Source organism: Misgurnus anguillicaudatus, chromosome 23 (genome assembly GCF_027580225.2).
Source record: "Misgurnus anguillicaudatus chromosome 23, ASM2758022v2, whole genome shotgun sequence".
Taxonomy (NCBI): domain Eukaryota; kingdom Metazoa; phylum Chordata; class Actinopteri; order Cypriniformes; family Cobitidae; genus Misgurnus; species Misgurnus anguillicaudatus.
In genome coordinates, this window is record NC_073359.2 from 32,075,458 (window position 1) to 32,147,546 (window position 72,089).

Here is a 72,089-nt window from a genome sequence, read left to right on the forward strand (position 1 = left end):
AGATTTGTCTAATTTTACTAAGATGTGTGTAATTTCCAATAAATATTGCAAAACCACGAAGTGAATTTGATCTGGATTGTTTGATAAATTGTCTGATCATGTGAATCTACGTATATTTAAAAAACAGAAGTGGTTACATTTACAAAAAAAAAAAAACTGTGGTCAATTAACATGTACAAGTCTGTTTTAATGACAAAACGTTATAGTCCATTGATCTAGACTGAATTTAAGTCACAAAAAAATAGTGAAATTATCTGAAAAATATATATTTTCAAGGTGTGAATGCAGTTTTCATGAATTATTGATGTTATAATATTACAGTTTTTTTCAATTGTTTACACGCAATTTTGAAAACTGGGTTCTTTTTATCAAAATATAATCGCAGTTATCCAAACAGCACACTCAATTTGCATAATTCCTAGATTGTTTGCAAAATGACACGTTTAAGTCAAAACATACACACTTCAGTCAAAACATATACACATATTTGTGAAAATGCTATTAGTTTTCATTTCAACCAACACAGTCCTCAATGATCAGACACTATTGCAGCCAGTTTCACACTGCTGTGATAAATAAAAAACACATTTGTAAAAAAATTATTTTAGGAGATAGCATGTGCTAGATTTTTGTCCAGACATTGTTATGTAAGGGATAATTTAGATAAAAAAAAATGTGACAAACCCACAACAATCTTCATGATTAGTTTGAGATAAGGGGAGAGTGTACACAAATAGGCCTACTATAAACTTAACAAGCACTGCACAACACTGATGCTGCAGACTGAATATTTCATTTATTTATTTCAATACTTACAGTATTTCTTACCATTGTCAGTTATAGTAATCAACCAACAATGAAATCATTGAAACAAATAACATCTGTAGACAAATAAAAAATAATGCATGAAGTACATACACTTTGACTCTGAAGAAAAACTTCTGTAAAAGAAACAAGTATACTGTAACTATTCATCATCTCTCCGTCTGGCTGCATCAGGCCATAAGATTTCATCCACATCATAGGCTATGTCTTCATTGGCAAGGCACCGTTGGAGGAATCGCCTCATGTGACGAATCCACCTCTGCACAGAAGCTGCTTCGATATGATCACAGGCCTCCTCCATGGCCTGAATGAGGGGCACACAGTCATAGGGCCACAGGTCATATACCTTCCACCACCATGCTCTTTTATTGGATTCAGGAAGGGGGAGTATGGGGGAAGGTATAAGACTTCAAATTCAGGGTGCTCATGGAACCAATTCTGGACCAGAGCAGCCCGATGGAATGAGACATTGTCCCAAACGACAATGTACCACATCTGGTCCACTTGGTTTAATGCTGTGACAATCTTGAGCAATCTGTCAAGAAATGCAAGTATTAGATTGCATTATAGGATCCCATATTTGCATGGTGGTGGAGGACCCCATTTTGTGTAATAGCAGCTCAAAGGGTGATGTTACCCCTTGCTGCCCTGGCATATTGCTGATTGCCCTGTGTCAAATTACATTTCTTTCTCTTCTTCTTTTTCTTCTTCTTCTAGTCTTTCCATTTTTATTAAAGTTGCCTTTATTGCACACATGAGTGCTGCGTTTTCAAATTAGCACATGTGTGCTTCCACACTTGGTGATTGTGACTATCCAATTCATTAATTAGTGTGGTAATTGGCAATCCAGGGCTTTGTAATGACAAGGAAGTAACCTCACAATCGTTATCTGTGTATAAGGTGTGAAAATGTGTGTAAAGTTTTACAAATCACTGTGTGTAATGTTTTGCAAAAAGGGTGAAGCAAACATTGTGTGTTATGTTGTGCAAATCTGTGGAGGTGTTTTGCTAATTGGAGTAGAATTTTGCAAATTGTGTGGAAATTTATATTTTAGTGTGTAAACAATTGTAAAAAACTGTAAGCATATTATTGAGAATTGTTTTATGTAAAGAGATATGATAAAGATCATATTTCAATTTGAACACAGATTTTATATTCTATATTTTAAGTCATTAAAGTAAAATGACAATACGGAAAAGACGTGTGCAATTAAGCCTGCAAAGAATGTCTATCCACTGGTGAAAATCAAAAATAAATATGCTGTCTATCCATAGGTGAAAATATAAAATAAATATGCTGTCTATCCAGAGGTGAAAATATAAAATAAATATGCTGTCTAGTCAGAGGTGAAAATATGAAATAAAATTGCTGTTCATCCAGCGGCGAAAACGGAAATTAGCGGCGAAACGGAGATGACGTGGGCTGTCTATCCGCTGGTGTCCGGCCACTGGTGGCAAAGAATATAGTGCTTCTATGCTCTTTGCTGGTGGTGTCTGGTCGGAGGTGGGTCTGCGGGTCTGCAGCTGGATGCTTTTGGCGCGTCCCGGCGAATTACTCGCGGAAAACCGAAAATGGGTAAAGAGGCGGGACATGGGTGAAGCTGAGGTGAAACCACGCCCGCCTAGCGCGAGTCTAATGACAGCAGTGGCTGTTCAACTGACACTCAAGCGGCCACGCCCTTAATTATGCAGAAGTTTAAGGCTTAATATAATCTAAACGGGTGAGTTACAAAAAAATTCACCCCCCTCACAGTTGTCATGAAGGGCAAAATTAGCTATATAGACCAAAACACTTTTTGTACCAGGCTGTAAACATATTATTTTCTACTGTAAAGTTGGCCATTTTTAACATGGGAGTCTATGGGAATTGACTCCCTTTTGAAGCTAGCCTCAAGCGGCCAGTTGATGAATTGCAGTTTAAGTCACTTCCGTGTTGGCTTCATTAGAGAGATCGGAAGGTTGCCCCTCGGTTGGACCCTTGCTGTCTCTTAAATAAATCATTGTGCAGTTTATGTAAAGACATAACGCTAGGGCTCCCAAGTATAAAAAATATAATTTAAATAAAAACATGGAAATGCTGTCATACATAAATATATTTAACGGCTTTCTTATTTATCAGATTATACATTGGTTTTAGGTATTGCTTAACTTTTAATAGCAAAATTTAGAATAACGGTTTATAATCACTAATTAAAAAAATATTATAATCTGAAAAATATAAATTAACATTCATTCATTGAGAAAATGCGCACTTGCAGGATTAATCGTTACAGCCATATGGGCAATTATAATGAAAGCGATCTTGAAGAAGTTTGTTTTAATCCCAATATAAAGGAATTAAGGATAATCTACATGAATATGTCAATCAGTTTACCATTACGTATTATCTATATGAATATAACCAGTTATGTGTACCAAATAATTTACCATTTATATATATATATATATATATATATATATATATATATATATATATATATATATATATATATATATATATGGTGGTGACCCCCTTACAAAAGTGATGTCATGTGTGTTTTTGCCTTAACACAAAACTATTGTGTTACAAACCTATATAATGCAGTGATGGCTGAGAGAGAGTCAGAGTGATCTTGCAGGATCTTCCCAGGACCACATTTTGGTTCTGAGAGGATTCAACAGGACGGCCTCGGCTTTCTATTTGTCCGGATAATAAAAGTCTATCTCTTGAAATCAAAACCTAAGACTGAAGATCGTTTCATTCGAGTAAAACATTCTCTAGTCCACTAAATTCTGGAAGTTAGCGGGACAGTTGTTCCCTCACTAAAAGCCCATTCATTTTTTTCCATAGACTTTTGGATCGTCGCTAAAAATAAACTTGTTTTGTCTAACGTGTATATTTGTGTAACGTGTATAACCAAACTAAACGTGTGTGTGTGTGTGTGTGTTGTAAGGATGGGGTTTGTTGTGAATCTTCAGGGTATGTGACTGTTTGGAGCTCCAGTGAATGTCTGGATTCAGTGTGGATGAGCAGAGATCAGAGCCGCACACCACAGTCACTGCTGGATAAACTCTCTGAAGAGACATCCAGACACACACAGGACTCAGATCTCAGTCTGTCTTTACTCTCTTATACTGAGTCAAAGCCCACAGACGCTCAGGACACTACAGTGTGTGACAGTAAACAGAGCTTACAGGAGGATCAAACCTCCACAGAGTCTCTGGATTCTGTCTGTAACGCTGGAGAACAGCAGCAGATCCTGCAGACCAAACTCAAGTTGTCTTCAGTTAATCCGATGGACAGTGGGAACCTGATGAGAAGAGAAACTACAGCAGAGGAAGATCACACTGAGGAAGATGATGACAATCATGATGATTTTATTCCTTCAGGTGTGTTTCCTCTTTTACCTTACATGACATTGAGTTACACAAAATTGCTTATAAAATGGTCAAATTTCATTCAGCTTTTACAGCATGCAGGTTCATTTAGTCTGGATAGTACAAAAAAACAGATGGGTATATTTGCTCCTGGGCTTTTAAACCCACTGGGTTAGCTCCCCCTTACATTCACTCACTTATACAGACTTACGTACACTCTCCATCACTGTGCTCTTGTCACCGTGCGATGTCTTTTTCTCAAAAAGAAAAATTTTCTACGTTGTTCTGATGCAGCAATATATGTCTCGCTTAATGGTTGTTAGGGTACACTGGTTGCTAGGTAGAGAATTTGCATACACCAATGATTATACATCAAGCCTCGAGTAAAACAAGGCCACCCCCATGTCTCCACAATGTTCTGATGCAGAGATATAGGTCTTGTTACATGGTTGCTAGGGTACTCTCTTTGGTACAGGAGCAAACGCTAACGCTTAGCAGTCAATCAACAAGTATAATAACTAGTGCTGTCAAAAATAACGCGTTAATAAGCATTAATGTAAATTCATTTTAACAACATTAATTTTATTATCGTGCGATTAACGCAACACACAATTTCTGTTTGACCTTGGGCCTGGCCCATTGTTGGATAAATTGAGACGCAGCCTACAGTAAATAGTAATTAAATGTCTAAAGTAATCTTTATATGTACGTTTTTTTGAGAGATGTATCGTCCTAAATACAAACTAATACAAATAAAGCATGTCCATCCACTTGCACGTCTGAGATTTTGGTTTCGGTTTTAAAACATGGGTTGGAGGAATTGGAAAATAAAGTGCTGGACTTGTGTGGTGTTAAAATAGTTATCAAAAGAGATAAAGTTCGGGATCTGATTGATGTTAAGAGTTATTTAGAGCGACAATACTCAAAAATGATCTTCCTCACATTGATTGAAAGATCTGATGCATGCACACAGGCACACAACCCCGATATATTCACACATTGACAGATTTACAGTTGTAGTAATATTTGTTTTGGCAAGAATTCAGATATTCAGATATACTTCCTGGCTCCTGCGTCACCCTGTCTTTGTGGTTAAAGGAATAGTCTACTCATTTTCAATATTAAAATATGTTATTACCTTAACTAAGAACTGTTGAATCATCCCTCTGTCATCTGTGTGTGTGCACGTAAGCGCTGGAGCGCGCTGCGACGCTACGATAGCATTTAGCTTAGCCCCATTCATTCAATGGTACCATTTAGAGATAAAGTTAGAAGTGACCAAACACATCAACGTTTTTCCTATTTAAGACGAGTAGTTATACGAGCAAGTTTGGTGGTACAAAATAAAACATAGCGCTTTTCTAAGCGGATTTAAAAGAGGAACTATATTTTATGGCGTAATAGCACTTTTGGGAGTACTTCGACTCGCCTGAAAAGTCCGCTCCCCTTCTCACTCTCATAATGGGAGAGGGAGGGTGTTACTGCGCCGAGTTGAAGTACTCCCAAAAGTGCTATTACGCCATAAAATATAGTTCCTCTTTTAAATCCGCTTAGAAAAGCGCTACGTTTTGTTTTGTGCCACCAAACTTGCTCGTATAACTACTCGTCTTAAATAGGAAAAACGTTGATGTGTTTGGTCACTTCTAACTTTATCTCTAAATGGTACCATTGAATGAATGGGGCTAAGCTAAATGCTATCGTAGCGTCGCAGCGCGCTCCAACGCTTACGTGCACACACACAGATGACAGAGGGATGATTCAACAGTTCTGAGTTAAGGTAATAACATATTTTAATATTGAAAATGAGTAGACTGTTCCTTTAAGCCTCACCATTGGTTGGATTTGATATACACATTCAGATGCACTTACCCCTGGAGACGTCCCCAAAGTGTCATCGCAGTGACACAGCGCGAGTTTCCTCGAAAAGTAAGCTGTAACAATGTATCTTAAAAGGTAACACAATGTAACCTTGCTCTCACTTGAAATATGTCCCCACATTTAGTTCTTGAATTTTAGGGTTTTGGACCTAGAAAGTCTTTGAAAGGTCCTTGAATTTAAAGTTAAAATCACATCTGAAGATTCCCAGTCCACTCCATGCAGTCGCTGTGCAACTCTCCATACTAGGAAATAAATGACTTCTGATCTATTGGGTGTTGTGTGCAATGGAAAGATGCTGCTTTAGAGTCAATAACTACTTACGACCCCATTAGCAGCATTAACTGAATATAGAAAAAACATACAGAATCTCAGTTGAACCTCTTGTTTGTGTGTTTACGGTTGGTGTAAATGTAAATCATAAGAGATTTCTAATGTTGTTGTCTTTCAGATAAGATCAGTGATTCGTGTTTGGATGGAGAAATAACGTCTTTATCGTCAAAAGAGCGACAGATGGCACAAACTCTTTCCTGCATCCCCGATGGAGAGACATTGAGCTCACAGAGACTTTTAGATAGAAATGCAGAACAAAAACTCTCGACCTCCACCAGATCTGAGATCAGCTTCACTACCTTACAAAAGTATAAACGTCATCATTCAAAAGTGCACAGAGAGAAGAAGAAGAAGCACTTTCACTGTCAGCAGTGTGGGAAGGATTTTGGCGTCTTATCTCAGCTAAAAATTCACGTGAGGACACACAGTGGTGAAAAGTCTTTCTACTGCACTGAATGTGGCAAATATTTCAGGACCAAACAACATCTTGATTTTCATCAGAGAATTCACACTGGAGAGAAACCATACGAGTGTCCTCACTGTGAGAAGAGATTCAGCCGAAAACATTGTCTGAAGACACATATGCGTATACACACCAATGAGAGACCGTATCAGTGCAGTCAAAGTGGAAAAACCTTTAGGGATTCAGGTTCACTAAAAAGACATCAGAATATTCACTCTGAGGAGAAACGCTATCAGTGTTCACACTGTGATAAAGGTTTCGGTCAGAAATATAAGCTGATTATCCATGAGAGAATTCACACTGGAGAAAAACCTTACTTCTGCTTTCACTGTGAAAAGAGCTTCTCTGATTCAAGTACTTTTAAAGTTCATCAGAGAATTCATACAGGAGAAAAACCATACAAGTGTCCTAACTGTGAAAAGAGATTCAGACAAAACCAGCATCTGAGGACACATTTGTATATACACACCAATGAAAGACCGTATCAGTGCAGTGAATGTGACAAAACCTTTAAGGATTCATGTTCACTAAAAAAACATCAGAATATTCACTCTGAGGAGAAACGCTATCAGTGTTCACACTGTGATAAAGGTTTCGGTCTGAAATATCTTCTGATTATCCATGAGAGAGTTCACACTGGAGAAAAACCTTACGTCTGCTCTCAATGTGGAAAGAGCTTCTCTGATTCAAGTCATTTTAAAGTTCATCAGAGAATTCACACTGGAGAGAAACCATACGAGTGTCCTCACTGTGAGAAGAGATTCAGCCGAAAACATCATCTGAAGTCACATATGCTTATACACACCAATGAAAGACCGTATCAGTGCAGTCAATGTGACAAAACCTTTAAGGATTCACGTTCACTAAAAAAACATCAGAATATTCACTCTGAGGAGAAATGCTATCAGTGTTCACACTGTGATAAAGGTTTCTGTCATAAATCTAGTCTGATAATCCATGAGAGAGTTCACACTGGACAAAAACCTTACTTCTGCTCTCACTGTGAAAAGAGCTTCACTCATCCAAGTAGTTTTGAAGCTCATCAGAGAATTCATACAGGAGAGAAACCTTACATCTGCTCTCAATGTGGAAAGAGCTTCACTAATCTAAGTCATTTTAAAGTTCATCAGAGAATTCATACTGGAGAGAAACCTCATCACTGTACTGTTTGTGGAAAGAGTTTTAGTTATCGTCAAAGTTTAGTGAAACACCATAGAACTCATACAGGTGAAAAACCTTACAAATGTTCTCAGTGTGAGAAGACGTTTACTAACCCAGATTCCTTAAAAGCCCATTTGAGAGTTCATACGTGAGAGAAACCTTACGGGCCCTATCATACACCCAGAGCAATGGGCAACGCAAGTGCTCTTCACTAGTTTCAACCCATCGCAATGATCAATTTCACATTTAGTGCCACGTTGTTTAAAAAGCAAATGCATTTGCGCACAATTTTGCACCCATGGGCGTTCTGGTCTGAAAATGAGCCATTCTTGGTGCGTTGCTATTTTGAGGCAACTAAAATAGACTACGCCATTGACCAACTAAAACCTGGTTTAAAGTCAATGGCGCAATATTGTTTTTGTTATTTAATGAGCGTGTTAGTAATACGGCACAGTGCGCGTTTGCTTATCACACCCATGGATGCGCAGCAGGACACAACCCTTTTATAATATGAAAAGTTAAAGGATTAAAATGTAAAAGATTATTAATGAGTCTCTTGGACTTAAATGAGGACAGATTATGAGACGTTAGAAGATGTAAAGAGCTGCTTGACCTGTAGCTTGGTAAGAAATTGTTTTGCTTTAAACACATACTTCTGTTTTAAAATGTTTTTTAAATGCTACCTCACGAATTTGTACCTGTGGATATGGTGAGATAAGAAACATTTTTAAGTAATGCTTTAAAAAAAAACATGGCGCTGTCCGAGTGCTGAAACGGTTCTCTGCATGTTTGTAAATTCTTTATCTTCTGTTTGTTACAAATAAAGTATTTTTAAAGTACAAACCTTTTCTTGCATATCTGCAGATTTTATTACACTGATTTTGTAAGATATCTGTCACAGGGTGACTTAGGGCGGAACCAAAAATAGAGAGGAGAGGTTCTGCCCGGAGCAATTTTTTTCTAAACCCCCGTTTACTTCCTGGGTTTCCATGGCAGCGAAATTAGGTCAGATTCATCACAGGTGTGCAAAGGAGGCAGCAATTATTGACTGGGCGGGCGGTATGATTAATGCAGATTTAAAAGACGGGCTGAAGAAGCAGAAGCGGTCGATTTCGGGCGAGTGAACTTCCGCCTTGGGCAACTCGGCAAACACCCGCCTCCGAAGAGTTCGCAGGCCCCACTGATCCAGCGACCGCTAGAAAACGTGCGGGGCTGGTCCGGGCGAAAGGACGGCGTGGTCGTGTGAAGGAAGTTCAGTTGTTGGGCTCGTTTGCTGCTGTTTTGGTGCGCTTGCTGTTGGGCTGTTTTTCCTCTCAGGCTGAAGCTGGCTTGGCTGTGTGGGACGAAGAAAACCATAGTGGCTGGAAGACGATTGGAGATTACTGGAAACTGAAACGAAACAAAAGGAGAAGCGGAGTTTAGCGTGAGTGTTTGCCATACTGAGGATATTGTGGCATAAGTGAAATCGCTGTGCAACCCTGTTGGGGGAAGAAACGCCTCGTTCCGTGTGGCCGGAAATAATCGCCTGTGTGGATCAAAGAGGAGAACATTAGAGAAGATCTTACAGTGATTGTGAGTATGGAACATTGAGTTTGGGACACACTGTATACTAACCTGTTTTGTAGCAAACGACTCCGGGAAAAGGAGGACGGCCCTACCCCTGAACAGTGTGGTGGGTGAGCCGGAGGAGGACAAACTGGGGCTATCACAGCGACGTGAATGCTGACTGGGCCGTGCTAAACACCGTCTAACGGACTCCGGCGAAGTGGAGGAAGACGGGGCGTCCTAGATGTTCACTTTGAGTGCAGTGGGTGAGTCTGTGTTGTTGTGGAAACTTCACTTTGACGTGGTGCTGTGTACTGCTGTGTGTGTATTGTCAGAAAACCCCCGCCTTCGCTAACCTCGCCATGGAAGAACGAAAGGGCTGCAGGTCTCAGTTGTTATTACCTGGCCTATGCTGTGAGCGAGCTCTGGATGTGCAGTATTACTGTGGAGAGAGAGAAAGAGAACGAGGAAACCCTACCTGTACCGTACTATTGTACGTCGTCCCAAGTGGAGAGGTGAGAGAAAACCAGCAGTCTGAATAACCGATCTTTGTGTCCCAGCCCGCAGCCTGTGGAGAGAAAGAGAGAGAAAGAGCACGAGGAAACCCTACCTGTACCGTACTATTGTACGTCGTCCCAAGTGGAGAAACAAGCGAGCGTGAAGTGCCATCTCCGCAATATGCCATGAGACTAAGGACTGAGATCCCTTTTTTTTTAAGTATTTAATTTCCCCCTAAGAGATTTTAATATTTAATAAAAGTTGTCAAATTTTAATACATTGTCGGTCTGGTCATTGGGGTGTTTTGGGACCTCCTTGGGGTGGAACTAGGAGGAGCGTGACCCGCGACAGTGGCGGTCCGCTTCTCCGACCTGTGACATATCCATACGTTTACATCAAATAAAAGCCTGCTATTTTACTTCCGTGACTGAAAGAAAAAGGCTTTTAAAGGTTTAAATCTAAAAAAAAAAACAATTTAGATACAAATGAAATCAATCTTAAACTGGTGGCCTTCTTCTTTAGTTTTTCGGTTTACAAATTCCACTTTCTAAATCGAGATAAGGCATGACACCAACGCAACTTGCTTTTAAAGGGGATGAGAGCTGGGACTCTCATTGGTTAACTGCACGTTATGCCCAAAACACACCCATTACGAGAATAGGAACGACCCTTTTATACCATGCGCTTGGCGCATAAACTATTCTCCTGTCTTTAAATTAGCAAAAGTGGAATCAGACATGCCCATTTAGACCTGCGTGCGTGCGCTTTAGATTGTTAAAATAGGGCCATACGTCTGCTCGATCTGTGGAGAGAGATTCACTAATGTAAGACCTCATCAGAAGAAACATTCTGAAGAACAAACTGATCTGTGAAAAAGACTTTGGGTTGGAAATAACACAGCATTTTTAAAGTGTAAAACTAATAAATAAAACAAATGACTCTGCTGTACTTACATTTACAAATGTTGTGTTATGTATTTATTAAATGATGTAACAAGCAAAACGTGTCTCTTAAAGGATAGGATCTGATTTTATTCTAATGATCAAAGAGAAAGAATTATATTTAGTTTAACATCTCCAGTAGATAGCAGTAGAGTCACACTGTGAATACATCTGAAGGATGCTTTGAAGGCAGCTCTGTTTCGTGCCCTTCATTTGGCAACTTTTAAAGGATGAACGAGCTGTGGGAGCATCAACCCCGAACCCCCTGAATTGGGATCCGTCCATGGCTCCTTCTTCACAGCCTTGGCTATCCCAAGATTCAATACGCGCCTGTGACATCCGGGTATTTTGATATAAACATTCAGAACTGTATTTGAATACAATTTTTGCGAATTTAAAAAGTTTATTGGCTGTTGAAAATTTTGAGATTTGTTAACAGCAGGATGAATGAATGAAGTGTTGAGCGTCTTCTCTCTCCAGTACAGCAGGAGGCGCTGCAGCAGTTTGACTTCCTGCTCTGCTACTGTTCGGACGCTTTTGCTTACTGCTCTGCGCTTTGCTCTATCGCTTTTATATTTTATCTTATAATTTTAACTTCAGCAAATCAGCATAGTGCTCAAACAACAAAGCTTGGCATCAACGTCAATTTACAAACTTTCGGGACTGGAGGATTACAAAAAAGTGGAATTTTTCATCCGTCTAGCCTCCCACCGCCAGCAGCTTACATTCCAGAAGGAAAAACACAGCTGCCTTCATTGAAAAGGATAAGAAAAAGGAATGCCTCATCAACAATCTACTTGCTGCACAAACTGTCACAGACTTTTACAAAGGATTGCTGTTCTTGAAACAAAGTTACTTACAGGACTACCAAACCAGACGGAACACACAACAGAGCTTCGTCATCATGGACGCCCTCAGCAAACAGCCGGTGAGTCCAATGAATCTAATGATCAACACACTAACCAATGGTACAAACAGGGAGCAAGACCCAAAATCACTCGAGAAATCAGACTGTCACGAGCATCACATTTTGCCGCAATAGCTTCCTCTACGCCAGATACAGCTAGGACAAGGATTGCAAACACTGACTTTCTACCACCACCTATACATCTTGAGAACAGATTTGAAGTATTAATGAATATGAGTGAGGAATCCCCAAATGTGATAAATGTGACTAAACACCGATCAAATCAGCCAGCAGCTAACACTGATGCTAACTGCCGCTCAAGATCGAGCAGACAGCAGCACTCAGCGCAGAGCGCATCCGAGCCCAGAACTCTGATATTGGGTGACTCAATAATAAGAAACTATAGCAACAGAGACTCAACTACGTGCTGCCTTCCACAAGCAACCGTTTCTGATGTAAACAGGGAACTTAAGAACATTCTGATGAAACATAAGACTGTAAATCGAGTTGTCATTCATGTGGGGAAGAATGATATTCACAAAGAGCAATCTGAACTCCTTAAGAGGGATTTCAACAAACTTTTTGAAACACTCAGAACAGTAAAAGCTCAGCCGTTCATCAGTGGACCACTTCCAGCAAGAGGAACAAATAGGTTTTCACGTTTGCTTGGACTTAATACATGGCTGCAAAAAACCTGCAACATAAAAGGATTGAACTTTATCAACAACTTCAATCTTTTCTGGAGTCAGAGACAACTATTTAAACAGGATGGCACCCACCCAAACAGACTGGGTGCAAGAGTTCTAAAGGACAATATCTATTTCTCCCTTCATCATCCTTCAGCAGTGTGTGCCAATCCACTCAACCTGAATGGCACACACACACCTGGACAGAGTATGAATGACCACAGGACTTCTCTCCAGCACCTGAATGGACATGACGTTGACATATCCCACAAGGACAGAGATAACACCACTCAGCCACAACAACCACTGCTCATGGACACAATCTCAGCTGAGTCCTGCCCACAGAGCTTACTACAGTCAGACTGTGTCAGATTAGAACGGCTCCAAGATTCAGCACCCAAGGACGACTTTCTGGAAAACAGCCAGGGAAACCAGGACAACATATCACAGCCTCCGGTCACATCAGAACAACAGGACTCCTCACTAGATATGTCATTCCTCTCTCCAGCATCCCCGCTTTTGACCTTCTCTGGAAAAATGGAGGAACTGGTTTATGCTGGAACTAAACTATCCCACTCTATTGCTGCAAGCCCCCAGATTTCAACCAGAAAACAGCAAGCCCCAAAACCACCAAAGCCAGTGGGCCCAGTTCCCCCTCCTCGTCCTGTGAGAGCTCTTCGGTCTCTGACACAACGCCAAGGCACACACCCTCCTCCATCTGCTGTAGGTGAACCAAAAACAACTGATAATGGCTCTCAGTGATGTGTGTCGGGTTCCTGCTATGAAAATACTAATACTTTTATCAAATGTTTACAAAAGCAGGAACTCAGTGTGCCTATATCTTTCTCTATTTCTGTTTTAGTACATGATAGAAAGTGCAAGGCTAGATCAAATCGTGTGGCAAATCAATCTAATCTGCTGCCTGTGACTTGTCAAACTAAGATCTCTGTTAGGGAAAAAAATTGTACTGTTAAGTTAGCACTTTTAAATATCTGTTCACTTAAAAACAAATCACTTCTAGTCAGCGACTTAATAGCCACAAACAACCTGGATTTTATGTTTCTAAATGAAACATGGCTAGAAGAAAGCTACAGTGCAACAGTCCTTAATGAAACAGCCCCTCCTAACTTTACCCATTTGAGTTTCTGCAGAACTACTAGAAGGGGTGGAGGTCTTGCTGCTCTTTTTAAAGATGTCTATCAATGTAAGCAAGTGTCATTTGGGAATTACCCGTCTTTTGAACATCTAGGTATTGTGTTGAAAGGTACCCCACGCATTCTACTGATCATTATTTACAGGCCCCCAAAATACTCTCCAGCGTTTGTTGAGGACTTTACAGAACTGTCATCAACGATTTCCTCAGAGTTTGACTGTTTTGCTATTGCTGGAGATTTTAACATTCACAAAGACAAGCCAGAAAGCATTATGACAAAAGAGGTCACAGCTGTTTTAAATACTTTTGATCTGACTCAACATGTACATGGACCCACACACAATCGTGGACACACTCTAGATTTAATTATCAGTAAGGGTGTAAACATTTCATCAGTTGTTATTAAGGATGTAGCACTGTCTGATCATTTCTGTATTTTCTTTGATATATTAATCTCTCCTACTATTGAAACTAGATCTGTGTCTGTCAAAAAGAGATCCTTAAATGAGAACACCAGTGTGCTGTTTATGAAGGCTATATCTTTAACACCAAGCATATCTGCAGACTCTGTTGATTTTCTCCTTGATTCCTTTAATTCTAAAGTTAAGAGTGTAATCGATGATATTGCTCCTGTAAAAGTCAGGAAGAAGAATGGCAGGCAAAAATCACCTTGGAGAAACTCAACAGAGGTGCAGAATATGAAGAGACAATGCAGAAAAGCTGAGCGCATGTGGCGGAAGACAAAACTTGTAGTCCATTATAATATATATAAAGACAGCCTTCGTGCTTTCAGTATGGAACTAGGCAAAGCTAGACAGACTTTCTTTTCAAATATTATAAACAAAAACATAAATAACACACGCACTCTTTTTGCTACTATAGAGAGACTAACAACCACACCAAGTCACATTCGAAGTGAAATGCTCTCAGACAGCAAATGTAGTGAGTTTGCTAACTTCTTTTCTGAGAAAATCAATAATATCAGAAAGGTGATCAGCACATCCTTGAGCTGCGCCAGGGTCAGACAAATCAGACCACAACATCAGAAAGTAGTTACGATGTCTGATTTCGAAGCAGTTGATGGTAAAATTTTGGAAGAAACAGTACAGCATCTTAAAACATCAACCTGTGCCCTTGACACACTCCCAACATGTTTTTTCAAAAGTGTCTTTAACTGTTTAGAAGCAGATCTCCTAAAAGTGGTAAATTCATCACTTAACTCTGGGACTTTTCCAAAGTCCCTTAAAACTGCAGTTGTTAAGCCCCTCCTGAAAAAGAGCAACCTAGATAACACTGTATTGAGCAACTACAGACCAATCTCAAATCTTCCTTTCATAGGCAAGATCATTGAAAAAGTTGTTTTCAATCAGCTGAACAAATTCTTAATTTCTAATGGTTACTTTGACATTTTTCAATCTGGTTTCAGACCACACCACAGTACAGAGACAGCGCTCATAAAGATAATAAATGATATTCGCCTCAACACAGACACAGGCAAACTATCAGTGCTGGTGCTACTCGACCTCAGTGCTGCTTTTGACACTGTTGATCACAACATACTTCTTGACAGGCTGGAAAACTGGGTCGGGCTTTCTGGGGTGGTCCTGAAATGGTTCAAGTCATACTTAGAAGGGAGAGGTTATTATGTAAGTATAGGTGGCCATAAATCTGAGTGGACATCCATGACATGCGGAGTCCCGCAAGGCTCAATTCTTGCGCCACTCCTGTTCAACCTGTATATGCTCCCACTAAGCCAAATAATGAGAGAGAACAAAATTGCCTATCACAGTTATGCAGATGACACTCAGATCTACTTAGCTCTATCCCCAAATGACTACAGCCCCATTGACTCCCTGTGCAAATGCATTGATGAAATTAACAGTTGGATGTGCCAAAACTTTCTTCAGTTAAACAAAGAGAAAACTGAAGTCATTGCGTTTGGAAACAAAGATGAAGTTCTCAAGGTGAATGCATACCTTGACGCTAGGGGTCAAACAACTAAAAATCAAGTCAGGAATCTTGGTGTGATTCTGGAGTCTGACCTTAGTTTCAGTAGTCATGTCAAAGCAATAACTAAATCAGCATACTATCATCTCAAAAATATCGCAAGAATTAGATGCTTTGTTTCCAGACAAGACTTAGAGAAACTTGTGCATGCTTTCATCACCAGCAGGGTGGATTATTGTAATGGCCTCCTCACTGGCCTTCCCAAAAAGACCATTAGACAGCTCCAGCTCATTCAGAAGGCTGCTGCCAGGATTCTGAGCAGAACCAGAAAATATGAACATATCACACCGGTCCTCAGGGCGCTACACTGGCTACCAGTTACATTTAGGATTGATTTTAAAGTATTATTAATGGTATATAAATCACTCAGTGGACTAGGACCTCAATACATTGCTGATATGCTCATTGAATATAAACCCATCAGATCACTCTGATCATTAGGATCACATCAGCTAGAAATACCAAGGGTTCACTCAAAGCAAGGAGAGTCAGCTTTTGGCTATTATGCCAGTCGCAGCTGGAACCAGCTTCCAGAAGAGATCAGATGTGCTCCAACAGTAGTCACATTCAAATCCAGACTCAAAACACATCTGTTTAGCTATGCATTTACTGAATGAGCACTATGCTACGTCCGAACTGATTGCACTATATTATATATGCACTATTTTAATTATTTTCTATTTCTCTTGTTTTTATTCTTATTTTTAACTGTTTTATACTTTTATTCCTGTTTTATTATTTTTCACACATTTAAACAGTTTTTATTAAAATCACATTTATTTTCTTTTAATTGATATTTTAAATTCATGTATCTTTGATTTTTGTTTTCTCATTTCTATGTAAAGCACTTTGAATGACCTTTGTGTATGAAATGTGCTATAGAAATAAACTTGCCTTGCCTTGCCTTGCCTTGCCTCTTTAGTACACAAATAAACTCAATAAAGAAAGAAAGCGCGTGTGATTTGATTTGTTTGTGTATCCTCGTTGTTTTTCTCTCTAGAGTGGTTTATTGAGAGTAAACAGAGTCTTGTCTTTGTGTATTTTAGTGTTGATGATGAGATGGATGTGATGTGCTGTAAATCAGTAGGAACTGATCTGTCTATGCTGGATATTGATGATTTTATCACAGAAATCTCTCGGCTGAAGAAAGAGGTGGCGTTACTGGAGATAAAGCTGAGGTTAAGAGGAGATGAAGGACTGAATAGAGAGGTTTGTACAGCTTAAACATCCTTTACCTGAATCAGACAACATTAAATCGTTTATAATCTTTCTCTGTGTGTTTGTGCTTTAACAGTCTGTTTCTCAGACATTATGATCTGGATGTAAAAAAACTTTTAAAACACAATGAGAGTAAACTGATTTATGTTGGACCCTTAGCTGTCTCTTAAATAAATCATTGTGCAGTTTATGTAAAGACGTAACGTTAGGGCTCCCAAGTTTTTAAGCGTTATTTTTTTATTGAATCAGTCATATTCAACAGTTTTTTTAACATTAGCCACGGGATGAAGGAAAAAATATATAATTTAAATAAAAACATGGAAATGCTTACATACATTAATTTATTTAACTGCTTTCTTATTTATCATATTATACATCGTTATTGCTTAACTTCTAATAGAGGGTATGCACGTGACGTAACCTTCGGCGAAAGTGACTGCGGTTACGCCCTTGAGTGTCAAAAGACAGCGTCAGCATTTGTGTGTGAAATCAGCGAAAACGCGTCTTAATTGGAAAAAGCTGTTGTGCGATAGACTGTACTAACAGATTTAACAAGACTAAAAGTACACAATTTTAATGCAATTGGGTATTAAATAAATGTTAATATGCAATATTAAAGAATACGCAGTATGATTCTATGCTTTAGAATGTAGTAAAGTAAAAAAAAATCCCAATACAAACATCCTAATAAAGCAAAGATGCTTGGAAAATGTAACTAATTTAACTAAGTGTTGTTCACCTCTGCTATCAAATCCAACTAAATTCAATTTAAGCTGATAATAGTCAGTTTTACTAGCATTTTACATAGCAGTCGCTATGAAAAACAGACATTTTGTTGAATCATTTGCCACTCAACAAGGCGAGTTCTGGTGTGGTCAAGTGGAAAAGTGACGTCAATGCATAGTCTCTATAGCAAAATTTGGAATAATGGTTTATAATCACCATATTAACATTTATACTATATATATTTGATTAATTGTTACATTATAATGAAATCGATCTCTAGTCCACTAAATTCTGGAAGTTAGACACTTGTTCCGTATGGCAAGCCGTTTTCATATTTTTTCATTTACATTTACTAGTATCTATTTTTTAGGTACTAGTTCTTATTTTTTAGTTACTAGTATCTATTCGATTAGATACTAGTTCTTAATCATTAGATACTAGTACCTAAAAAATAGATACAAGTGCTTATTTTTAGATACTAGTGCTTATTTTTAGATACTAGTGCTTATTCATTAGATACTAGTACTTATTCAATAGATACTAGTATCTATTCATTAGATACTAGTTCTTTTTCATTAGATACTAGTACTTATTTATTAGATATTAGTAACTAAAAATTAGATACTAGTGCTTATTTATTAGATACTAATACTTATTAATTAGATACAAGTACTTATTCATTAGATACTAGTAATTTTTAAATAGATACTAGTGCTTATTCATTAGATACTAGAACTTATTGGAATAGTGACTAGTAATTATTCAATTGTTACTAGTAACAAATCTCAAAATTTTCCCATTGTTTCTATGAAGATCGGTCATTCAGATATCAACTATTCAATTCTGACTAGTATGTATTCCAATAGTCACTAGTACCTAAACATTAGATACTAGTGATTCTTTATTAGATACTAGTACTTATTAATTAGATACTAGTACTTATTTATTAAATACTAGTATCTATTCATTAAATACTAGTTCTTTTTCATTAGATACTAATACTTATTTATTAGATACTAGTGCCTATTAAACAAATATTAGTCCTTATTCGTGAGATACTAGTACCTTTTAAATAGATACTAGTTCTTATTTATTAGATACTAGTATTTATTAATTAGTTACTAGTACTTATTCAATAAATACTAGTACTTATTCATTAGACACTAGTACTTTTTTAATAGAAACTAGTAAGATAATTTATTTTACTAGTAAGATTTTTAATTTTACTATACAGTGGCCATTTTGACTAGTAATTCCATATGACAGGTACAAAAACAATTGTGACTAGTAAGATTACAAATGTTACTAGTACCTATTGTAAAAGACACTAGTGTATAATATATAAGTACTAGTACTTAATGAATAACTACTAGTATCTATAAATAGGTACTAGTATCTAATGATTAAGCACCAGTGTTAAATAATACTTACTAGTATCTAATGATTAGTTACTAGTAATATTTAAAAAGATACTTGTCACTGTTGGAATAGATACTATCAGAAATGATTAGGTGATATCAAAAACAGAATAACTACTAGTACTTATTTATTTGGAGATATCTTCAATCTCAAAAGGAACTAGTAAGAAGCTGTTTGGAGATATCTTGATTCAAAGAGATCATTACATAAACATGAGTACCCCTCAACCATCCAATCAGAGTTTACATGGTAATACAATGTATTATACTATTTAAAGTGATATTGATGGTTTAGTAACTGGCTTTGTAAATGTGAGCATATCTGGCTAATCGGTTAGCATAAAGACGCAATTAAATACTTTGTTTAATATTTATTGCTTTGGGTGAACAATATTATGTAAGAAAAATGTCTTCATCATGGTAGAGAGTTGAATTAATCTCATGTTATGACATTTGGATTGATTATTGGCAGTTCAGAAGAACAGGTAGATAAACCTACTGTAGGGTCTGTTCTGTTCACATGACAGTTTACATTCACAGCTCTAAAACAGTATGTATAAATATTGTAAGGCAGCAGGTTAAACAATAACAATGTAAAGCAATATAATCTGCATTTGACCCTCAGGTGGGGCTGTTTACATTCATTCAACCCCTTTTATCTCTTTATCAAAAATTATTTCACCCTAAACCTTCTGCCTTCAGGCTCACATAATTGGGTATCTGCAAAAAAAAAAAAAAAGATCTTATGCAGGGGTTGACAATAACACCCGCCAACCCGCCAAATGCGGGTAGATTTCGGCTGTGGTGGGTAAGACAGCCAATCCCACTAGCCACTTTGGCTGGTTGAATATACTTTTTTATTGTAATTTTCTTAAAAGTTATGCGAAATTATAAACAATGCAAACTGATACTGGGAAACTAAAACTTCCATGAGCACTCCCTGCACCCAGCGCAACGTACTAGGGCTGTGTATCGCCAACAATGTCCCGATACGATACGTATCCCGATACAAGGGCCCCGATACGATGCGCATCACGATACAAGACTATTTTGAATTACATTTTTGTTCAGAATTTAGTAACATTATTATTATTATTATTATTATTATTATTATTATTGTCATCATCTGGTTATTGTACATTGAACAAGCAGTGTTGTAACAGTTGTGTTTTTGCCATTAATTTATTAGCTTCTGGGCTAACTCATAGAAATACTTAAAATCCCAGAGTTAGTACTTAGCTTATGTTTTTTTAAAGCAGTTTTACAAAGGTGGTGCCTTACTCTAGGCATTATATTTGTCTCTCATTATTCTATATATATGAATATATCTATAAACATGCAGTCAGACTTAATACTATTTAATAGAAATCAGATTATTAATGTGACAGTTATAGTTTGAAGTAGCTCTGTATCTCTTCTCCAGACGTACACTTTTCACATGCAAATCTTTGTTGTGTTTTTTCTCAAATGCGTTAGTACTGTTTTATAAGAGAGTGGCTAATAAAGCCATTTGCAGTAGTAAAGGCTAAGATATCTGCGCTTTCATACTGAATACGCGCCCGCGAGAGAAAGAGAGAGAGAGAGCGTGAGGACGCGGCTCGCTATGCAGACACGTGCGCCAGCAAGACAGACACGCAAAGTGAAAGTATACCCCGCTACCTTTAACTCTACTTTGCCTACTCCGCGGGACACATGCGTCCTTTCCATATGTATCACAGCGATTCATCACATTACTTTTAAAAGTGCATCCGAATCGATACGGAAGGTTCTGTATCGATGCGCGCATCGTCAGGCGTCCATGACGATGTATCGTCGTATCGATATTTTGAACACAGCACTACAACGTACTGAGACCATCTGTTGAGAGGCGCGTGCGATCAGCGGAGCGTTGCAAATCAAAGCGCCACCTTTTTACCAGAGAGAGCGCGAGAGCTGATGGATTTGCGAATGCACGGGACGCAGTCTGAGCGCACACACGTACACTTCGGGAAAGATAAAACAATTGCATGGAAGTGATTGAAGAGATTTAAAGTACGTGCACACACTCTGGGCAAGAATGCACACATTAGTTTTGTCCAAAATCAAAGTGTCACGGTGTGTTAAACACCGAATAAAGGAAAAACTAAAGACGAACCCAAACGCAAGGAATGTACGAAAATAAACTATGTATTTATTAAAACAGAACAGAAACACCCACGTGGGGGTAAAACAGAAGATAAACTAAACACTGTGATGAAACACAAACTAAAACACGGGAAAAACAGGAACAGGTCTCAAAACACATGAACAACCTCAACACTAGTTTTCAACAACGAACGCGCACACGACAGAGAACGAGAGAGCATTATAAAGACACCACATCAATGGAGAACAGGTGAACATAATTAATTACGTAAGACACGAGTACATAAGGGAGCAGGGTAAAAGTGACGAGACACTGGGAACATGTGCCACAAATACATGATGTGAAAACACGTGTCCCCACACCGAACACAATGCTGCCATGACCTTGCCCTCAGAACACAGACCTGAACCTAAACTAAGGTCTGGCAAGATCACGACAGCGACAAGACACTGAGAACATGTGGAAGCCACACACACAATATGACTCCACTTGTCCCCACACAGAACATAATACTGTCATGGTCCTGTCAGATGCACTCAGACCTTAATCTAGCACAGATGTCTGACAAGACCATGACACAAAGGAAACCCACCAGTGGAAAGGTTTATTAATGTTATAAAATATTAAATAATATAAAATATTCTCTATGTGAATGTTATTGTTATGGTATAGGCAGATGGGATTGACACAGATGTAAAAGCCGATAAAGTTCAAGATTTTTTCAGTGGCAGATTGTTTTTCATGGAGCTAAATAGATGATATGATCTGTATTAATACCAGGTATATACCAGCTAATAAATGTAATTTTAGCATGCCAAAGTCAATTTTAATAATATAATATCTATTTTTTCAACAACAAAATTGTGGCCAGCGAACATGATGAGTGGCTAGTAACTTTGGAAAACCAAAGTGCCCTGTTTACATGCAAAAAATTTTGTCAATACAAATGAATTTAATGATTTAGGTTAAGACAGTAGAGTTTACATGTACCTTAAACATTGCAATCTAATTAAAATGTTTTTTACATTATATAAAATACGATCTAAATGATGTCAGCTCAATCCCACAACCAGTGTTGCCAGATTCGCTTATCAAACCAGCCCAATGAACATTAAAAACTATCCAAAAAGCTTCCCAATCACTATTCATGGCCCAAATTCCAATAACTAATAAATTAAATCTGAAGTCTGCAAAAAGGCAGAGGACTTGGCAATGCAGCGCACAGCATCTATCACTGAGTTCACGCTTTATCTCCTGATAAATGTACAAAGTCAAAGTTGAGTTGGTGAAAGTTGTTCTTAGTTTTCATATAAAGGCAATGAAAACACACTTTTTTAAAAGGCAAAAATGTTATAATTTCATTTCTTTATCTAATCTTATATAAGACAGGAACCCTGCAGAATGTACAGTACGTGACTCCATGACCTTAATAATGCGTGTTGTCATTGCCTTGCATGTTTCTGTGATGAGAATCATGTGATACGTAAATAAGAGATAAATATAAGACATGAACTTCAGCACAATTCTTCTGTGCATAATATGCACAAGGAAAATACTACAGAGTTAAGTATTTGTGCTAAATGTACACAGACTGCAGGAAATAATGTGACTATAAATTGTAAAACATAACCTACCAAACTGGTTAGTGAATTGACATTGTAACAGCTGGACATGATTTTCATGATTTTATTCACTGCAACCCAGTTGCAGACGCCACTCATCCCTGTTTTAGAAAACTTATTGGATCTAGACAAATCACAAGAATGACCTATTTAGAATCCAAAACAGCGGATTTTGCTGAAATGTGACACGTTTGCATCCCTACTCTATTACTTAAAGCAGCTGAAAGATGATAGACAGTGCTCTTTAATGTATGCACTATGCACACACTTGGCTTGTTATTAACTAAAATGTCCACTCACAAGTTAATTGCCAATTTGTGGATATTATTTAATTGGTCTTCATTTCAAAGAAGCAAGAATCCAAACAGTCAAAAAATCCACAATTTACCAATACATAGCTGCATATTTCTCACTTGCTTAGTGGCAGCTTATCCTTGTGTAGCAGTCAACAAACTGTGAAAGGTACCTAAATTCTGTGAATTGTTACCCAAAAGTGACCCCTACTGGACACTTCTACATTACAATGTTTAAAGCTTACATAATGTTGCTTCATTATTATTCAACATATTATTTGCATACTTAAATCAAAAAGTACTAGTATCTATAAAGTTCAGGATATCTTTGATCAAAAAAGTTGATAGTAACTAAAGAATAAGTACTAGTTTTATATTTTTCTTAACTAGTAAAGTATAATTTAATCATAGTCACTATTGGAATAAGTACTAGTATCTAATGAAAAAGAACTAGTATCTAATGAATAGATACTAGTATCTATTGAATAAATACTAGTATCTAATGATTAAGCACTAGTATCTAAAAATAAGCACTAGTATCTATTTATAGGTACTACACTGTAAAACATTTCAAGTTGGTTAAACTTAGAAACGAAAGTTCACCTGCTGCCTTACAAATCGAAGTAGAATGAACTTGAAGATATGCTTTGCTTCAACTCACAGAGATATGTTTTACATGGTGTTAAACTAATAATCATTTCTTGTTTCAACTTCATCCTCGTAGTTGAAACAACTAGCTAAGTTACATCATCAGTTCAATAAAACTCACTTTATCACTTGATCTCAACTCAAAGAGTTATGTTTTACACGGGGTTAGATTAATAATCATTTGTTGTTTCAACTTCATCCCAGCTAACAGAAAAAAGTTCTAAGAACGTTCCCTGGAGGTTCCCAAGGTTCCCAAAGACGTTCTGCCAACGGAAAAAGTGTCCAGTTTTCTTGACGTTCTAAGAACGTTTTTGTGTTGTCTCAACGTTAGAGGAATGTTACATTTTACCATTTTTAAACGTTATGACAATGTCATGTTTTAATGTTCACACAATGTTTAAAACAACAACTGTTTATTATATTGACTTGTTTGATTGTTATGTAAATGATAGAGAAACATTGCATTTTATTAAATTTATTTTTTATATTTATATTTTTTATTTTATTATATTTATTATATATTTTATAAAACATTATTTCTGAATGTTCAGTAAATAAATTGCTGTAGAAAACACAATTCACTTATTAGGTTTAGATGTTGATGTTTTGTTTCATTTTAAGTCACCATTATTGTGATTAGTGTTTGTTTTAGTTGGGCTCTTGAGCCTTGCCTTTTGCTTGTTAGTTTTTCCCCTGGTTGTGTTAACTTTGTGTTAATACACCACATTTGTTATGAACATGTCAAGTTAATAGTGTAGTTCTGTGGTTGTTGGTGGAATTGTAGAGATAATCACCTAATTAATTTACCAGTCAAAAGTTTATTTTCTGTCAATAATATAAATGAGATCCAGCTCTTTCACAGCAGTTTGTCATTAAGGAGTTTTAGAAACTTTGGACAAAATATCCGCTGTACAATTGGGACGCACAAACATCAAGAATCAGAGTATGAATCTCAACCATGGTGACAAATACATGAAAAACTTCTCAACCATGGTGACAAAAGAAAATTGTAAAAAGTGCATGCTGGGAGTCCTGAATGAGATTTGTAATTTGTTGATACCCAGCATGCACTGCAGCATGGATAAATAAGGATTTTTTTTACAATTTTCTTTTGTCACCATGGTTGAGATTCATAGTCTGATTCTTGATGTTTGTGCGTCCCAATTGTACAGCGGATATTTTGTCCAAAGTTTCTAAAACTCCTTAATGACAAACTGCTCTGAAAGAGCTGGATCTCATTTATATTATTGATAAAAAATAAACTTTTGATTAGTAAATTAATTAGGTGATGATCTCTACCAATATGCACCAACCACCACAGAATTACACTACTAACTTTACATGTTCATAACAAATGTGGTGTATTAACAAAAAGTTAACACAACCAGGGGACAAAAACTAACAAGCAAAAGGCAAGGCTCAAGAGCCCAACTAAAACAAACACTAATCACGATAATGGTGACTTAAAATGAAACAAAACATCAACATCTAAACCTAATAAGTGAATTGTGTTTTCTACAGCAGTGTGTTTACTGAACATTCAGAAATAATGTTTTATAAAATATATAATAAATATAATAAAATAAAAAATATAAATATAAAAAATAAATATAATAAAATGCAATGTTTCTCTATCATTTACATAACAATCAAAGAAGTCAATATAATAAACAGTTCTTGTTTTAAACATTGTGTGAACATTAAAACATGACATTGGCATAACGTTTAAAAATGGTAAAATGTAACATTACTATAACGTTCAGACAACCCAGAAACGTTCTTAGAACGTCAAGAAAACTGGACACTTTTTATGTTGGCAGAACGTTTTTGGGAACGTTGGGAACTTTAAGGGAATGTTCTTGGAGCTTTTTTCTGTTGGCTGGGTATTTGCTCCTGGGCTTTTAAACCACCACTGGGTTAGCTCCCCCTTACATTCACTCACTTATACAGACTTACGTACACTCTCCATCACTGTGCTCTTGTCACCGTGCGATGTCTTTTTCTCAAAAAGAAAAATTTTCTACGTTGTTCTGATGCAGCAATATATGTCTCGCTTAATGGTTGTTAGGGTACACTGGTTGCTAGGTAGAGAATTTGCATACACCAATGATTATACATCAAGCCTCGAGTAAAACAAGGCCACCCCCATGTCTCTACAATGTTCTGATGCAGAGATATAGGTCTTGTTACATGGTTGCTAGGGTACTCTCTTTGGTACAGGAGCAAACGCTAACACTTAGCAGTCAATCAACGAGTATAATAACTAGTGCTGTCAAAATTAACGCGTTAATAAGCATTAACGTAAATTCATTTTAACAACATTAATTTTATTATCGTGCGATTAACGCAACACACAATTTCTGTTTGACCTTGGGCCTGGCCCATTGTTGGATAAATTGAGACGCAGCCTACAGTAAATAGTAATTAAATGTCTAAAGTAATCTTTATATGTACGTTTTTTTGAGAGATGTATCGTCCTAAATACAAACTAATACAAATAAAGCATGTCCATCCACTTGCACGTCTGAGATTTTGGTTTCGGTTTTAAAACATGGGTTGGAGGAATTGGAAAATAAAGTGCTGGACTTGTGTGGTGTTAAAATAGTTATCAAAAGAGATAAAGTTCGGGATCTGATTGATGTTAAGAGTTATTTAGAGCGACAATACTCAAAAATGATCTTCCTCACATTGATTGAAAGATCTGATGCATGCACACAGGCGCACAACCCTGATATATGCACACATTGACAGATTTACAGTTGTAGTAATATTTGTTTTGGCAAGAATTCAGATATTCAGATATACTTCCTGGCTCCTGCGTCACCCTGTCTTTGTGGTTAAAGGAATAGTCTACTCATTTTCAATATTAAAATATGTTATTACCTTAACTAAGAACTGTTGAATCATCCCTCTGTCATCTGTGTGTGTGCACGTAAGCGCTGGAGCGCGCTGCGACGCTACGATAGCATTTAGCTTAGCCCCATTCATTCAATGGTACCATTTAGAGATAAAGTTAGAAGTGACCAAACACATCAACGTTTTTCCTATTTAAGACGAGTAGTTATACGAGCAAGTTTGGTGGTACAAAATAAAACATAGCGCTTTTCTAAGCGGATTTAAAAGAGGAACTATATTTTATGGCGTAATAGCACTTTTGGGAGTACTTCGACTCGCCTGAAAAGTCCGCTCCCGTTCTCCCTCTCATAATGGGAGAGGGAGGGTGTTACTGCTCCGAGTTGAAGTACTCACAAAAGTGCTATTACGCCATAAAATATAGTTCCTCTTTTAAATCCGCTTAGAAAAGCGCTATGTTTTATTTTGTACCACCAAACTTGCTCGTATAACTACTCGTCTTAAATAGGAAAAACGTTGATGTGTTTGGTCACTTCTAACTTTATCTCTAAATGGTACCATTGAATGAATGGGGCTAAGCTAAATGCTATCGTAGCGTCGCAGCGTGCTCCAACGCTTACGTGCACACACACAGATGACAGAGGGATGATTCAACAGTTCTGAGTTAAGGTAATAACATATTTTAATATTGAAAATTAGTAGACTATTCCTTTAAGCCTCACCATTGGTTGAATTTGATATACACATTCAGATGCACTTACCCCTGGAGACGTCCCCAAAGTGTCATCGCAGTGACACAGCGCGAGTTCCCTCGAAAAGTAAGCTGTAACAATGTATCTTAAAAGGTAACACAATGTAACCTTGCTCTCACTTGAAATATGTCCCCACATTTAGTCCTTGAATTTTAGGGTTTTGGACCTGGAAAGTCTTTGAAAGGTCCTTGAATTTAAAGTTAAAATCACATCTGAAGATTCCCATTCCACTCCATGCAGTCGCTGTGCAACTCTCCATACTAGGAAATAAATGACTTCTGATCTATTGGGTGTTGTGTGCAATGGAAAGATGCTGCTTTAGAGTCAATAACTACTTACGACCCCATTAGCAGCATTAACTGAATATAGAAAAAACATACAGAATCTCAGTTGAACCTCTTGTTTGTGTGTTTACAGTTGCTGTAAATGTAAATCATAAGAGATTTCTAATGTTGTTGTCTTTCAGATAAGATCAGTGATTCGTGTTTGGATGGAGAAATAACGTCTTTATCATCAAAAGAGCGACAGACGGCACAAACTCTTTCCTGCATCACCGATGAAGAGACATTGAGCTCACAGAGACATTTAGATAGAAATGCAGAACAAAAACTCTTGACCTCCACCAGATCTGAGATCAGCTTCACTACCTTACAAAAATATAAACGTCATCATTCAAAAGTGCACAGAGAGAAGAAGAAGAAGCAGTTTCACTGTCAGCAATGTGGGAAGGATTTTGGCTACTTATATCAGCTAAAAGTTCACATGAGGACACACAGTGGTGAAAAGTCTTTCTACTGCACTGAATGTGGCAAATATTTCAGCACCAAACAAAATCTTGATATTCATCAGAGAATTCACACTGGAGAGAAACCATACGAGTGTCCTCACTGTGAAAAGAGATTCAGCCGAAACCATCATCTAAAGACACATATGCGTATACACACCAATGAAAGACCGTATCAGTGCAGTCAATGTGACAAAACCTTTAAGTATTCACGTTCACTAAAAAAACATCAGAATATTCACTCTGAGGAGAAACGCTATCAGTGTTCACACTGTGATAAATGTTTCGGTCAGAAATATCTTCTGATTATCCATGAGAGAGTTCACACTGGAGAAAAACCTTACGTCTGCTCTCACTGTGAAAAGAGCTTCTCTGATTCAAGTAGTTTTAGAGTTCATCAGAGAGTTCATACTGGAGAAAAACCATACGAGTGTCCTCACTGTGAAAAGAGATTCAGACAAAACCAGCATCTGAGGACACATTTGTATATACACACCAATGAAAGACCGTATCAGTGCAGTGAATGTGACAAAACCTATAGGGATTTAAGTTCATTAAAAAAACATCAGAATATTCACTCTGAGGAGAAACGCTATCAGTGTTCACACTGTGATAAAGGTTTCGGTCTGAAATATAATCTGATTATCCATAAGAGAATTCATACAGGAGAGAAACCTTACGTCTGCTCTCACTGTGAAAAGAGCTTCTCTCATCCGAGTAGTTTTAAAGCTCATCAGAGAATTCATACAGGAGAGAAACCTTACGTCTGCTCTCACTGTGGAAAGAGCTTCACTAATCTAAGTCATTTTAAAGTTCATCAGAGAATTCATACAGGAGAGAAACCTTACGTCTGCTCTCAATGTGGAAAGAGCTTCTCTTATCCGAATAGTTTTAAAGCTCATCAGAGAATTCATACAGGAGAGAAACCTTACATCTGCTCTCATTGTGGAAAGAGCTTCACTAATCTAAGTCATTTTAAAGTTCATCAGAGAATTCATACAGGAGAGAAACCTTACGTCTGCTCTCACTGTGGTAAGAGATTTAAAAATTCAACTGAGCTCAGAGTTCATCAGAGAGTTCACACTGGAGAGAAACCTCATCACTGTACTGTTTGTGGAAAGAGTTTTAGTTATCGTCAAAGTTTAGTGAAACACCTGAGAACTCATACAGGTGAAAAACCTTACAAATGTTCTCAGTGTGAGAAGACGTTTACTAACCCAGATTCCTTAAAAGCCCATTTGAGAGTTCATACGTGAGAGAAACCTTACGGGCCCTATCATACACCCAGAGCAATGGGCAACGCAAGTGCTCTTCACTAGTTTCACCCCATCGCAATGATCAATTTCACATTTAGTGCCGCGTTGTTTAAAAACCAAATGCATTTACGCACAATTTTGCACCCATTGGCGTTCTGGTCTGAAAATGAGCCATGTGAACTTCAGGCACATTCTTGGTGCGTTGTTATTTTGAGGCAACTAAAATAGACTATGCCATTGACCAACTAAAACCTGGTTTAAAGTCAATGGCGCAATATTGTTTTTGTTATTTAATGAGCGTGTTAGTAATACGGCACAGTGCGCTTTTGCTTATCACACCCATGGATGCGCAGCAGGACACAACCCTTTTATAATATGAAAAGTTAAAGGATTAAAATGTAAAAGATTATTATTGAGTCTCTTGGACTTAAATGAGGACCGATTATGAGATGTTAGAAGGTGTAAAGAGCTGCTTGACCTGTAGCTTGGTAAGAAATTGTTTTGCTTTAAACACATACTTCTGTTTTAAAATGTTTTTTAAATGCTACCTCACAAATTTGTACCTGTGGATATGGTGAGATAAGAAACATTTTTAAGTAATGCTTTAAAAAAAAAAACATGGCGCTGTCCGAGTGCTGAAACGGTTCTCTGCATGTTTGTAAATTCTTTATCTTCTGTTTGTTACAAATAAAGTATTTTTAAAGTACAAACCTTTTCTTGCATATCTGCAGATTTTATTACACTGATTTTGTAAGATATCTGTCACAGGGTGACTTAGGGCGAAACCAAAAATAGAGAGGAGAGGTTCCGCCCGGAGCAATTTTTTTCTAAACCCCGTTTACTTCCTGGGTTTCCATGGCAGCGAAATTAGGTCAGATTCATCACAGGTGTGCAAAGGAGGCAGCAATTATTGACTGGGCGGGCGATATGATTAATGCAGATTTAAAAGACGGGCTGAAAGTCTTTTTCACAGATCAGTTTGTTCTTCAGTATGTTTCTTCTGATGAGGTCTTACATTAGTGAATCTCTCTCCACAGATCGAGCAGACGTATGGCCCTATTTAAACAATCTAAACGCACTGTCTAAAGCGCACGCACGCAGGTCTAAATGGGCATGTCCGATTCCACTTTTGTCAATTTAACGACAGGAAAATAGTTTATGCGCCAAGCGCACGGTCTAAAAGGGTCATTCCTATTCTCGTAATGGATGTGTTTTGGGCATAACGTGCAATTAACCATTGAGAGTCTCAGCTCTCATCCCATTTAAAAGCCAGTTGTGTAGGCATCATGCCTTATCTCGATTTAGAAAGTGGAATTTGTAAACCGAAAAATGAAAGAAGAAGAAGGCCACCAGTTTAAGATTGATTTTATTTGTATTGAAATTGTTTTTTTTTTAGATTTAACCCTTTAAAAGCCTTTTTCTTTCAGTCACGGAAGTGAAATAGCAGGCTTTTATTTGCTGTAAATGTATGGATATCCTACAAAATCAATGTAATAAAATCTGCAAATATGCAAGAAAAGGTTTGTACTTTAAAAATACTTTATTTGTAACAAACAGAAGATAAAGAATTTACAAACGTGCAGAGAGCCGTTTCAGCACTCAGACAGCGCCATGTTTTTTTTAAAGCATTAAAAATGTTTCTTATCTCACCATATCCACAGGTAAAAATTCGTGAGGTAGCATTTAAAAAACATTTAAAAACAGAAGCATTTGTTTAAAGCAAAACAATTTCTTACCAAGCTACACGTGAAGCAGCTCTTTACACCTTCTAACATCTCATAATCAATCATCATTTAAGTCCAAGAGACTCAATAATAATCTTTTACATTTTAATCCTTTAATTTCTCATATTATAAAAGGGTTGTGTCCTGCTGCGCATCCATGTGTGTGATAAGCAAACGCGCACTGTCGTCCCGTATTACTAACGCGCTCATTAAATAACAAAAACAATATTGCGTCATTGACTTTAAACCAGGTTTTAGTTGGTTAATGGTGTAGTCTATTTTAGTTGCCTCACAATAGCAACGCACCAAGAATGCACCTGAACGCTCATGGGTGCAAAATTGGGCACAGATGCATTTGCTATTTAAACAACTTGGTGCTAGCTAAACGTGAAAATGATAATTTCGCCAGGTTGAAACTAGCGAAAGACAGTTGTGTCGCACATTGAGCTGGATGTATAATAGGGCCCGTAAGGTTTCTCTCACGTATGAACACTCAAATGGGCTTTTAAGGAATCTGGCTTAGTAAACGTCTTCTCACACTGAGAACATTTGTAACGGTTTTTCACCTGTATAAGTTCTTTGGTGTCTCACTAAAACCTGATATGGTCTCATTGGTGTGTATACGCACATGTTTCTTTAGATGACATTTTTTGCTGAAACTCTTCCCACAAACAGTACAGTGATTGAGGTTTCTCTCCAGTGTGAATTTTCTGATGACCTTTAAAATTACTTGGATGAGAGAAGCTCTTTTCACATTGAGAGCAGACGTAAGGTTTTTCTCCAGTGTGAACTCTCTCATGGATAATAAGATTCGATTTCTGACCGAAACCTTTATCACAGTGTGAACACTGATAGCGTTTCTCCTCAGAGTGAATATTCTGGTGTGATTTTAATGAACCTGAATCCCTAAAGGTTTTTTCCACTTTGACTGCACTGATACGATCTCTCATTGGTGTGTATACGCATATGTGTCTGTAAATGAGGTTTTTGGCTGAATCTCTTCCCACAGTGAGGACACTCGTATGGTTTCTCTCCTGTATGAACTCTCTGATGAACTTTAAAAGTACTTGAATCAGAGAAGCTCTTTCCACATTGAGAGCAGAAGTAAGGTTTTTCTCCAGCGTGAACCCTCCCATGGATAATCAGATTCGATTTCTGACTGAAACCTTTATCACAGTGTGAACACTGATAGCGTTTCTCCCCAGAGTGAATATTCTGATGTTTTTTTAGTGAACGTGAATCCTTAAAGGTTTTGTCACATTGACTGCACTGATACGGTCTTTCATTGGTGTGTATAAGCATATGTGACTTCAGATGATAGTTTTGTCTGAATCTCTTTTCACAGTGAGGACACTCGTATGGTTTCTCTCCTGTATGAACTCTCTGATGAACTCTAAAACTACTTGAATCAGAGAAGCTCTTTCCACATTGAGAGCAGACGTAAGGTTTTTCTCCAGTGTGAATTCTCTCATGAATATCAAGAGTTTTTTTGGTGCTGAAATATTTGCCACATTCAGTGCAGTAGAAAGACTTTTCACCACTGTGTGTCCTCATGTGAACTTTTAGCTGATATAAGTAGAAATCCTTCCCACACTGACAGTGAAACTGCTTCTTCTTCTCTCTGTGCACTTTTGAATGATGACGTTTATATTTTTGTAAGGTAGTGAAGCTGATCTCAGATCTGGTGGAGGTCAAGAGTTTTTGTTCTGCATTTCTATCTAAATGTCTCTGTGAGCTCAATGTCTCTCCATCGGTGATGCAGGAAAGAGTTTGTGCCGTCTGTCGCTCTTTTGATGATAAAGACGTCATTTCTCCATCCAAACACGAATCACTGATCTTATCTGAAAGACAACAACATTAGAAATCTCTTATGATTTACATTTACAGCAACTGTAAACACACAAACAAGAGGTTCAACTGAGATTCTGTATGTTTTTTCTATATTCAGTTATTGCTGCTAATGGGGTCATAAGTAGTTATTGACTCTACTACAACTGTAAATCTGTCAATGTGTGAATATATCGGGGTTGTGTGCCTGTGTGCATGCATCAGATCTTTCAATCAATGTGAGGAAGATCATTTTTGAGTATTGTCGCTCTAAAGAACTCTTAACATCAATCAGATCCCGAACTTTATCTCTTTTGATAACTATTTTAACACCACACAAGTCCAGCACTTTATTTTCTAATTCCTCCAACCCATGTTTTAAAACCGAAACCAAAATCTCAGACGTGCAAGTGGATGGACATGCTTTATTTGTATTAGTTTGTATTTAGGATGATACATCTCTCAAAAAAACGTACATATAAAGATTCCTTTAGACATTTAATTACTATTTACTGTAGGCTGCGTCTCAATTAATCCAACAATGGGCCAGGCCCAAGGTCAAACAGAAATTGTGTGTTGCGTTAATCGCACGATAATAAAATTAATGTTGTTAAAATGAATTTACGTTAATGCTTATTAATGCGTTAATTTTGACAGCACTAGTTATTATACTCGTTGATTGACTGCTAAGCGTAAGCGTTTGCTCCTGTACCAAAGAGAGTACCCTAGCAACCATGTAACAAGACCTATATCTCTGCATCAGAACATTGTAGAGACATGGGGGTGGCCTTGTTTTACTCGAGGCTTGATGTATAATCATTGGTGTATGCAAATTCTCTCCCTAGCAACCAGTGTACCCTAACAACCGTTAAGGGAGGCATATATTGCTGCATCAGAACAACATAGAAAATTTTTCTTTTTGAGAAAAAGACAAAGACATCGCACGGTGACAAGAGCGCAGGGATGGAGAGGGTACGGGGGAGTGAAGGTAAGGGGGAGCTGACCCAGGAGCAGGAGCAAATATACCCATCTGTTTTTTTGTACTATCCAAGCTAAATGAATCTGTATGCAGTAAAAGCTGAATTAAATGTGACCATTTATAAGCAATTTTGTGTAATCCAATGTCACGTAAGAAAACTTTAAAGGAGGAAACACACCTGAAGGAATAAAATCATCATGATTGTCATCATCTTCCTCAGTGTGATCTTCATCTGCTGTAGTTTCTCTACTTATCTTCATCATCAGGTTCCCACTGTCCATCGGTTTAACTGAAGACATCTTGAGTTTGGTCTGCAGGATCTGCTGCTGTTCTCCAGCATTACAGACAGAATCCAGAGACTCTGTGGAGGTTTGATCCTCCTGTAAGCTCTGTTTACTGTCACACACTGTCGTGTCCTGAGTGTCTGTGAGCTTTGACTCAGTATAAGAGAGTAAAGACAGACTGAGATCTGAGTCCTGTGTGTGTCTGGATGTCTCTTCAGAGAGTTTATCCAGCAGTGACTGTGGTGTGCGGCTCTGATCTCTGCTCATCCACACTGAATCCAGACATTCACTGGAGCTCCAAACAGTCACATACTCTGAAGATTCACAACAAACCCCATCCTTACAACACACACACAAATACACACACACACACACACACACACACACACACACACACACACACACACACACACACACACACACACACACACACACACACACACACACACACACAGGTTTAGTTTCGTTATACACGTTACACAAAACAAGTTTATTTTTAGCGACGATCAAAAAGTCGATGGAAAAAAATTTATGGGCTTTTTAGTGAAGGAACAAGTGTCCCGCTAACTTCCAGAATTTAGTGGGCTAGAGATCGATTTCATTATAATGTAACGATTAATCAAATATATATATAAATTAGTATAAATGTTAATATGGTGATTATAAACCATTATTCCAAATTTTGCTATAGAGGGTATGCATTGACGTCACTTTTCCACATGACCACACCAGAACTCGCCCTGTTGGTTGGCAAATGATTCAACAAAATGTCTGTTTTTCATAGCGACTGCTGCGGAAAATGCCAGTAAAACTGACTATTATCAGCTTAAATTGAATTTAGTTGGATTTGATAGCAGAGGTGAACAACACTTCGTTAAATTAGTTACATTTTCCAAGCATCTGTGCTTTATTAGGATGTTTGTATTGGGAAAAAATTTACTTCACTACATTCTAAAGCATAGAATCATACTGTGTATTCTTTATTATTACCTAATTACATTTAAATTGTGTACTTCTATTCTTGTTAAATCTGTTAGTACAGTCTATCGCACAACAGCTTTTACGCGTTTTCCTCGTGTTTTTGCTGATTTCACACTGTACTCAAATGCTGACGCTGTCTTTTGCCACTCAGTGGGCGTAACCGCAGTCACTTTCGCCGAAGGTGACGTCACGTGCATACCCTCTATTAGAAGTTAAGCAACACCTTAAACAATGTATAATCTGATAAATAAGAAAGCCGTTAAATGAATTAATGTATGTAGGCATTTCCATGTTTTTATTTAAATTATATATTTTTCTTCATCCCGTGGCTAATGTTAAAAAAAACTGTTGAATATGACTGATTCAATAAAAAAATAACGCTACAAACTTGGGAGCCTTAACGTTACGTCTTTACATAAACTGCACAATAATTTATTTAAGAGACAGCTAAGGGTCCAACATACATCAGTTTACTATCATTGTGTTTTAAAAGTGTTTTTTGACATCCAGATCATAATGTCTGAGAAACAGACTGTTAAAGCACAAACACACAGAGTAAGATTATAAATGATTTAATGTTGCCTGATTCAGGTAAAGGATGTTTAAGCTGTACAAACCTCTCTATTCAGTCCTTCATCTCCTCTTAACCTCAGCTTTATCTCCAGTAACGCCACCTCTTTCTTCAGCCGAGAGATTTCTGTGATAAAATCATCAATATCCAGCATAGACAGATCAGTTCCTACTGATTTACAGCACATCACATCCATCTCATCATCAACACTAAAATACACAGAGACAAGACTCTGTTTACTCTCAATAAAACACTCAAGAGAGAAAAATAATGATGATACACAAACACATCACAAGCGCTTTCTTTCTTTAGTGAGTTTATTTGTGTACTAAAGAGCTGCAGCGCCTCCTGCTGTACTGGAGAGAGAAGACGCTCAACACTTCATTCATTCATTCTTCTGTTAACAAATCTCATAATTTTCAACAGCCAATAAACTTTTTAAATTCGCAAAAATTGTATTCAACTACAGTTCTGAATGTTTATATCAAAATACCCGGATGTCACAGGCGCGTATTGAATCTTGGGATAGCCAAGGCTGTGAAGAAGGAACCATGGACGGATCCCAATTCAGGGTCTGATGCTCCCACAGCTCGTTCATCCTTTAAAAGTTGCCAAATGAAGGGCACGAAACAGAGCTGCCTTCAAAGCATCCTTCAGATGTCTTCACAGTGTGACTCTACTGCTATCCACTGGAGATGTTAAACTAAATATAATTCTTTCTCTTAGCAAGTATTTGATCATTTATTAGAATAAAATCAGATCTCATCCTTTAAGAGACACGTTTTGCTTGTTACATCATTTAATAAATACATAACACAAACAATGGCTCTTGATAACATAACATTTGTAAATGTAAGTACAGCAGAGTCATTTGTTTTATTTATTAGTTTTACACTTTAAAAATGCTGTGTTATTTTCAACCCAAAGTCTTTTTCACACGCAGGTCTAAATGGGCGTGTCGGATTCCACTTTTGTCAATTTAACGACAGGAAAATAGTTTATGCGCCAAGCGCACGGTCTAAAAGGGTCGTTCCTATTCTCGTAATGGATGTGTTTTGGGCATAACGTGCAGTTAACCAATGAGAGTCTCAGCTCTCATCCCCTTTAAAAGCCAGTTGTGTAGGCATCATGCCTTATCTCGATTTAGAAAGTGGAATTTGTAAACCGAAAAATGAAAGAAGAAGAAGGCCGCCAGTTTAAGATTGATTTTATTTGTATTGAAATTGTTTTTTTTTAGATTTAAACCTTTAAAAGCCTTTTTCTTTCAGTCACGGAAGTGAAATAGCAAGCTTTTATTTGCTGTAAATGTATGGATATTCTACAAAATCAGTGTAATAATCTGCAAATATGCAAGAAAAGGTTTGTGCTCTAAAAATACTTTATTTGATAACAAACAGAAGATAAAGAATTTACAATCATGCAGAGAACAGTTTCAGCTCTCGGACAGCGCCATTTTTTTTTAAAGCATTACTTAAAAATGTTTCTTATCTCACCATATCCACAGGTACATACATAGTCATCATATACAATTAATTTGTTGAGGTAGCATTTAAAAAACATTTTAAAACAGAAGCATTTATTTAAAGCAAAACAATTTCTTACCAAGCTACAGGTGAAGTCAAGCAGCTCTTTACACCTTCTAACGTCTCATAATCGGTCCTCAATTAAGTCCAAGATACTCAAAAATAATCTTTTACATTTTAATCCATTATTTTTTCATATTATAAAAGGGTTGTGTTTTGCTGCGCATCCATGGGTGTGATAAGCAAACGCGCATCCCGTATTACTAACGTTTTAGTTGGTCAATGGTGTAGTCTATTTTAGTTGCCTCAAAATAGCAACGCACCAAGAATGCGCATGAACACACCTCATTTTCAGACCAGAACGCTCATGGGTGCAAAATTGGGCGCAGATGCATTTGCTATTTAAACAACTTGGTGCTAGCTAAACGTGAAGATGATCATTTCGCCAGGTTGAAACTAGCGAAAGACACTTGTGTTGCACATTGCGCTGGGTGTATGATAGGGCCCGTAAAGTTTCTCTCACGTATGAACTCTCAAATGGACTTTTAAGGAATCTGGCATCTCACACTGAGAACATTTGTAACGGTTTTTCACCTGTATGAGTTATATGGTGTCTCACTAAAACCTGATATGGTTTCTTATTGGTGTGTATACGCACATGTTTCTTTAGATTACATTTTTTGCTGAAACTCTTCCCAAAAACAGTACAGTGATTGAGGTTTCTGTCCAGTGTGAATTTTCTGATGAACTTTAAAATTACTTGGATCAGAGTATCTCTTACCACAATGAGAGCAGACGTAAGGTTTTTCTCCTGTATGAATTCTCTGATGAACTTTAAAAATACTTTGAGTAGTGAAGCTCTTTTCACAGTGAGAGCAGAAGTAAGGTTTTTCTCCAGTGTGAACTCTCTCATGGTCAATCAGATTAGATTTCTGACAGAAACCTTTATCACAGTGTGAACACTGATAGCGTTTCTCCTCAGAGTGAATATTCTGGTGTGATTTTAATGAACTTGAATTCTTAAAGGTTTTGTCACATTGACTGCACTGATACGATCTCTCATCGGTGTGTATAAGCATATGTGACTTCAGATAATGTTTTTGGCTAAATCTCTTCTCACAGTGAGGACACTCGTATGGTTTCTCTCCAGTGTGAATTCTCTGATGAATATCAAGATTTTGTTTGGTGCTGAAATATTTGCCACATTCAGTGCAGTAGAAAGACTTTTCAGCACTGTGTGTCCTCACGTGAGCATTAATATGAGACGTTGATGCTAAAAGATCATTCCCACACTTCTTCTTCTCTCTGTGCACTTTTGAATGATGACGTTTATACTTTTGTAAGGTAGTGAAGCTGATCTCAGATCTGGTGGAGGTCAAGAGTTTTTGTTCTGCATTTTTATCTAAATGTCTCTGTGAGCTCAATGTCTCTCCATCAGTGATGCAGGAAAGAGTTTGTGCCGTCTGTCGCCCTTTTGACGATAAAGACGTTATTTCTCCATCTAAACACGAATCACTGATCTTATCTGAAAGACAACAACATTAGAAATCTCTTATGATTTACATTTACACCAACATTAAACACAGAAACAAGAGGTTAAACTGAGATTCTGTATGTTTTTTCTATATTCAGTTATTGCTGCTAATGGGGTCGTAACTAGTTATTGACTCTAAAGCTGCATCTGTCCATTGCACACAACCACCAACACCCAATAGATCAGAAGTCATTTATTTCCTAGTATGAAGAGTTGCACAGCGACTGCATGGAGTGGACTGGAACTCTTAAGATGTGATTTTAACCCACACCTTAGTTAACTTAAAATTCAAGGACTTTCCAGGTCTAATACCCTCAAATTCAAAGACTAAATGTGGGGACACATTTCAAGTGAAAGCAAGGTTACATTGTGTTACTTTTTAAGATACATTGTTACAGCTTCCTTTTCGAGGGAACTCGCGCTGCGTCACTGCAGTGACACTTTGGGGACGTCTCCAGGGGTAAGTGCATCTGAATGTGTGTATCAAATTCAACCAATGGTGAGGCTTAACGACAAAGACAGGGTGACGCAGGAGCCAGGAAGTATATCGCTATCTGAAATATTGCCAAAGACGGCGTTACAGGGATGCAGGAAGTATGGCAAGGGAGACGCAGCGTCTCGTTCCCTTCTCAGGGAACAACAGTTACATACGTAACCCGAGACGTTTTCATTTGTCAAACACAACTATGAAAAAAGCATGCGCATAGAGAAGATGTAAGCATTTAAACGAACAGCTTAGCATGTGTGCTTAACAGTGTTAATTTCGTTAACGAAGACGATGACGAAAAATATTCGTCAACGAACCTTTTTCACGGACGAAAACTAAATAAAAACTAAATAAAATCATATTTGATGACGAAGACTGTAACGAAATATAACTGACACTTTAGTCAACGAATAAAAATAAGACGAAAATGTTAGGGAGGGACGAATGGCGAAGAGATCCAATCAGAGCTTCTCATTTTGTGGGACATTTGGGAAGAAATCCAATCAGAGCGAATCTTTGAGGGTAGGTTGATCTACGCAGGCAGCAGGCAGTAGGCAGTAGAGGCATTTCAAAAAGCCGCGGCAAAGTTCGTTTTTACAACAGGTTGTTTACATTATATTTAGTTGTACAGTCCTCGTCACACAGCTTTGGATGATTTCAGTTGACTTCGCTCGTTAGCAACACGCTAACGTTTTGCGGTGCACCCGGTCCGAAGACATGTCTCATTAACAACACAAATGCCAGAGCTAGCGTCTAATCTGGTCACACTTCAAATATGACAAGACGACAGCCTGTAAGACGACTCATCCAGAAATACATGCGAAGGTAAGCATACACTACATGCGAAGGTAAGCATACACGCTAAGGTTATTTTATCAGATAAACCACCGTGTTTTCGCTAAACTTGGTATAACATAGAAACGAAAGGAATACACATCTGAACTGTATTGATTGTATTGGGTTGTCTGAATTATTACTGAGTATAAATATTCAGTGTCCTCAAATTGAATGAAATGTGTAACGTTACTATTATAGTAGATGTTGTGGTTTTACATGTGTAACCTACAGGTACCCCATAAAAGGTGGTAAATGACCAGGCACAAGGCAGTGGTGAAGTTTTAACTCAACAACAGTTTTATTCAAACAAATAGAGACAATAGGATGTAACGCAAATCTCCAATGCAGATACCCACAAAGAAATCAAAAGAAATAAAACAAAATAAAACAAAGCGACCCCCGGATGGCCACAGGTTACCTATTCGTGTGAAGATAATGTGTTAGACAAATGTGCTCGCACTGCAATCCACTCACAGCAAATCACACTGCAGACCTAAAGAAAAAGACATAAGAGTGACCAAACCACCACACCATCATCCACCAGTGAAGGCAACCCCGCAGCCACCGATGGGTCAAAATGAAATCTACAGAAGGAAACAAAAACCAATATTAGCAACAGTGGGTACTGCAAATGAAGTACATAAACACTTTAAATAAACTAGAAATCATTCGGTTTGTTCTCTGATTGTGGCCTTAGTTCTTATATGGTCAACCTAAAGAAACAACACTTTAAAAGGAAAATTAAATATCAAATAAACGGTAACCGTGCATCCCTGCAAGGGAAAACACAATCCATTACTAAATAAATAAAACAGAAGCCCAGATTTACATTCAACCTTCATATCAATAGTCATAAAACAATTAAAACTTTATAAACCCTTTAAAAATAATAAAATAAACAATACCTCTACCATCCTTTATCTTGTTTTAGTGATATTCAGGCAACCAGCAAGTCCTTAATACTAAAAACAACAAACAAAATATAGATAAAAAATACAATAAAATACATGTGGTTCATTTTAATCAAACAATAAAATCACTACCTGCCAAACGATGCCTCATATGTTTGACACTAATATCACTAGTGTTTGATATACAACTGCAGACAAACGATCTTTACTCCTGCTGGTCTATTGCCATTACGCAATACATCGCGCTGTGTTTTCTATTCAATCACCACACAAAGCGTACGAGAGACAGAAAAGCATTATTTAAAATAACTCGATGACTGATAATTTCCCATATAATATCAATGCCATACCTTAGCTTTGTCGTAGCTACCTTTCATGGATTAGCGGAAGGACCAAAGGAGGAAGTGAAAGAACGAATCATACCACTTCCTTTTATAGCACTAAGGCTGATGGGATTTGTAGTTCCCAAAACACACCCGTTACAATCTACCCCCTAGATTTAAATCGACGTCCCGTCGATTACTTTAGAACACTACAACCAAGGACGGAACATTACATTAGGCCCATTGTTAGACAGTCTTATCATAGGAAGAGCAAGCTGATCACTTAGCTGGACTTCATTAGCACATACTGGCCGAGGGAGACGATGTGGATTTGAGTGGGACCCAGCTGTCGGCCTCTTGGTTCGTCTTACTACCCCTTCCAGTTGTTGTGGGGGCTGATGGTCTTTAGAAACATCTTGATAGGCATCATCTAACAGAGGTTGAGGCATATTAACTTTATCTTGAGTAATGACATCCTCAGGTGCTAGGGCCACAATGACATTCTCCTCATCTCTGTCTCCAGAGATTTCATGACGGTCCCCTAAATTCAAGAGTCCAGGATCATCCAATGAAATATAAGCTGGTCGCAATTCACAACGGTGAATATGTCGAAGATTACCACCTCCTTCCAACGGAACAATGGAGTAGACTGCTCCGTGTTCATCTGGGCATCGGACCACTTTATAGGGAGTAGCATCCCAGGCATCCTGGATCTTATTCCTGCCTTTTATGTTATGAGCTCTCTGATACACCACCTGGCCTTCTTGTAATTTTTCATGGGACACCTTAGAATCATTCAATCGGGCACGATGCTCTGCGGCAGACTTTAGGCGGGCTCGAGCCTTATTAAACATCCGTTCCAGATTATCTTTGTGGTCCACTACCCAATCCACTTCACTCTGGGTCTGACTATCCAATCCTAATATAATGTCAAGGGGTAGATGTGGTTCCTGTCCAAACATAAGTACATAAGGACTGTGTCCAGTAACTTGATGCTCCGTGGTATTATAAGCGTATACTACCTGGGCAAGATGGTCTGGCCAATGGCATTTTTCTTCCGGGGGCAGAGTACGCAGCAAATCATGCATTGTTCTATTAAAGCGTTCACATTGCCCATTTCCTTGTGGTCTATAAGGTGTTGTACGAGTTTTTGAAATGCCATACAGCCTACATAACTCTTGAATCAGTCTACTTTCAAAGCACCGCCCCTGATCTGAGTGGATTTGTCGTGGTACTCCAAATAAGTAGAACCAACGTTCTACCAAGACCCGTGCCACTGTTGATGCTGTTTGATCCCTTGTCGGAATGGCTTGCGTGAATTTTGAAAACACGTCCGTCATGACCAGTACATTTTCAAGTCCATTTGATGCAGGTTCCAGCAAGGTGAAATCAATAGCCAGTATATCCAATGGCCTCTCCGCTGTCAAGTGCCCCATAAAACTACGTACTTTTGGTCGTACCACTTTCGCTAAGGTGCAACGTTGGCATCTCTTACACCATTCCTCAATGAACTTGAACATACCAGGCCAATAACATTGAGTTCTCACTAAGCTTGTTGTTCTTTCAATCCCTTGATGGCCGTGATCATCATGCAAACTTGTAAGGACCCTTTCTCTGAGGGCGGCTGGCAATACAACTTGACGGATTTCTCGATGTTCATCTTGTGGGAAAAAACGGCGATATAGCACTGCCTCTATCTTAATCAGCTTTCCCCACTGCCGTACTAATTCAAGTACTTCCGATGGCTCTGACGCCCTCTCCTGTGCATCTGGTGGTCTTTGCCGATCCCAATAAACAAGAAATCGTCCAATAACTGCATCAGATTCTTGTAGCTTGCTAAGATCTTCTCTCGGTTGTTCGGGGAAAACAGAAATGGTTTCACTTGCAACATGTTGACAGTTCTGAGCACATTGATATAACTCTCTTGGTATTACAGTAGTCATTGCCAGTTCGGCTACAGGTGCCGCAGTTTTTCTAGACAGAGCATCAGCATTCACATTGGACCGTCCAGGCTTATACTTAATTTCCAAATCAAAATCCGCAAGCTGGTTAGCCCATCGTTGTTCCAACGCCCCCAATTTTGCGCTGCGCAGATGACTGAGTGGGTTATTGTCTGTATACACCAGGCATTTCTGACCAAGTAGATACTCTCTGAATTTTTCAGTAACAGCCCACTTTAGAGCCAAAAATTCCAGTTTCATGGAGCTGTAATTCTGCATGTTACGTTCTGAGGGTCGCAAACCTCGGCTGGCAAATGCAACTGGCCTGTACTTGCCTCCCTCTTCCTGCGATAGAACTGCTCCTAGACCTTGGTGACTTGCATCAATATCCAGGATAAAGGACTTACTAAAATCAGCATAAGCTAGCACTGGGGCATTGATTAAAGCTGCTTTAAGAGTTTGAAATGCATTTTCACATAACTCAGTCCATTTAGTCCCTAGATCAATCTTTGGCCGCTTGGTTTTCTTTCCCCTGATCACTTCTGCCACCAACGTATTCAAGGGTCCAGCAATACAAGAAAAATTCTTCACAAACCGCCGATAATAGCTTGCAAAGCCGAGAAAGGATCGAAGTTCTTGGAGATTTTTCGGGCGAACCCACTTAGCTACCGCAGATGTCTTTTCCGGATCTGTACTGACGCCCGTAGACGAGACCACATGCCCCAAATAACGGACCTCTGGCTGAAAGAAATGGCACTTACTCAGCTTAATCTTTAAATTCTGTTGTGGCAGTCGTTCTAGCACCAACTCAAGTCGCTGAAGATGTTGCTCGACAGTTGCTGAAAAAACAATCACATCATCCAAGTACAGCAATAAAGACTGAAAACTCTGGTCGCCAAAAATTCTCTCCATTAGCCTTTGAAAAGTACTTGGGGCATTACATAATCCAAAGGGCATCCTATTAAATTCAAAAAGGCCAAATGGGGTGCAAAAGGCAGTCTTAAAACGATCAGTTTCAGCTACTGGCACCTGGTTATATCCACTTGCCAGATCTAATGTCGAAAACCACTTTGCTCCAGTCAAGGCATCAAGCGACTCCTCTATCCTTGGTAAGGGGTAGGCATCCTTGCGAGTCCTAGAATTGAGCTGGCGATAATCAACACACATCCTCAGTGAGCCATCCTTCTTCTTCACCAACACAATGGGTGATGCATATGGGCTACAACTCTCCCTAATGACTTGACTGTCCAACAACTGCCTAATGTGTGCCTTTGCGGCCTCAAACTGGCTGGGAGGAATTCTACGATATCGCTGACGTACTGGTGTATCATCCACTAGTGGGATTTGATGATCAATTAAATTTGTACACCCTAAATCACCATCATGCTTAGAAAAAACATCAGAATATCTTGTTAATAATCTCCCAACTGCCTCCTCCTCAGTCCCTGACAGCCCCTGCAATTTTAGCCCTTGAACATCAATGCTTGAAGTTATGGTAATGGCTTGACATTGTACAATCACTGAATTAGGGTCAGATTGTAAATCTGCTTTGAACACAATGTCCTGTTCTGATTTAATAACTACCTCTGCACTAGCCAAACTACCCAATCTTATTCTTGGTGGCAAATATAAAGCTTCTGTACCAACATTGACCACTGGTATCTGAACTATACCTTGTGTACATTGAACTAAGGCCGGTGATATTAACACCCCAGGAGGCAACCCCCCATCACTGGGACCTAAAGGTTCTAAAACAAAGGTGGTACAACTTTTTATACTCTTAGGGCACAATGCAGGTACTAACCTCGTGGTCCCAGCTGGAATCTGAACCGGATGGAGGGACTGCACTCTCACGTAACCAATAAATCCAGGAAAAGGGGCATCATCTGCTCGCTGACACTGAGACAAGGCATCTTTCCAGCCTATCTCTGCCTGCCTGACCTGTGGGACTGAGAATAGTGCTGTGCCATGTTTTTCAAATAGATCATTATAACATTGACCAATCACATTCATACCTAAAAGACCTGGGGTCAGCTCTTTCCGCTGATGAAACCCAGCATCAACAGGATCTTTCACAACCAAAATACCTTGTCTAGGAAGAGTTTGCCCCAATACGGTCACGTCCACTTCCAAGTATCCCACATATGGTATTTCAAGACCATTAGCTGCTTTTAATTGGAGCCAACTACATTTTTTCAGTACATCTACTCCCAATTGTTGAAAATGCTTCTCAAAAAATGACTCTGTTACAGTAGTAACCATTGACCCTGTATCTAATAAACAAGAAATCTCAACCCCACCCATATGCACAGTTACAATGGGACATTTGCCCACAAGACGTTGTAAAATAGTAGGGCAGACGGGTGACTGTGAAACTTCACTATTATTAACAGTTTGACTCAGAACTGTAGGGGATGCCACACTATCATGCTCCTCCACTGAAGTTTCATTTACATTTACTTGGGGTGTTCTAGGGTTCGACTCTATAGGCCAAGGTTGTCGACAATGTCTAGCTATATGCCCAACCTTATTACAACGAAGACATCGTCGTGAACTATTTTGTCTAGTTGAGGTAACAGAGAACTCATTCTTTTGAGACATTAAACTATCAAAACGTTGGGTAAGTTCAGTTATTTGTATCTGTTGCTGCCTCAACATCTCTTTAACCTCTTTTAACTCTGTAGACTCATGAAATTTAACTTTAGGCTCATGCTCAACTACTCGGCCTTGAGTCAAATTGCACCATGGCTGAACACGTGAAGCAGCTATTTCCCCGTTTCCCTCTTCCACCCACCTAAGAGCTTCACTTCGAACCTCCAGTAGAGTAGAAGATGGCTTCTCCCGTACTAATCGTTTTAATTCACGTTTCAGCATCACATCTCGAACATGTTCCATAAACTGATCACGAAGAACCCTATCAGAGTTCGGAACACTTTCTGGATTACCACAAAGAATCAAGTCCATTAAAGACATTAAAGCATGGGAAAATTCAGTCAATGATTCACCCTCTTTCTGTTTTCGTTCAAAAAACCTCTGTTGTAGTTGTACAAATGTCTGTTTCCCCCCATACAAGTCTCTTAAAATATCAAAAACAGATTCTGGAGTTTCCCTAGTAGCTTGTGGACGGAGTTTTATCTCCATTCTAGCTTCCCCCCCCAGATGATCAAGCAAAAACACAACCTTCTCTTTATCAGACCAACCCCTGCCCTCAATACACACCTTGGCCTCTTCAGTCCAGTCCTCAACGCTTAATGTGGAGTCCATATTCCCATAAAACCGTGGGCATTTCCTTTCTCGTGGAACATAAAATACCCTACTCAAAGACACTGGAGATGAAGAATTAGCATTAGTCATAGAAGGGGGCCGTTGGTTAGAAGCATTGCTACTGGAGGGGGGATTCTCTCTCGTCAGCTGCTCATTTTGAGCCTGCAGCTGCCGTATCTGCTCCCGCAAGTCTAATAGTTCTTGTTCCATCTCTGTTGACAAATTTGACAAAGTTCAGGGAAAAAAAAAAGTGATAGAGGTCCCACGAAGTGAAGTCCAATGATGCAGAGTCTGATGATCAACCTCATGCACGATTACCGTTTATTATTTAAAAAAAAAACTAACAAAACTTCACAACCACCTTCGCCAACAGAGATGTTTGCCGACTACGCCAATTGTAACCTACAGGTACCCCATAAAAGGTGGTAAATGACCAGGCACAAGGCAGTGGTGAAGTTTTAACTCAACAACAGTTTTATTCAAACAAATAGAGACAATAGGATGTAACGCAAATCTCCAATGCAGATACCCACAAAGAAATCAAAAGAAATAAAACAAAATAAAACAAAGCGACCCCCGGATGGCCACAGGTTACCTATTCGTGTGAAGATAATGTGTTAGACAAATGTGCTCGCACTGCAATCCACTCACAGCAAATCACACTGCAGACCTAAAGAAAAAGACATAAGAGTGACCAAACCACCACACCATCATCCACCAGTGAAGGCAACCCCGCAGCCACCGATGGGTCAAAATGAAATCTACAGAAGGAAACAAAAACCAATATTAGCAACAGTGGGTACTGCAAATGAAGTACATAAACACTTTAAATAAACTAGAAATCATTCGGTTTGTTCTCTGATTGTGACCTTAGTTCTTATATGGTCAACCTAAAGAAACAACACTTTAAAAGGAAAATTAAATATCAAATAAACGGTAACCGTGCATCCCTGCAAGGGAAAACACAATCCATTACTAAATAAATAAAACAGAAGCCCAGATTTACATTCAACCTTCATATCAATAGTCATAAAACAATTAAAACTTTATAAACCCTTTAAAAATAATAAAATAAACAATACCTCTACCATCCTTTATCTTGTTTTAGTGATATTCAGGCAACCAGCAAGTCCTTAATACTAAAAACAACAAACAAAATATAGATAAAAAATACAATAAAATACATGTGGTTCATTTTAATCAAACAATAAAATCACTACCTGCCAAACGATGCCTCATATGTTTGACACTAATATCACTAGTGTTTGATATACAACTGCAGACAAACGATCTTTACTCCTGCTGGTCTATTGCCATTACGCAATACATCGCGCTGTGTTTTCTATTCAATCACCACACAAAGCGTACGAGAGACAGAAAAGCATTATTTAAAATAACTCGATGACTGATAATTTCCCATATAATATCAATGCCATACCTTAGCTTTGTCGTAGCTACCTTTCATGGATTAGCGGAAGGACCAAAGGAGGAAGTGAAAGAACGAATCATACCACTTCCTTTTATAGCACTAAGGCTGATGGGATTTGTAGTTCCCAAAACACACCCGTTACACATGACTGGACAAAGTGCGTGCGTAGTTGCGTGTGTGTGTCTCTGTCTGTGTGTCTGCGTGCGTGTGTGTCTGTGTGCGCATGTCATTCAGTGTACCCTAACAACCGTTAAGGGAGGTATATATTGCTGCATCAGAACAACATAGAAAATTTTTCTTTTTGAGAAAAAGACATCGCACGGTGACAAGAGCACAGTGATGGAGAGGGTACGTAAGTCTGTATAAGTGAGTGAATGTAAGGGGGAGCTGACCCAGTGGTGGTTTAAAAGCCCAGGAGCAAATATACCCATCTGTTTTTTTGTACTATCCAAGCTAAATGAACCTGCATGCTGTAAAAGCTGGATTAAATGTGACCATTTTATAAGCAATTGTGTGTAATTCAATGTCATGTAAGGTAAAAGATTAAACACACCTGAAGGAATAAAATCATCATGATTGTCACCATCTTCCTCAGTGTGATCTTCATCTGCTGTAGTTTCTCTTCTCATCTTCATCATTAGGTTCCCACTGTCCATCGGTTTAACTGAAGACATCTTGAGTTTGGTCTGCAGGATCTGCTGCTGTTCTCCAGCGTTACAGACAGAATCCAGAGACTCTGTGGAGGTTTGTTCCTCCTGTAAGCTCTGTTTACTGTCACACACTGTAGTGTCCTGAGTGTCTGTGAGCTTTGACTCAGTATAAGAGAGTAAAGACAGACTGAGATCTGAGTCCTGTGTGTGTCTGGATGTCTCTTCAGAGAGTTTATCCAGCAGTGACTGTGGTGTGCGGCTCTGATCTCTGCTCATCCACACTGAATCCAGACATTCACTGGAGCTCCAAACAGTCACATACCCTGAAGATTCACAACAAACCCCATCCTTACAACACACACACAAACACACACACACACACACACACACACACACACACACACACACACAGGTTTAGTTTGGTTATACACGTTACACAAGTTTATGGAAAAAATGAATGGGCTTTTTAGTGAGGGAACCAGTGTCCCGCTTACTTCCAGAATTTAGTGGACTAGAGATCGATTTCATTATAATGTAACGATTAATCAAATATATATATATAAATTAGTATAAATGTTAATATGGTGATTATAAACCATTATTCCAAATTTTGCTATAGAGAGTATGCATTGACGTCACTTTTCCACGTGACCACACCAGAACTCGCCCTGTTGAGTGGCAAATGATTCATAGCGACTGCTGCGCAAAATGCCAGTAAAACTGACTATTATCAGCTTAAATTGAATTTAGTTGGATTTGATAGCAGAGGTGAACAACACTTCGTTAAATTAGTTACATTTTCCAAGCATCTGTGCTTTATTAGGATGTTTGTATTGGGATTTTTTTTTACTTCACTACATTCTAAAGCATAGAATCATACTGTGTATTCTTTAATATTGCATATTAAAATTTATTTAATACCTAATTACATTAAAATTGTGTACTTTTAAATGTGTTGGTACAGTCTATTGCACAACAGCTTTTACGCGTTTTCCTCGTGTTTTTGCTGATTTCACACTGCACACAAATGCTGACGCTGTCTTTTGCCACTCAATGGGCGTAACCGCAGTCACTTTTGCCGAAGGTGACGTCACGTGCATACCCTCTATTAGAAGTTAAGCAATACCTAAAACAATGTATAATCTGATAAATAAGAAAGCCGTTAAATTAATTAATGTATGTAGGCATTTCCATGTTTTTATTTAAATTATATATTTTTTCCTTCATCCCGTGGCTAATGTTAAAAAAAACTGTTGAATATGACTGATTCAATAAAAAATTAACGCTAAAAAACTTGGGAGCCCTAACGTTATGTCTTTACATAAACTGCACAATAATTTATTTAAGAGACAGCTAAGGGTCCAACATACATCAGTTTACTCTCATTGTGTTTTAAAAGTTTTTTTACATCCAGGCCATAATGTCTGAGAAACAGACTGTTAAAGCACAAACACACAGAGTAAGATTATAAATGATTTGATGTTGTCTGATTCAGGTAAAGGATGTTTAAGCTGTACAAACCTCTCTATTCAGTCCTTCATCTCCTCTTAATCTCAGCTTTATCTCCAGTAACGCCACCTCTTTCTTCAGCTGAGAGATTTCTGTGATAAAATCATCAATATCCAGCATAGACAGATCAGTTCCTACTGATTTACAGCACATCACATCCATCTCATCATCAACACTAAAATGCACAGAGACAAAACTTTGTTTAATCTCAATAAAACACTCAAGAGAGAAAAACAACGAGGATACACAAACAAATCACACGCGCGCTCTCTTTCTTTAGTGAGTTTATTTGTGTACTAAAGAGCTGCAGCGCCTCCTGCTGTACTGGAGAGATAATACAAATACTGTAGATCTTGAAAATAATGTGCATTTTTATGCACACCAAGCATAAAAAATTCAATTACTGTACTTGACTTGTGGGTTGTATATTTAAATTAATTCTCCTTTCTGTATGACAGACACTCTGAATTTAAAAAATATATATATTTCATCAATACATTGCAATTATATGGATTTAGATACTATCTTAAATTTAGAAACAAATTTTACTGCTGTGGCTATTATCCTTATATTGGGGTAGTTATCATTTATATTCAACATTTGATAGGCCTATAACATACCATATTATGAAACACATGTCTATATTTCATTAATTATTATTGTAACAAAATGTATAAAATTTAATATATAAGCTGATTTTCTTTAATTGTTAGATTAATAGTGGTTAATAAAGTCAAATAAAATGTCAAAGAGTCAGCTGTTATATCGTTGCATTTACATTTCAGTGTTAGTGGAAGTCTAGTTAAGCAACAACTGAGGCTTAGCCTGCCAGTTAGCCTGCCAGTTTCCAAGCATAAGTTTCCATAGTAACCGGGGTTGAACTTGTTCAAGTTTGTTTTATGAAACGAAATCCACCGGCAATAAGCCAGACTTAACAAAATAAGCCTTGCTTATTTTGTAATCGAGTTTTATGGAACAGCCCTCAGATCCTGCAGACCAAACTCAATATGTCTTCAGTTAAACCAATGGACAGTGGGAACCTGATGATGAAGATGAGAAGAGAAACTACAGCAGATGAAGATCACATGATGACAATCATGATGATTTTATTCCTTCAGGTATGTTTTCTCCTTTACCTTACATGACATTGAGTTACACAAAATTGCTTATAAATGGTAACATTTAATTTAAGCCTCTGATGTGGAACTTTGAGAAGAATTTCCAGCTTTTACAGCATACAGGTTCATTAAGCTTGGGAAGTACCAGAAACAGATGGGTACATTTACTCCTGGGCTTTAAAACCACCACTGGGGTCAGCTTCCCCTTACCTTCACTCGCTTATACAGACTTGCGTACCCTCTCAATCCTTGCGGTCTGTCACAGAGCAACGGCTTTTTCTCAAAAAGGGAAAAATCTCTATGTTGTTCTTATGCAGCAATATTTGTCTCATTAAATGGTTTGCTGCCAGGTTACTCTGGTTGATAGGGAGAGAATTGGCATGCACCAATGATTATACATCAAGCCTCGAGTAAAACAAGGCCACCCCCATGTCGCTACGATGTTCTGATGCAGAGATAATGTTGTGGTTTTCCTTTTCCTCCAATGAAACACTCTTCAGTCTTAGGTTTTAATTTCAAGAGATAGACTTTTATTTTCCGGACAAAATAAGAAGCCGAGGCCGCCCTGGTGAATCCTCCCAGAACCAGTCTGCAGTCCTGGGAGGATCCCCCAAATCAGACTCACTCTCTGAGCCAGGGTTTGATTAATTTATAGGTCTTTGTTCCCTCCCCTCATGGTTCAAACAATATGTTTCTGTTCAGGCTTGTAACTTGAAGAATCACATGACAGTCCTCAGACCAGTGTCTTCTTCCCATGACCTATTTGACCCTTGGCTATTTGCTAATACTAAAACCCTTTGTGCCCTGAAACATGAATACACGCAGCTGTTCTTAAATCCACACAGATGGCTTTTAAACTCCTACCACATAAGGCATATGTTTTTAAACTCCTGACCCACACCCAGCATAACACATGACATAATGCATAACTTCACAGCATAACACATGACATAATGCATAACTTCACAGCATAACACATGACATAATGCATAACTTCACAGCATAACACATGACATAATGCATAACTTCATGGTAAACAAATTGCATGTGATTATAATGGTAAACTCATATTCATGTAGATTGGGATTAAAATAAACTTCTTCAATATAAGTCTTAGTACATGATTGCTTGGGATTTCCTTTGTAAAATTGTTTGTAGTGGAGTGTCCTATCCCAATATGTCCACACGCATGCGCTGTTGTACGCGGACTGTACATGCACGCTGATGACGTAATGCGGACGGCGCACATATGCGGACGTCCCTAGTGGGTGATTCTCACGAAAACTTGGTTTTAAAAATGTCAAGCATGAAAATGTAAAAATTGCTTAAATTTACTTTTTTCCCACCAGACATTGAAAAACAAAGTCTGGAGTAAATGGGAACATTAATTTAAAAACTTTTACTTATCATTTAACACTTTTTGTAACATAATTAAAAAAATTAGTCCTAAAAAATCTCATTACCGCAACAGTCAGAAAACATCAACACTGACATATTTTCAAAATGACATGACAAACCTGAAAGAACATAATTTGGAGATTCTGCACATGCATTTAAAATCAACTTCTTATGCTTCTATTAATTAAATTAACATTTAATAAGCATCTGTTGCGGTAATGATAATCAAAATGTCGTGTAAGCATTCTGACAAGAATATATTTCAAATTAACTGTAAAAAAATTATCTTACCTGGTAGCCATCTTGAAGTAACTGGTCCATGTGCTTGGTCACTCAAAATCAAACTTTATTAAAATTCTGTATGTGTGCTTACACTGTTCTCAAAAAGTGTTGCGGAGGATGAGAACATCAGGCATGGACACATCATTTTCCTAATTTTTCTTCATTATTATTATACATTAATATTCAGTAAATATTTTTTCTGTCATCTAAAGTAGTCTAGCAAAACATCCATTTATTTTTTTTCTTAATATTTTTGTGTTAATTTAGTTAAATTACAACATAACACATGTTCAAACACAGCCAGACACATTGCGGTAATGAGAATTTCAGCAGAAAATGAGATAAAATTTCCAATTATAAATTCTAAACATTGTGCAAGGTAGAACACAGTATTGTGTTAATTCTGATGCTTTTTAATGTTACTATATTACACATTTTAAAGCTAAAATCATTAGTGCCGTGGTGTTTCAATGGTTTCGTGAGAATCACCCTAGTATACCTTCGGCCTTCCCAGCTAGAAATAAAAAGTTCCAAGAACGCTCCCTGAAAGCCCCCGAACGCTCCCAAAAACACTCCGCCAACGCCAAAAGCGGCTAGTTTTTTTTAAGTTCTAGGAACGTTTCTGTTGTCTGAACGTTAGAGTAATGTTACATTTTACCATTTTTAAACGTTATGACAATGTCATGTTTTAATGTTCACACAATGTTTAAAACAACAGCTGTTTATTATATTGACTTGTTTAATTGTTATGTAAATGATAGAGAAACATTGCATTTTATTATTTTATAAAATATTATTTCTGTATGCAGTAAATATATTGCTGTAGAAAACTCAATTCACTTACTAGGTTTAGATGTTGATGTTTGTTTCATTTTAAGTCACCCTTATTGTGATTAGTGTTTGTTGTACTACTAACTTAACATGTTCATAACAAATGTGGTGTATTAACACAAAGTTAACACAACCAGGGAAAAAACTAGCAAGCAAAAGACAAGGCTCAAGAGCCCAACTAAAACGAACACTAATCACAATAATGGTGACTTAAAATGAAACTAAACATCAACATCTAAACTTATATATAATAGATATATAATATTTAATAAATATAATAAAATAATATAAATATAAAAAATAAATATAATAAAATGCAATGTTTCTCTATCATTTACATAACAATCATATAAGTCAATATAATAAACAGTTGTTGTTTTAAACATTGTGTGAACATTAAAACATGACATTGTCATAACGTTTAAAAATGGTAAAATGTAACATTACTCTAACGTTGAGACAACACAAAAACGTTCTTAGAACGTCAAGAAAACTGGACACTTTTAACGTTGGCAGAACGTTTTTGGGAATGTAAAGAACTTTCAGGGAACGTTCTTAGAACTTTTTTCTGTTAGCTGGGTAAGTGCTTATGTTTGGCAGAATCTTTCAGTTTATGATACAAGCAAGAAAATTGGCATGAGCAGTCTCCATGGGTCACAAATTTCAAGATGGTGGCCATTTTTCAAGATGGCCGACACCTTACTGGAGTGGTTAAGTGATATAGTGGTTTATTTGGTGATACAAGCGTGAAAATTGGCATGAGCAGTCTCCATGGGTCATGAAAATTGTCCGAGCCACTTTAAATTTCAAGTAGCTGTGGGTGGTTTATTGTCTACTATCAGAGACTGCTCATGCCAATTTTCATGCTTGTATCACCAAATAAACCACTATATCACTTAACTGCTCCACTAAGGTGTCGGCCATCTTGAAAAATGGCCGCCATCTTGAAATTTCAAGTGGCTCGGGCAATTTTCAGGGATGTAACGATTAATCGTGTGCCTGTCTGAAACCGAATCTAAATCGCAAGGCTGCGATTCTGTGTTTCATCGCTTGTGCATATACTATGGCATTTGGCCAGTAGGAAGTCCTTATCAATCTAAAATCACTGAGAGTTTGAGTCGTTTATGATGTGCATTTAAAAAAGCAACACTCGTTAAACAAAATCATTGAAGAACAGTGATATAAATGTTCCTGCAGACATTTCCTGGAATAGCGTTTGTAACGCTACTTCTTTTGTGGCACAAAGGGAGTTTCTGCATGAGAGCGCCCCCTGGCGTTCGGATGTGCCGGGATTTCACCGTAATTCATTCAATTCATTCATTGAGAAAACGCGCATTTGCGCGGTTAATTGTTACACCCCTACAAGTGACCATGCCAATTTTCTCACTTGTATCATAAACTGAACATTTATATCCCTTAGCCGCTCCACTAGTGCTCTTGCAAGCAATGCTAACGTTACTAGAGGGTTTTTTCAGCTTTACCAAGATAAGCAAAAGTTACCCAGAAAGTTTCAACTATTCTTGCTATCATCATCTCACACCTGAGATCACAGCTCTGTCCTGTTTCCTTTTGAGCAAGAACACTTTCATTTTAATCTGTTATTGTGAGTGCCATTCATATAAATGATTATTAGAAATATATAAATGTAAATAATTTTACTGAAAGTCGCAATATTTCTGGCATCATACTGATGCCGACTGGTTGTTAGGGTTGTCAACTAAACAGAATCAACTTTATTAGGCCTAATCCTTTATTTTATGCACATAATTCAAACACTATGTCTGTAGGAAAGGCAGTGCAAAGGCACTTCACAAAGGCACTAACAACACATAAAATCACACCTCAAAACTAAACACCTCAACAGCGCTGTACTGAAATCAACTCACGGTGACATATTGACTCCACTACTTCTGATTGGTTCATAGACTCGGGAGGCTGTTACCTGATTGGTCCGTTGCCGTGACTGTAAAACCTACCCAACACTAAATCTTAATCACAACAATAAATGGAAGAAATGGAAGTTAATACATAATACATATTATGTTCTGTTGGCTGTATTTTATCCCAACGTTTATCTAGTGTTCAAAAACTGAAACAGGAAGTGGTTCTGGACCAGTGTTGTTTACATAACTTGAAATGGTCTATATTCAACAACAATGAATTAAAACAACCAATCATTTTGGGTTAAAACAACCATGCTGCATATAGCTTAATTTAACATATAGGTTAACCCACAACTGGGTTCGTACCTTTCTGACCTAAAGCTAATTTGAAATAACCCAATTTTTTTTCACAATACAGTTGTAAGGATTTACTTTTGTTAATAAAACAGAAAATAAATGTTTTAATTATGATATCTTGTAAGTTTTTTTTTCAGGAGGAGGATGTGTGGCATGCAATCTAGCCTGCAATAGTCCTCAGTCCTTGCTTTTATTCCATTTATAAGGAAGGACCTCCCGCGCTAAAAAATAAAAAAAAGAGTTTCAATATTTTCCCTACTTGACTCTTCTGTAGTTACATCGTGTACTAAGACTGACAGAAAATTAAAAATTGTGATTTTCTCGGCAGATATGGCTAGGAACTATACTCTTATTCTGGCGTAATAATCAAGGACTTTGCTGCTGTAACATGGCTGCAGCAGGCGTAGTGATATTACGCACTGACCGAAAATAGTCCACTGCTATTGAAAGTAACTAAGGGGACTATTTTCGGGCAGTGCGTAATATCACTACGCCTGCTGCAGCCATGTTGATCTTAGTACACGATGAAACTACAGAAGAGTCAAGTTTTAAATGATCACTATAGGTGCTTATAACGAGTTACACGTCCCCCCCCCCAAAAAATGGAGGACTTCATTAAAACCTTGGATACTACGCATAATTGTAGTGTGTTTCAAATTGGCCAAGTCACGTGATTTTAGGAGGCTTTATTACGTCATAACTGTTTCGAAACGTTTCGAAAATTCGATGATTTACCACTAGGGGGAGTTGATCACAAATGACCAATGTCTAATATGTTATAACATATCTTGAAATACATCAGTGCCCTTTGTTTTGCCTTACAATGCACACAAGTCATGTTTTTAGTAAGCAATCCTAAATATAACAATCTGTCAAAAACAGCGTGAGGCACACTTGGGAGTTTACTTTTTTTAGACAGAAATCTTTTGGATTAGTTTATTGCGAAATTGGGACAAATAATGGACAGTATGGCTTTGTGTCAGTACAGCACACGTATTTTAAATTCATGTAGTATTTTAATTTTAATAAAACTGGGGACTCTCCTAATTTGTATTTTTGTGCTTTTTAGAGGGTCCCTTAATGCTTAGAGGAGGTCTGGGACCCCCCAGCCCCCCAAATTCACTGAACACTGGTCATGCTTAACTTAATTAAGTGAGATAATCGATGAACACCTGGTCAAACTTCAAATTTAAATTGCAGTTTAAAAGGTTTACCAGTTTGTTTGATCTTAATGGCATTTAGAGAGAGAGAGAAATGTCCAGATGATATGGAAAAGGGTCTATGCTTGGTTTAAGAAAAGATATATCTAGAGTCTAGATGTTCAAAAATTGACATTTAAGAATCTTAATACTTTAAATATGAATTTTATTCAAGGTAATATTATGGCAACTCCACTGACTGATCACATAACATGTCCTCAAATGCAAATTACTTATCTTATTGGAAAATGAACTCTACTTACCGGATCTAGTCGAACACAAATTGGAAATTATTACTTAGGGGCAAAAATAAAGAGCTTTTCAGTAACAAATGGGAATCATTAAAATTGGAAATGGGAAAAGAAGAAACTGCTCAAATGAGTTTAATGTCTTCTTTTTGTAAACATTTTAAGAATAGAAATACGAACAATGCGTGATTCTGACACCATGTTAGTTTTCATGAAATTTGTTATAGCAGAACAACTGTTTATATAAGGCTTTTTAGTTTTAATTTTTCTGATGTATTTTGGTGTGACTTTATTTATAAACAGATAAAGAACTTACATCAGTAACGACACTTCTGGAAAGATAATTTTCAATACAATATGTATACCCTCTACTGGTCATCTCAAGTATAACAACAGCATTCACTACCGATACCGGCCCCTATCTTAAATGGTCTCTAAAACACAACTCTGAGAATGGATTCAACACAGGGTAAACAAGATTTGAAACTTTGGTCTGCACTTTAAATTAGGCATCTTTAAATACTGTGTACTTATGTAAGAAAACAGCATTAGTTAGTTTACAGCATGGGTTTAGGGCCATGAGTCTGTGAGGTTTGATATAAATACAACATATGATGATGTCACACAAGTTCAGTGGAAACATCAGAGAGAAAAAACACACAGAGGTGTGAAACTGCAAGTATGTAGCACATGTAGAGTAAGAGAGAGCTCACAGAGACGTCTTCATCTCATTCACTGTAGACAACAACACAACACCTGATGAAGAAAATGTTTCTCATGTTTGTTTATCTCTCTTTGTGCTTCTGCTGTCTAAAGGGTGAGTTATTAACAGTTTTATATCATATTTAAGAGCAGTTAATTCTGAATAATAATCATCTGTTACTCACCAGATCTGCCCTTGCTTTTATACTTTTGTGTCTGATTTAATACAATCTGATTTTATATCTATGATCTCATATCAATGGCAATTCATTTATTGAATCAATTTCTCAAAATGTATATTTATCTAAATAATGACAAACTAAAAAACTAAAGGTAATGTTTTCATGCTGCTAATTAAATGTTAGAAAAATTATGAAATCTAATTTGCAAAGATAGACATCCAAATCTCATTTGTAATTTTTTGCAAGCTTTAAAAGATACATTTAAACTGACTGAAGATCTTTAATCTGTGTGAATGTGTTTGTGTGTTCAGGTGCATTTGGTGATGAAGTGAAGTCAGTGTCAGTGATGGAGGGAGATTCTCTTACTCTACACACTGATACTAAAATACAGAGTAAAGATGTGATCGAGTGGAGGTTTGGACCTAACAAGACTCGTATAGTAGAGGTCAATAAAGAGGCCAACAAGATCTCAATAAATGATGATGTTCTTGATGGGAGATTCAGAGACAGACTGCAGGTGAATAATCAGACTGGAGATCTCACCATCACAAACATCACAACTCAACACTCTGGAGATTATCAAATAAACATTAGAAGTAACAGAAGGATCTCATTCAGATTCAATGTTATTGTCTATGGTGAGTAAAGATTTACTGATGGCATTTTAACTGTCATATTTATCTTAGCAATGTAAAATCATTTATTAGTGTTTAGGATCGAATATAAACACTTTTATGCACCTTATTTCAGACTCTTTTTTTTATTAATTTGTCAACATTGATATGATCCTTAAAGTCCATTTTATTGATGAATTCATGACTGAAGATAATAAACAGTGTCAATAGATCAGACCTCTTGACTAATATTGATAATATTTGCTTTGATTCTTATTTATGTTTACTTTCTCATGTTTTCAGCTCATCTGCCCGTTCCTGTGATCACCACACAAAACTCTTCACAATGTTCATCGTGTGCGTTGTTGTGTTCAGTGTTGAATGTGAGAGATGTGAGTCTGTCGTGGTACACCCGAAACAGTTTATTGTCCATCATCAATGTGTGTGATTTCAACATCAGACTCTCTCTATCTCTGGAGGTGGATTATCAGGATACAAACACATACAGATGTGTACTCAACAATATCATCAGTAATCAAACTCAACATCTCAACATCAAGAATCTCTGTCAGACGTGTTCAGATACAACAGGTGTGATTATTAGTGCTTATTTACTGAGCTGATCTAAGATCAGTCCAACAGATTTAATTACATTAATGATATTCACTGTTTCAAGATCAGATTCAGTTACAGTAATGTATCTTATTATTTATTGCAGGTCTCACCTTTATTTATAAAGTTGTGATCTGTTGTGTTGCTGTTGGATGTCTGATGATTGTCTCTTCAGTTCTGATCTTCTGCATCTGCAGGAAACACACAAACACAAAGAAACAGGGTAAATGTTAACTAGTACTAATCTATCAATACTAAACAATAGTTTGTTAACAGATCGAGATGAGAGTTTTGGTTTGTAATGTGTCTTTGTTGTTGAAACAGTTCAGACCGGTGAAATCACTTTCCATCAAAGACAAACATGTAATCCGGTGAGATCAATCTTTATAGTTTATATTATTACCTAAAATCTTTTTATTTTTATCACACACAGTGAAAGGTGACATTTAAAGAAGCTCAAATTAAAACTTTTAATTAGATTAACATTTTCTTGTCATATAGATAATTTTCATACTTCTATCTGTGTTATTTCAAAGTCACTAATATAATAAATTATGAAATGTAGAAAATAGTAATGATGAAGAAACAAGACAAATGCACCAACAAATCAGACAAATGTAGAAATGGACCATCATAAGACCAACATAAATAACCATTAATATCATGTTGAAGGAAATTTTAAAGCAAATATTTTAAATTAACCCAGAAAATGTTGCCTAGAATCACATTTAAAGTATACATAACAGTGATACATTTTCTTTAACAGAATTCACTTTTCAAGGACTTCAGAGAACAACCAGTTTGGACAACAGTCCTCTACTTCCCAGATATATGACCTCAATATAAGAGTTGTTTTTTACCAAACTCCGCCCACAGGAATACTTCAGTCACCAGCTAAGCTCAAACGGCTCTGGCTAAGGAAAAATGGACGACACCAGCATTTATAAAATGCTGCGTAAAATCCATCCTACATTTGATCTTATGATCATTTAACAAAAATGCGTACGTATGATTCATAAACCGAACGTACGCGGGTGATTCTCACGAAACCATTGAAACACCACAGCACTAATGATTTTAGCTTTAAAATGTGTAATATTGTAACATTAAAAAGCATCAGAATTAACACAATACTGTGTTCTACCTTGCGCAATGTGTGATTTCAACATAAGAATTTATAATTGTAAATTTTATCTCATTTTCTGCTGAAATTTTCATTACCGCAATGTGTCCGGCTGTGTTTGAACATGCGTTATGTTGTAATTTAATCAAATTAACACAAAAATATTAAGAAAAAAAATAAATGGATGTTTTGCTAGACTACTTTAGATGACAGAAAAAATATTTACTGAATATTCATGTATAATAATAATGAAGAAAAATTAGGAAAATGATGTGTCCATGCCTGATGTTCTCATCCTCCGCAACACTTTTTGAGAACAGTTTAAGCACACATACAGTATTTCAGCAATCAGACAAGCAAAAGTGCGTAGGTATGCTCGGACACTGACGTGGCGCTAAGCACTTTTCCACATCAAAGACAGTTTTTATAAATATGGACTTTGCCGTGGATTTTTGCCTACGCAGACTTTACGATCAAATCTGTGCGTATGCACGCTTTATAAATGAGGCCCGTGGTGTGTGCAGGAGTCATGAGACAATTATCAAACTTAGATTAAACATCAAGATACTGTATCACTTAAACGAACTGAAAATATTATGAAAATCAAAACAAAATACAAAAAGTATTCCTTATATTTTATTTTTGTACTGAATGCATGTGACAGTTTAACAGCTTTACTTCTGGGTTAAAGTGAATGCTGATGTGGAAAGAAATGTGGTTTTGTTCTGTTGCTGGACACGACATATGAGTTTTATTTTTGACTATTAGTGATTGTTTGTGGTTGATGTCTATCTGTGTGTGTGTGTGAGAGAGAGATTGTGTACAGCAGGTGTTTGTGTGGCTCTTTTACTATCTTGATAAAGCAGCTTTACAATGAAATACTGAATTCATAAATGCTAATGTATGACAAATAAAATTTTGCTTTAAACCATACTGTGAGTTCTTACTGTGTGAATGCTTTAACTCTGTTCATGTAGCTCAGTTGGTATTAGAGCTATGCAAAGGTCATGGGTTTAATTCCCAATAAACTCACCTGCTGACAAAATGTACAGCTTAGTCACTTTAGATAAAAGACCAACCTCTCCCCTTATTCGATTGGACAATGGAAAGACATGAATGACGTCGGGCACTTTTACTCCAAACATGATTTTGACTAGTTTGACAAATCCAAACAGTCAAAGAAGTCAAATCATAATTAACGAATAAAGTATATTTGAAAAGTGACATGCTTCAAGTATACAAGACATACTTAAAAATGTCACAGAGTCTGCATTTAACCCATCCCAGTGAAAACACACCTGCCCTTACAAAAATTTTACTACAGTTAAAAAAAAAAAAAACATGGTTACTGTAGTAAAACCATGGTAACCATGGTTTTCAAAAAACATAGTTAAACCATGGTTAGTGTAAAACTATGGCTGATACACCAAAAAACATGATTACCACACTTTCACCACAAAAAAAAACCATGGTTAATTTTAGTAAGGGTGGAGCAGTGGGCAACTATCCCTTTAATATGATGGGCATATCAATACTGAAGAAATAAATAAAAAGAAACAGAAACATTAAATAAATATGTTTTATATTTTATGATAGGCCTACAGTTCAGTTTACTTTCATCTAGGGCGAAAAAACATAAATCTTTATTAAACCAATTTGCGTATCTATGATGTTTTTCGACACAATAACGATATTTCTGAGGTCTTATTAAATCTGTTTAGTCAGTTTCACAGCAGCTCTTTTTATTATTTTGTGATTCTGTCATTCAGTCTGATCGCTGTCGACTCCAATTGACTTAAATTTTTAGCAAATAATTGTTTGTTTTCATCAGTTTTACCTCAGTTTCTTCGACTAAAGAAGCCATGCTGCAAGATGTTGTGCACCGGACGGTGATAAAGTGACGTCGAGTGCGACTGCGCCGATAAGCGCATGCGCCTGGTCCTATTCGCGGAGATGCATCTGTTTCTTGATCAAATACATTTGACACTTAAATATACTTCCTTGAATTAAACCACATTTACAACATATTAACACACTACATTGACACTAAATTAAAACAAAGTTTAAAGACTCTATTTGAAGTACATTACCCTATATACACATACATAAAACAGTAGTAGAGCGCCATCTTGCGTCCAGTAGCAGATATCAACAACTAGCTACAGCCCATCTTTGACTGACAGATGTCATGCATAGAGCAAACAAAGACCCAATAACAGATGTCTATAAACTGATAAGAATCACCAGAATAGCAGAAGTAAATATAATTATTTCTCTTAGCAAGGAATTGATCATTTATTGTTATAAAATCAGATCCCATTCTTTAAGAGACACATGTTGCTTGTTACATCAGTTAATGAATAAATACATAACACAAACAAATGCTCTTGATAATATATTCATATTTATTTTTACATTTATATGATTCAACAATATAAAAAGTGTTATATTACAGAGTGGGACAGTAAATCCACCACTTTACTGTGCAAATATTTATTCCTGTTTTTATACAAATATTTAACCATAAAGAACTGTCTTAGTAGTATATTGAGCAGATGATTTCATCCCAACTGTCTTTACAGTTGACTTTAGGTTCTGTCTGTGGGATTCAAACCCATGACCTTCACATTTGTAAGAGTCTGCTTCTGTACCAGTAGAGAGCTTCATCAACACTACAAAGTAAATTGGTCAAGTTGATTTATCAGGATAATCATCATGTACTCTTTCATCATGAACACTGCTTATGAATACTGAGTTTAATCCTCTCCATTTAACAGGTGGATAGGTGAAGAAGACTTTGGTTTAGGAAAAATGCTTTTGTAAAAATCATAAAAAATGCTGGTGGGGAAAGAAATTGGTTTAATTGATTTGAAGCTTCAAAAAGCTTTGATTCTTCCAAACTAAAAACAACGTGTACTGACATATCTTGAAATACATCAGTGTCCTTTGTTTTGCCTTACAATGCACACAAGTCATGTTTTTTAGTAAGCAATCCTAAATCTAACAATCTGTCAATTCCTCTAGAGAACAGCGTGAGGCGCACTTGGGAGTTTACTTTTTTTTAGACAGAAATCTTTTGGATTAGTTTATTGCGAAATTGGGACAAATAATGGACAGTATGGCTTTGTGGCAGTACAGCACATTCATTTTAAATTCATGTAGTATTTTAATTTTAATAAAAACTGGGAACTATCCTAATTTTTATTTTTGTGCTTTATAGAGGGTCCCTTAATCCTTACAAGAGGTCCGGGACCCCCAACCCCCCAAATTCACTGAACACTGGTCATGCTTAACTTACTGTAATTAAGTCAGATAATCGATGAAACTTAAAATTTAAATTGCAGTTTATAAAAGGTTTACGAGTTTGTTTGATCTTAACGACATTTAAAGAGAGAGAAATGTCCATGATATGGAAAAGGTTCTATACTTGGTTTAAGAAAGGTTAGATCTAGAGTCTAGATGTTCAAGAATTGACATTTAAGAATCTTTAATACTTTAAATATGAATTTTATTCAAGGTAATATTATGGCAACACTGACTGTATCAGTATCAAATTTTACATCTCAAATGCAAATTACTTATCTTATTGGAAAATGAACAGCTCTTTACTTACTGCATCAAGTCAAACACGAACTGGAAATTATTACTTAGTTAGGGGCAAAAATAAAGGGCTTTCAGTAACAAATGGGAATCGTTAAAATATCTATGTCATAGTTTGTAGTGAGCACAAAGCTGATGAACCATATGGGACACAGCCTGATTATTGCTTCTTACACTATGTCAGTTTTCATTAAAATTGTTATAGCAGAACAACTGTTTATATTTTAAGTCTTTTAATTTTTGGGATGTATTTTGGTGTAACTTTATTTATAAACAGATAAAGAACATCAGAAACGATGCTTCATGAAAGGTAACATTTTCAATACAATAACGCCCTCTACTGGTCATCTTAAATATAACAACAGCATTCAACTACAGATACCGGCCCTTCCTTAAAATGTCTGTAAAACACAACTCTGTGAATGGATTCAATACAGGGTAAACAAGATTTGAAACTTTGTTTCACACTTTAAATTAGGCATCTTTAAATACTGTGTACTTATGTAAGAAAACAGCATTAGTTAGTTTACACTGTAAAAAAAATTTTTTTTTCACAGAAATATACTGTATTATTTTACTGAAATTTTCTGTTTTTTTTACATTACGTGTAAATGTCATTAAAATAAAGAAAAAAACTTTTGTTAAAAACATTAACCATAAAATAAAATTAATAAACTGTAATTTCACTTAATGAGAAATCATAGTTTTTTTACAGGATTATTCTTATTTTTAATTGGCTTGAATGTTAAATTACATTGAATTCTATGTAAAAATACAAAAAAAATCACATATTTAAAAATAAGACAACTATATGTTTTTTTAATATGAAACCTTAAATTTAAGGTAAATACATGTAAAAAAACAATCGTAAAAAAAGGGTAAAAAGTCTGGCAGCAAAGTTGCCAAACACTTACCTTCAAATTACAGTAAAAAACCTTAAGTTATTCTACGTAATAATTCTGTTTTTTAAAATACAGATATTTTCCGTAAAATTTACTATATTTTTACAGTTCCACTGCTGAAGAATGAAAAGAAAATCCCATTAAAAAATGTCTGTAGAATGTAAAAGAAATGAATAAATCTGCATATAAACTGGATATTATTGCAGAAATACCTCAAAATGATAAAATTAAATGAATTCTTCTTTTTTTACACAGTATTCTTTGGTAAATTCATAACATTATCAATTACATCCACAAGAACTATCTGTCAAAGTACAGATTTTTAGATGTAAAACACAAAAAAAGTTACATAACATTACTTTAAATACCGTATTTTAACAGCTTTAGGCTTTTATTTTATGGGATTATCAAATCTATTAATATTAAATTCCTGTCAAATTTTGTTTTTGAACTGTAGAAAAAATAAGATCACATTATAATAGCTTGCAAAGCCATATTTTTATGGTCATTACTTTATATAAACCATATTGCACAGTAATTACAAGCATTTATCCAATATATCTACATGATTTTCCCATTAATGTATAGGTTTTAATTTGAAAAAAACATACTTTTATAGTAATTAAAAGCAACTATCCAATATATCTACAGACTCTTCTCATTAATGAATGAAGTTAACTTTATAAATACATTACTTTATAGTAATTAAAAGCAACTATCAATTATATTTACAGACTTTACCTATTAATTTACAGGGTTTACTTTAAATGAACATACTTTTATAGTAATTACAAGGAATTATCAAATACACTTACGTACTTTTCCCATTAATCTATAGGTTTACGTTGAATAAATTTACTTTTATAGTGATTACACACAACTATCTAATATATCTATATAAAATTGTTTTATAGTAAATAAAAGCAACTATCCAATATATCTACATTACTTTATCATTACTGAATAGGGTTTACTTTATATAAACATTATTTTATAGTATTTAAGAGCAACTGTCCAATACATCTACATTCTTATCCCATTAATTTAAGGACCCACATAGCAATTTTGGCAAAAGTAAAAGAAGTTTTTCCTTGGCCCACATACAACAAATAATGACGGCCCTACAATGGCCCAGTTCTGGATTACAGACAAGGGCCAGATAATATCCCATAACCGGCCCAGATCAGGTTCTAACATTGGTACCAGGTCTCAGCCATAAGTCACCATATTAAAACCAGCATTTAACCAGAACTTCCAAAACTGAGCCATAACTCAGCCTGATCTTGCCCAAATTATGTTAATAAATAACACAAAAAATTACTTTGAAATTATTTGCCATTTTTATTAATCAATAACACACAAGTCAATAACACTACGACATCCACATTGTATGTGTTAGAACTATTCTAATATAAACTGCCAGCAATAAACAAAAATACTAGTTTGTTCAAATACATTATTGGCATGAATCTAACACCAACAACTTAAATTACAAAGCAATTTAATTCTTAGTAAACAAACAGAAGTTTAGAACAAACTGAAAATAAAAAATAAAATAAAAAAACATTGTGACAGTTACACTGGTGTGTGAAACATAGTTTGCCCAAATGACCAGCTATACACAAATACAGAAGTTTTCATTGAAATTAACATATTAGCATGAATTAAAATTTAAATGAATTACCATGGGTAAATACAAGTTTGAACCAAACTGAACTTAAAAGTTATTTAAGTTAATTAGAAACACTACAACTTCATGTGTATGTGAAACCAACTCTACAGTCAGCTTTACGCAAAGATACAAGTTCCAGTTAAAGTATTAGCATGAATCTAACTGAGGTAATTTCAAATCGATCGAAAAATTAAAACAATACAATTAATAAAATTGAAACAAAAACAATCCAACACTAATAATAATAATAAATGTGTATGAGAAAGTGTTCAAGATTGTCCTCAACAAGAAGTACTGCTTCTCAGCTCCTCTTTCCATAGACGTAAACATTACAGCAGCCCACTGTTATATTAAAGAAAATAGATGCAAATGAATATTTGTTATTAAGCCAAAGCCATATAATACAGCAATTAAAAGCATAAAGATATACTTCAAAACAGACAGATAGACCATTAGAAGTTGCTTTGGACGAAAGTGTTAAATGTCTAAATAAAATGAAACATAGCTTAGACCTTAAAGACGTACTTTTCATTAAGGTACTGAAAAGCAAATGAGATCTGAGCATGTACTTAAATGACAAGTTCGGCATTTTACACTTAAAGCCCTGTTTTCGGATTGTTTATGATGAAATAGAACGGTTTTGACTGAAATTTCGAGATATGTGGCTGCCCCGAGAATTTTCAGGTGTTTCTTGTATCACCTCCCACCTCTATAATGGGTCTATAGGTGCACTGGAACAATCCTTCCTAAAATGCATTAAACTTTCGTTTACAAAGACGTGAAACTCACCGAGTGGTCAGGGGTGTTCATTGATATGCTCACACAAAAATCGCTGCAAAAGATGCTTTCTGACACAGTCAGCAGTATCATTCAACCAACCCGTGTAAGTTATTTGAACAAACCCTAATAAACATATTAAACTACTCCATATGTATTGAGTATTGTTTTCGTTTATGAAAATATCGCTTCTTACGCAGGTGGAGACATGAGCTTATGAAAGTATTTGCTTTTTTATTTAAAACATAACAAAAATAAGTTCAAACACATTATAACTATTATAACTATTATAAACATTAACTAAGCGGATTATGTCATGTTTATTATGTACTGTAATCACATTTTTGTAATAATATATAGTAGCAGAATAAATAAATCAGCTAACGTTAAATCAGCATATTTTTTTATCAGCATTTTAGTTGTTTTTAAACAATTATTGTATTTATTGTTTACTGGTAGTTTCTATGAAAGGTTTTACTGGATGGGGTTAAAACAAATGTTTTGTAGAGATTTACTGCATTTGTGTTAGCTATTATAGCAACCCCTAATTGCACAAAACGGCACACTTGTGTCCTTCGTAATAGGCTACCGTTAGCTATAGTGGCTCACCGGAAGTCATAAACCAGAAAGCTCAAAGATGGCGGCGCCCGCATTTACGTCAAGAAACAGGTGGATATAAACAAAAAGATGACAACATGAGCCTCAACGTTTAATTTACCTTGATGTTTTACGTGTCTACTGGAATATACACCCCATCATCCTTTTTGTCCTACTCCAGAGTCTTCCAAGTCTTGATGAACACAGACCTGACACACTTTCACCAAAAAAGAAATTAAAACGTTACAGAAATACATTTTCAAATATTTTTTTTTTAATAAATGTTCTAACAACGGGAAGACCAGATAACCAATTTAATTAACTTCATTAATAATATGATTACAGTAATTCTTATGCCTAACATATAGAAAACAGCTAATAATGGCCGTCAAACTGCAATAGCCTAACACATACCACATGATCACGTAAACGTTTGCATCCCTTTATTCGTTTGTTAGACATTTAAACTAAAACATTTTAATGATTGAAAAAGTTTAAATACTCAAGTTCAGGTACTTACTAGTAATCTTGTTCTTTCTTCTTCTTTAACTTTTATTGGCGGTTGGCAACTAGTATCTTTCACCCGCTTTGAAATCTGTGTCCGTTATGATGGCCGCAGGCAGCGTTGCTCCTGTAATGGTTACCCCGCCTATTGGTTTATTTGATTGGCCGCCGCTCGGCTTGCGTCAACAAGAAAGCAGAGGAAAGCTCGTCATCTGTTATGTGATTGGCCAGTGGCACTACCCTTTTTTTTATTTGATTGGCCATCTCAATCATTTTTGATAAGGTGTTCTACATATTGCTGCGTTGCAAGAACGGACAAACGGATGACGTTAAAATAACGCGAGAGGGATTTGAGATCAGAATCCTGCGCATGATTTTTCGAGTCGTTCTCGCAGTACTTTGATGTCATCCGCTTGTAGGTTCTTGATGCACTGCATAATAAACTACGCATCTTAATGTACGCGATCGTTTTTAACACTTCGGCAGGCAAAAAGCACAGTGAAACATATATCGTTTATTTATACAGACAGTATCTAACTTTTTTTATTAACAAAAGCACCAACATACAAACTTCTCGTTGGGGAACAAGATATACATGCGTAATATACCAACCCTATATCACGACATTGCGTGACTATTTCACGCATGGACCAGCGTGACAATGTCACGCTTTGCCGCGTTTGGGCGTGTGCATGTCACGCTTTCTGTTTGTGTCGCTGTCACGTGTTGGTTGCTCAACTTTTTTGTCCTATTTTCAAACCATTTTCGCTTCGGTTTAGGGTTAGATTTGGTGCTTGTGTTATATGTCACTTTAAGTATTTGTCACTTTAAGTATTGGTTAATAAAATAAAAAGATACAATACTTATTCTTTTATATTTTCTAAACTTTAACCAATTGTCACCTGACGTTGGGGTTAGAGTTTGTTTAGGTAAGGGTGTCATTTTATGTAAATCTAACCCTAAACCGAAGCGACAATGGTAAGAAATTAGGACAAAAAAGTTGAGCAACCAACACGTGACAGCGACACAAACAGAAAGCGTGACATGCACACGCTCAAACGCGGCAAAGCGTGACATTGTCACGCTGGTCCATGCGTGAAATAGTCACGCAATTTCGTGATACTGGGTTGGTAAATACAATATACAGTAGGCTATCTGACATTTGATCGTAAACAATGATAGCTTTACAGTCGTTGAAGTTAGAAATCTTGAGCAGGAATAAACCCCCTGCTACAATGAAAATCGCGCAAAAGCAAATTTAAATAGAAACAATCCATGGTACAGCTCAAGAAACGTTATCAATACTTTAAAATTCAGAAAGAAAAACGTCTGGAAGTTCAGGATCACTTGAACAAAATTATCTTGACCATGATCTGAAAAAATGTTTATGTAACTGAAATGTAAACAAACATAATTGTCCAAATACATTAGCTTCTTTTATTACAAAACTATTTAAAAAGGGTTAAATTACATTAAGATTTAGAAAGCCTAAAAATACTTAAATTCTTATAATTATTTATTGTAAATCACAGTTTTCAAATGTGGCTTACAATCATTAAACTGATCTGGGCCACATACTTCCCACCCACAATTGGCCCAAATGTTACCTGCCATCATGGATCTAGTGCCATCATTGCCCATACTTGGCTGACGTGTTGCATTGCCATTATACATTGCTGCTGAAATGGCGGGCGGTGGCTAGCTGTGGACACTTCCGTTTTCGACCACAGCAATAAAAAAAGTACAATGCAGCCAGTTCACATCATACATAGGCCCACTCCCCTAACATATAGCCTAAATACAGAATGAAAATACCAGTAAACAGAGGGTATTTAGAACAGAGCCAGACAGAGCCAGACGACCTGAATGGAGTAAAACAAGCTTGTACTATCCTAACATGTTAGAAGTCTTTGACTTCACAGTCATTAATGGCCATCTTGTGATCTTCATCCCACTTTTACGGAGTCCATGCCCATGAGCCCCAAAGTCTATTACAGATGCTGGCCTGAGGCTCTTTTTCCAGTACATACTTTGCAGTACATACTTTGTGTCTGTATCTTATCAACTTTGGCTTCTGATGTCAGTTAGATGGCATGCAGACAGCTGGGAATTAAAATTAGCACCTCACACCTATCAAATACAGGGCAACTGCAAAACTTCCAAGTCCCCTGCAACCAATTCAGAAATATACAATTAAGAAATGTATTATATTTCGGAAGCAAAGATAAACTTTGCTGGCCACATCAGCTTAAGATTCAACAAGTGCAGAAATAAGAGTGGTAGATAAAAAATATATGCATAAAATAAAAAATAAAAAGAGCTATGTAGGCTACCTTTCATGCAGATATGTTGTAAATAAAAATTGAACATAATAATTACTGTGTGTTATACTACAGACACAGATTTAAAAATATTGCCTCGAAAGATGAAATACTGCAGGAGGTATTGTTGCACAGCTAAATAGGCCTATACAGTTATTGTACAGGTAATAATTGCACAGCTTAAGTTTAATATATTATTCTGAAATCAAGAATAGTCAGTGATTGTTTATGCATCATATTTACCGTGTTTTACTGTCAGGCACTGACTTAGTGTTTACAATTCTGAAGTGTTCTGTAACAATTTCATAAGTGGCAGAGAAAAATTGAATGGCAACATTTTCAGACCCCACCCATGGACTGTATCAGGTGCTGCTGTCTGGCAAGTGGTGCTGCAGCCTCAAGTCTCTGAGCATCATGCTTTGGGACAGTTTTTCCGCAAGACAACCAGGCTTAAGAATGCTGGAAACTACTAACCTCCTAATGCCTGTCTGCTTGTTGATGTGAAAGGACTGAATCTTGTGTCCTGATATGTCCTCTTTTGGCTTGGCTTTTAATGGTGAAATTGTCCTTTTTGTCTGTTTGAAATGCTGCCCTGACAGTGGTTTTCTGTTATCGTATATATTGACCATAGACTATATTGGCACATGTTCACTTTAAAAACATTAAAGACACAAAGTCAATCTGTATTCAACAAAATTCAAGGCCCTCACTGCAGTGAAATCATTAGGCCACTACACAATTTTCCCGGTTGATGGGGAAAACAGCCACACTATGAATAAAGCTTTACAATGGGGTGCTATATTTTTTTAATTTACAATAGGTGAACAATGTGTGAAAGACTAGGAATTTATTCTGGGGCTCAACAGTTCAACCAAGGCTCTTGTAGCATAAACTTGAGCTTTGGTAAACTGGGGGTGAAGCAATTGAAGACATTAAAATGCTTGAAACA

General features: G+C 36.9%; 2 protein-coding genes, 2 long non-coding RNA genes and 1 pseudogene across 4 annotated transcripts in view; 2 read left to right on the top strand and 3 right to left on the bottom strand.

Annotated features, from left to right (window-relative positions):
- The first annotated feature begins 3,364 nt into the window (after nucleotides 1-3,364).
- Nucleotides 3,365-30,155, top strand: LOC141359556 (uncharacterized). Its single transcript, XM_073862209.1, has 3 exons — nucleotides 3,365-4,193; nucleotides 6,508-8,161; nucleotides 28,182-30,155. Exons 1-3 carry the CDS (start codon nucleotides 3,830-3,832, stop codon nucleotides 29,443-29,445), a joined length of 3,282 nt encoding a protein of 1,093 aa, XP_073718310.1. The 5' UTR covers nucleotides 3,365-3,829; the 3' UTR covers nucleotides 29,446-30,155.
- A 338-nt stretch (nucleotides 30,156-30,493) lies between these two features.
- Nucleotides 30,494-36,104, bottom strand: LOC129452882 (uncharacterized; annotated as a pseudogene).
- A 1,159-nt stretch (nucleotides 36,105-37,263) lies between these two features.
- Nucleotides 37,264-50,480, bottom strand: LOC129452887 (uncharacterized). The gene is made up of 3 exons (XM_055216964.2): nucleotides 50,231-50,480; nucleotides 48,613-49,057; nucleotides 37,264-38,859 (listed from the first exon to the last, which is right to left on the bottom strand). Exons 1-3 carry the CDS (start codon nucleotides 50,378-50,380, stop codon nucleotides 38,006-38,008), a joined length of 1,449 nt encoding a protein of 482 aa, XP_055072939.2. The 5' UTR covers nucleotides 50,381-50,480; the 3' UTR covers nucleotides 37,264-38,005.
- Nucleotides 50,481-66,590: 16,110 nt separating this feature from the next.
- LOC141359558 (uncharacterized) lies at nucleotides 66,591-68,995 on the bottom strand. The gene is made up of 3 exons (XR_012366050.1): nucleotides 68,836-68,995; nucleotides 68,437-68,532; nucleotides 66,591-67,283 (listed from the first exon to the last, which is right to left on the bottom strand). It is a non-coding gene; the product is annotated as an uncharacterized lncRNA (long non-coding RNA).
- Nucleotides 68,996-71,065: 2,070 nt separating this feature from the next.
- The window catches only part of LOC141359557 (uncharacterized), a 3,920-nt gene continuing 2,896 nt past the window's right edge, over nucleotides 71,066-72,089 (top strand). Inside the window, exon 1 of the long non-coding RNA XR_012366049.1 lies at nucleotides 71,066-72,089. This exon is cut by the window's right edge and continues 254 nt beyond it. This is a non-coding gene — a long non-coding RNA (uncharacterized lncRNA).

Bases quoted from the DNA above. Each gene is read 5' to 3' on its own strand.
- LOC129452887 (XM_055216964.2), bottom strand. From the start codon at position 50,380: ATGGATGTGATGTGCTGTAAATCAGTAGGAACTGATCTGTCTATGCTG. The intron at 49,058-50,230 runs GTTTGTACAGCT...GTGTGTTGTAAG, and splicing joins ATGAAGGACTGAATAGAGAG to GATGGGGTTTGTTGTGAATC. The intron at 38,860-48,612 runs GTGTGTTTAATC...GTTGTCTTTCAG, and splicing joins TGATGATTTTATTCCTTCAG to ATAAGATCAGTGATTCGTGT.
- LOC141359556 (XM_073862209.1), top strand. From the start codon at position 3,830: ATGAGCAGAGATCAGAGCCGCACACCACAGTCACTGCTGGATAAACTC. The intron at 4,194-6,507 runs GTGTGTTTCCTC...GTTGTCTTTCAG, and splicing joins TGATGATTTTATTCCTTCAG to ATAAGATCAGTGATTCGTGT. The intron at 8,162-28,181 runs GTGAGAGAAACC...GAGGACACACAG, and splicing joins GCCCATTTGAGAGTTCATAC to TGGTGAAAAGTCTTTCTACT.